This window comes from Acomys minous (genome assembly GCF_964271855.1).
Source record: "Acomys minous genome assembly, chromosome: 6".
NCBI lineage: Eukaryota > Metazoa > Chordata > Mammalia > Rodentia > Muridae > Acomys > Acomys minous.
The window spans coordinates 96,230,911-96,302,999 of NC_140487.1; the positions used below are offsets into that span (position 1 = coordinate 96,230,911).

General features: G+C 45.9%; 2 protein-coding genes and 1 pseudogene across 3 annotated transcripts; 1 reads left to right on the forward strand and 2 right to left on the reverse strand.

Annotated features, from left to right (window-relative positions):
- Window positions 1-5,712: 5,712 nt before the first annotated feature.
- LOC311599806 (olfactory receptor 2D2-like) lies at window positions 5,713-6,660 on the reverse strand (the record flags this gene model as incomplete). The annotated part of the gene is made up of 1 exon (XM_084785840.1): window positions 5,713-6,660. One exon carries the CDS (start codon window positions 6,658-6,660, stop codon window positions 5,713-5,715), a length of 948 nt encoding a protein of 315 aa, XP_084641966.1.
- Window positions 6,661-24,780: 18,120 nt separating this feature from the next.
- Window positions 24,781-34,696, reverse strand: LOC311599125 (large ribosomal subunit protein eL18-like; annotated as a pseudogene). Its single transcript, XR_014783641.1, has 2 exons — window positions 34,616-34,696; window positions 24,781-25,483 (listed from the first exon to the last, which is right to left on the reverse strand). The product of XR_014783641.1 is annotated as a large ribosomal subunit protein eL18-like (transcript).
- A 22-nt stretch (window positions 34,697-34,718) lies between these two features.
- Window positions 34,719-41,019, forward strand: LOC311599124 (L-amino-acid oxidase-like). The gene is made up of 7 exons (XM_084784761.1): window positions 34,719-34,788; window positions 36,277-36,491; window positions 36,826-36,938; window positions 37,978-38,179; window positions 39,265-39,333; window positions 39,533-39,669; window positions 39,900-41,019. The coding sequence occupies exons 1-7, from the start codon at window positions 34,758-34,760 to the stop codon at window positions 40,702-40,704; spliced, it is 1,572 nt and encodes a 523-aa protein (XP_084640887.1). The 5' UTR covers window positions 34,719-34,757; the 3' UTR covers window positions 40,705-41,019.
- The last annotated feature ends 31,070 nt before the right edge of the window (window positions 41,020-72,089 follow it).

The window sequence follows — 72,089 nt, forward strand, 5'->3', positions numbered from 1 at the left end:
AGAACCAGCCTTAACTGTTCTGTATATCCTGCACACCTCATATATTCATAGTTTTAGGACTGTATAATGCTTGTGAGAAATTATATGTTTTCAGAATCAAAGAACTGGACACTGATGCTAGATCAGACCTGACAGGATTCATTCCTCCAGCATGCTGAGACATTGGCATCTTGCATCCTTCAAGTTCCAGCCCCAAGTGCTTCGGTTGCTGTTCCTCATCAGAACAGAACAGCTTCAAAGAAGGCTCCTGATCCCAACTGGTCCAGCATTTCAGACTGTCCCACACAGGACTTATATTAAGCCTGGAATTTCTCAACATTTAGAGACTGGACTACAAATACTATTCTTAGTTGTTTTTTTTTTTAACAATTTTTCCCAATTTAATTTGGGCCACTACGTAGATTTTGTTTGTCCCAAATCAGTGGGAAGAAACCTTAAGAGAAATATGCCCTGTTTCCCTTAAGGGAGTTTCATTTCTTTCTTGGGATATAGATGTTTATTGTCATGGGGAGATGGTTATAAGTTATTATTGGTCTTATTCAGAGAGAAAACTAGGTTAGACTCAGGGATTTCTCTCTTTTCCTTTATCTTTCTTTCTTAGGTATGGAGATAGGGATTGAAAAGAAAGAAAGAAGAATATTGAAATATATAAGGATGATAGGACAAAAAGTAGATTATTGAATCTACTCCTCAACTTAAGGCCTTAATTGTTACTCACAAATAAAGATAATTTTAATTCATTGATATAGAATTTTGTATATTGATACAAAATAAGTTCAATTTTGATTCATGAAATGGGAATTCAAATTAAGTATTAATCTTCACACATTATATTTCTACTCTATTATAAGGTATTGTACACATACAACTCAACTAATACATGGTTTACTTCCAATGCTCTGATAGTGCTATTGCAGGGTAATTAAGTAATACAAGTCAATTGCTAGTTGATCAATGCATGGTCATGCCAAGTACAGAAATATACATCCTAGGTTTAACAGATAAATATGATTCTACAGATAAATAAGGTAAAATGGTTAGATTGGTCTTCAGAAACCTCATAGCCCTATAGAATATGGCAGTTTAAAATACTTTTATTAATTTGAGGATTCTTTGACAATGAGACAGGTTAACTCCTGGCAACAGCCAGCCTACCTCAAGGAAGATGATGAGCATCAAAGAACCTCCTTATGGAGGTGGCTTCAAGTGTGACAAACAAGCCACTAGAGAGAAGTGTCCTTTTATCTGCCATAGACAGGGTTCTGCCTAAAATGAGTAAGCTTGGATGCAAGCAGAGTTGATGGCCAGACTCTGCCAAGACAGGGCAAGCAAGTCCTCAATGGTTCCTGCTTCACAGGTATGTCTGTCAGATATGCTGGGCCAGAAGGCTGAAGATGATGCTCCAATGTTGGAGAGAGTTTTGGGTGACTGCTCAATTGGCAAGCTGTCTCTGTCATTTTTTTTCATTTTGGAGGATGCTAACCTGCACTTCCTGTTTACTCAGGTAATCAGATTTGTTCCTTCTCAAGTCTCTGATGGAGTTGAAGACCAGTTAGTTAGTTTTGAAATTGGGCTTAGTTGTTCAGGAGTTAAAAAGATACTTTTAGGCCTGCATAAATATGTTAGATTTCAAGATATACGCTTTAATAGATACTGATTTAGGTTCAAAACTTTAGACTCACCAAGATAAAATACATAATATTTCTTCAAGGTTGCCAAATATCTTTAGATTAGACATTATATCTGTAAGTCTTACCTATTGGTTTTTATAATTTTTCATAATTGTTCTTACTGTATATAAAAGAATGGCCTTTTTATCTAGACAGAAAAGGGGACTTATTGGAGGTTGGTCTGATGTATTTTTATGCAAATTACTGCTTGCTGTCTCTGCCCCACCTGAACTTTGCCTAAAAGTCTAACCTGTTTGACCAATAGAAGACCATCACACCTGGGCAGGGTAAAGGTTCCAGGACTGAGAGGGGTCCGAGGGAATCTTGGGAGGAAGAGGAGAAACCTTAGAAGAGAGGGAAGAGGAGGTTGTGCCATCATGGGTTAGGTGGAGGAGAAGCACATGGCTGGCATGGATGGAGATTTGGCCTGGATGAGGAACATTATTAAGTATGTGGGATTATGGATGGGGGGTAGCTTGATAGAAATTATTAGAACCAGATGGCACGGGATTGGGATAGATATTCCATACCTGCCCCACTATGGGAAGTAGTTTATGGGATTAATATCTGGCTTGGCCTAGGTTAACTAAGGCTATTTTTAAATATAACAGGTGTCTGTGTTTTGAATGATTTCTAGCAGGTTAGAAAATACTGCCTGATAATAAACTTATTTGGCCATAGTGGTGATTTGACAGCAACAGGAAACCATAAGAAAACCTATAGAATCAATAACCTGGGCCCATGGTGGCTCATAAAGACTGAGCAGCCATCCAGAGAGCAGACATGGGGCAGACTTGGCCCCTTGCACATATTTAACAGTCCTGCAGCTATATCTTCATGTTGGACTCTTAAAGTGGGAACAGGGGATGTCTCTGACTGCATTGCCTGCCTTTGGATCCCTTTCCCCTAGCTGGGCTGCCATGTTTAGCCTTAGTAGATGAAGATGCTCCTACTCTTACTGCAACTTGATATCCCAAGGTTGTCAGCTATCCATGGGAGGCCTGCCATTTTCTGAAGATAAGGGTGAAGGGGTAAAGGGAGGGAGGGAAAGGGAGAGAGAGTGACTGGGAAGAGAGAATGCAGGAAAATCTGGCATAGAGATGTAAAGCAAATAAAATTTAAAAACCTGTGAGGCTTCATAAAGGGGTTGGGGTAGAAAAGAACTCAGTTATCTTAAAGGGGCTGGCCACTGATAGTTTGACAATACTGAACAAGTTCCACTTGGTATAGTATTTAGTATTCTTTCTAATTTTCTTCTTTTGTAGGGAGAGCAAAACTGTTGGGAAAGAAGACTGGCAGGGCTGAGAAGCAAGTATGATTGGGGTAGCTTGTGTGAAATTTTCAGTAGGGCCTGTCCTTGGTCTGCCATGAGGCAAGGGGATCAGCAGCATCTGCAGCATGGAGCCTCTACTGCGGCAGCCTATGCTGCTTGCTCTCCTGGGAGACAGAGGATGCTGTGCAAGATTGAGAACGGCTCCTTTTCTGGACTGGGGCATAGGAGACCACGTTGGTACTGCAGACATGCATGGTGGTTCATCTTGCTGTTCCATCCCAGAGGCATGGGGTCCATGTGGTTGCAAATGGTCTGTGCTGAATTCAAGAGCTGTGTTTATGCCCATCTTCCATGGTACCCACCAGAGACCCTGTGAATGGTGGTCACCCATGGCTGTCTCCAGAAAGCATGTTGAAGACGATGGTCTGGGCAGATGCTGGATGCTACAGGTAAGAAAGCTTCCTCTGCAATGCTATCAGTGATGACTGCAGACCCACAGTTGAGAACGAGAGACACTGAACACTTCTGTGACAACCTCCCCACCACACCTATCACCAAGTGGGAAAAAAAACAGTCTAGACAGGAATCCATTAAAGAGAGGCCTTAAAATTTGTGATAGGGTGCTGAAGTGTAGCTCTTCACAGTTGATAGTTTCTGGCAGGGGGGTTGGGCTGAGGTAGGACTCAGTTATCTTTTAGGGACAAGCCTCTGAGAGGTTATCAATGCTCCGGTAAGTATCGTGGCAACACAATTGGTTTGGAATGTGGTGGGTTTTTTTCATATCTTTATTTTTCTCTTCTTCTTTTTAGTGGTTGGGGAGGGCACAAGAGTTGGGGAGTGAAGATGGGAACGCTGGGAAGTGAGTGTGACTGGGGAGCATTGTGTAAAATTTTCAAATAAGTAATCAATAAAAATATTCAGTAGGGGGCTGAAGAGATGGCTCAGAAGTTAGGAGCACTGGCTGCTCTTCCAAAGGTCCTGAGTTCAATTTCCAGCAACCACATGGTGGCTTACAACCATCTATAATGTGATCTGGTGTCCCCCTCTGGCTCTGGTGTGCAGGCAGAACACTGTATATATAATAAATAAATAAATATTTTTAAAGTATTCAGTTAGAAAAATTAATATAAAACATAAAGGAACTTTAAAACAAAATACAGGAGTAAATATTCATGACATGAGATCAATATATAATTTCTTAGATCTACTACAAAATAACAAGAGATAACTAAGGAACCTGGGGGATCTTTGTAAGTTTGAGGGCAGCTGGGTCTACAAAGTGAGTTCCTAGACAGACAGGCTGACTCTGTCTCAAAACAAAGGAAAACTTTTTTAAATGATCATATTAGTGGATGTAAACATGTTTTTGTTTTGATTCCAAGTGTGGGACGTGAAACAGACTTGCGTAAGGGTGCTCAGTGTTTTTCCATTAAAAACAGATTTGTGAGAGAACAGGTGATGTTTGCCCACTAGAAGATCAACCACCTCTCACATGGGCCTGGTCTTTGCCAAGTGATAAACATCCTAGTACAGACTCTGAAAGGATGTGTGTGTGTGTGTGTGTGTGTGTGTGTGTGTGTGTGTGTGTGTGTGTGTGTGTGTGTGTACTATGAGGCAGGGTGTTTGGTTCTTTGCTGTTCATCATTCCACTTCGTAATGCTACTAGAGAGAACCGCTCCAGGGAATGCTTTGAGGTTCCAGGTTCTGCCTGCTGCTCCAGGTTCTGCCTGCTGCTCCAGGTTCTGCCTGCTGCTCCAGGTTCTGCGTGCTGCTCCAGGTTCTGCCTGCTGCTCCAGGTTCTGCGTGCTGCTCCAGGTTCTGCGTGCTGCTCCAGGTTCTGCGTGCTGCTCCAGGTTCTGCCTGCTGCTCCAGGTTCTAGCTGCTGCTTTGAGTTCCAAGGGCTAAGGTTGCAGTCACTTTTATTGCTCTTTAACAGGTCTATTAGAATCCTGCCGACTATGCCAGTGCAATCGTTCCAAGGAACTGAGTCTAAAAAGGTCTACTTCACCTGTTTACATTAACCTCTTTTCTCTCCTCTCTAGGGTAGGAGGGTTGGAAGCAAGGTAGAAGCATTAAAGAACCCCAAATAAAGTAGGTTTCAAAAAGTCCAACGCCTTCAAGCATGAATTGTATTATGCCAACAAGAGTACTTTAAAAATGAAAGGAAATTATCAAAGAAGCAAAGATTTCCCCAGATGTTGTGCCACAAGCCTATAATCCCAGAATTGGGGAAGTGGAGGCAGGGAGATAAAAAAAAAATTCAAGGTTATCTTCAAGATGTGGAAAGTTCCAGGTTAGTCTAAGATATGTGAGACTTCTCAAAAAAAATAAATATGTAAGTAAACAATAATAATGAGTATTAACAAAGAACGAAAGGCACCCACTGTGGGCATATTTGTGTGGAAAGAGAAGCAGGCCACTGTAGAGAAGCCGACTCCTTGTGAGTGTGCCCACTGCTCCTTGACATGTTGGACATAAGGCTCTGCCTTCAGTGGAGGTAAGAACACAAAAGGACACTCGAACCTATATACAAACACGAGCAACAAATGTACCATTCCAGTTACCATCCAGTAATATTACTGAGGTGTTTAAATTATACCTTAGTGTAGGCTGTCAATCAACACAGCCACCTTGGTTTCATGATGTTTTGTCCCAACTACTAAGTACTAAACTACTAAGAAACTAAATACACTAAAGTCACTTTCACACAATAAAGACACTGTCCTTTTCTTAAATAGTGAATACTCTAACTTCCCCCAGGATCCTGGCTCACCACTCCACCCTACCATGTCCCATCACTTTGAGAAACGCCCTCTTGATGTCTTTGTTCCTAAGACTGTAGACCACAGGGTTGAGCAAGGCTGTGAAGACATTGTAGAAGAGTGAGATCTGCTTGTCCCGCTCAGGGGAGTAGCTGGAGTTGGGTCTCATGTAGATGTAGATGCACGGAGCATAGAAGAATGTGACCACAGTCAGGTGGGAGGCACAGGTAGAGAACGCCTTGCAGCGGGCCTGGGTGGACTTGATCTTGAGAATTTCCATGGTGATACGAATGTAGGAAGCCACAATGAGGGAAATTGGAGTAGCAACCACAAAAACACTCAAGACCAGGTCTACCATCTCAATGACGTGGGTATCCATGCAAGCCAGGCTACGCACTGAAGGACCTTCACAGAAGTAGTGGTTGACCCTGTTGGGCCCACAATATGGCAGACTCATGGTGAAGAAAGTATGCAATAAAGAGGAAAACAAACCACAGATCCAAGTCCCAGCTGCCAACCATACGCACATTTCCCAGTTGAGGATGACAGTATAACGCAGAGGGTAGCAAATGGCCACATATCGGTCATAAGCCATAACCACAAATAAGATGCACTCAGCCATACCCAGGGCACCAAACACATACATCTGCAGCCAGCAGCCAGCAAAGGAGATGGTCTGAGAGTGAGCAAGAAGATGCACCAACATTTGGGGCATGGTGGTGGTCACATAGCTCATGTCCAGCAGGGAGAGGGTACAGAGGAAGAAGTACATGGGAGTGTGCAGCTGTGTGTCCAGGCAGACCAGCATGATGATGAGCCCGTTGCCCAGGACTGAGCTCAGGTAGATGGGAAGGAACACAATGAAGAGGATGCTGTTGGTCGTGGGGTCACTGGAGAAGCCAAGCAGGATGAACTCGGAAACCCAGCTTTGGTTCTGCGCTGGGATCATCCACATGGTGGAGGCTGTAAGGGGATCCCATTCATCTATGTGTGAGCTGATAAGTGCCAGCTATAGAGGCAGAAAGGGAAGATACAGGCTGAAGAGATGGATCAAAAGATAAGAGCAGTGTCTTTTGTTCCACGGTATCAGACAGCTTAAAGTTGTCTGTAACTACATCGTCCTGGGATCTGACCTACTCCTCTCACAAGCACAGGACAGACAGACATACATGATACAGAAGCATGCATGTACACCAAAACTCATACACATAAAGCAGAAAATAATTATTTTAAAATAAGAAAAGGGGGCTAGAGAGTTGGCTCAGTGGTTAAGAGCACTGTCTGCTCTTCCAGAGGTCCTGGGTTCAATTCCCAGCACCCACATGGCAGCTCACAACTGTCTGTAACTCCAAGATCTGACACCTTCACACCAATGCACATAAATTAAAGTTAAATAAAAATATTTTTAAAAAAATAAGAAAAGAGGGCTGGGATGTGGGTTCTGAGCAGTGTTCAGTTGTGTGCATTCTTCTCGGGTCCTGAACGTCCCGATGCTTCAGGCTCCACATCTGTCAAATGAGACTGATGACACTCATCCTGGGAAGACAATGAATATCAAAAACCTTGTACATAAACCTGGAAACACCGCTTATCACCCGGCAGGTCAGATGCTCTCTCACACTCTCATTCCAGCTCTGGGCAGACAGAGACAGGGATCCCACAACAAGAGGGCTCTAGCTGCACTAGCTGAAGTGATGAGCGCTAGGGTCAACTGAGAGAGCCTAACTCATGAAGAAGATGCTATGACCACAAATGCATGCACACACGCAGAGAGAGAGAGAGAGAGAGAGAGAGAGAGAGAGAGAGAGAGAGAGAGACAGAGACAGAGACAGAGACAGAGACAGAGACAGAGACAGAGAGGCAGAGAGGAAAGAGAGAGGAGAGAGAGGGAGACAGACAGACAGACAGACAGACACAGAGAGAGGCAGACAGAGACAGAGAGGCATGCAGACCACTGACATTTACAGAAAGAGAGGAAACAGATGAAGAGAACAGAACAAGCCCATCACAGGCCAGTACATGTATAATAAAATGAGCAATGACAGAAGTGCACTGTGCCCTGCACTGGGACACTGTGTGTCTCCCAGTGAGTGCTGGTGGATCATGTGGCTATGCAAGCAGAAAAGTCTCTATTCTTTATCCCTACCTCTCTCTGCACACAAACCTCAGTTGCACGTGTATCGTAGATTCAGGTGTTAAATCTAAAGCAGTCAAATGTTCAGACTCAAACCTGAAAAAATATCTTTGTCATTTTCAGGTAAACAAAGATGCCCTTAAAGGAGCACAGAAATGTACTTTCCATAGACAACAAACATAATAGTAAGCTAGAATATATGAAAAAAAGAAGTACTCTTTCAAGCAAAGACTTAGAAAAAATACAAGCATAAAAGCAGATGCTGCAGGACGCTGGCACAGGGCTCAGAGGTTAGGAGCACTGACTGCTCTTCCTGAGGTCCTGAGTTCAATTCTCAGCAACCACATGGTGGCTCACAAGCATCTATAATGTGATCAGGCATGCAGGGATACATAACAATTTTTTTTAAAAGAGAAAAACAGACGCTGCAATAGAACAGTGAACAACATTTAAATGCATTTCACAGAGGCAGCAGCCTAAGTTAGCACTGATGATGAGTTAGAGGCTCCACACCATTACTCACTTGGAATTTGCACAAGAACACCACAATGCCAGTGACCACCCTCTGCTTCCCAATTTCACATCACCCCACACCTCCCAGCAGGGCTACAATAACACACATCTGTAATTGACAGGAGTAACCATATCCAATGGGAGAGAAAATTAAAATGATCCCTTTACTGTGTGCTTGGCTGTGTTCCCTAAAGTTGAGCACATTGAATCCATTGCCTAGCAATACGAATATTAACTATAATTCTGAAAAAAAATATGTAAACACATAGACACAAACACACATATGTTCAAGGAGGGACATGAAAGGAAATTTCCAAACACTACTCAAAATAGTTTGAACTGGGGTCCACTCACACTCTAGACACTAGACAGCAAGACCACGGTTAAGGCAGGAGTTGATTTTGATGGGAGTAGGAATACCAAGGAGACTCAGTGTTCTCTTTCCCTGTCCCCACCCCTCTCCTGACCAGTCTCCTGCACATTACCCTCACAGCCATCCTTTCTTGCTCATCACCTCTCCTGGCATTTCAGAGTCTCCATGCAACCTTTGCCTCTAAATTTTTCTCCTTCAATACAGTCTTGGTTTGGTTTGGTCTGGTTTAGTTTGGTTCTTGACAACATTTATCTGTGTAATCCTGGATGTCTTTGAACTCATTCAATTGACCAAGCAGACCTGGAATTCAGAGATTCACCTGCCTCAGACTTAGAGTGCTAGGGTTAAAGGTGTGCACCACCATTACATAGATTTTTTAAATTTAAATTATTTACATAAATATGCTTTGATTATGTTATTTTCCTTCCTCTAACTTCATATACTTTCTCCTCCTCCCACTCTCGTTTTTAAGAAAAATAAAACAAGAAAAATGAAAAATACAAACTAAAAGAAAAAATGGAAACAAAACCTTACAAAACCAAAACTCACATGGAGACAGCTTGTGCTGCCCAGCTACTTACTCCAGGGCATGTGGCCTGCCTTGGAGTGTGACTGAACATGCCCAGTGATGTTCCATAAGAGAAAACTGACCTTCCCTTTGCTAATAGGTATCAGTTGAAAATAGGTTCTTGTTTGTGGATGGGACATTTGTCCATTTGTCTTCTCAGGGTGGACATTTGTCTGTCTCAACAGGCTCTTCCTGGGAACTGCTGCAGTGGTTTCTCAAATTTTCACACTGTCTTATCCGGTCCTTGTTAAAAAGCCTTTTAAGAGCTCCCCACACCATCATTTCAGGCAGAGTCTCAGGTCATTCCTAACCAGCCTGCTCTGTGAAGACCAAGCCTCATAGCAAAGCCGTCTTCCCCATCTCCCCCGTCTCCAGGAACAAATCTCTGGTACAGTGCACACCTCTGCCTCTCTCACACCATAAGGCATTTGCCTAGCTTCATGGACATCTCCATGTCTCTCACACCTTAAGGCCCTTGGCTAAATTCTTGCACATCTCCACCTCTCTCGCGCCTTAAGGCACTTGCCTAGCTTACCCTCATGAGACTAACACCTGCAGTGTTGGGCACCCTGCGACTCAGCAGGACTCAGCCCAGCCAGGAGGCCTTCCCTGTTGTGCTACCACCTCCTGCCTCTAACCCAGGCAGGATACAACCTACATTACTTGTTTATTGGCAGTTTAAAATCTGAAGACTGCTAGGGGGTCTGATGACAATTTTGACACCAAACAACTTGGTCAAACTCCTCTTTTCTTTCCTGTTAGCTGAATCTCCACAGAACTCAGAAAGAATTCTCTATGATAGAGTATGGCTGTACTGGTGATTTCCTGACCTTTACAATACTAAAAACAAGTAACATTTATCGAGTAATTTGTCTATTCCTGCTATTGCTCACATAACTTTAACTTAACATCACAGCAGCTCACTGAAGAAAATGCTATTACCTGTGTGGTAAGGCCTGAAGACACAGTTTGTTCCAGATTACAGCTAGAAGTAGGGGTTTAGGTGGTCTCAGAGCCTGGCTCTCAGTCCCCACCTCCTCTGCTCTGGCTCACAGGCCCTCAAATGGGAGATGAAGACTGCAGAGTCTGCACAGTGTCCATCCAGTTGAGCTCACTGAGATGCAGCATGGACCAGAGCTCCTAGGACAGAGCTGGATGGCTACACACATACACACAGACCCGCTCTCCTGAGGAGACTTCCCTCATGTCTGAGTGTGAGAGGACCCAGGATGGACTGAAATGAGAAGGGTCCCATGAAAGAGGATTTGAGGTGTGCTTTCCATGGCACAGGTAAAGAGGCAAGAGTTATGGGATGTTTGAGTTGCATGCACCAGGGAGTTGAAGATGGGTGGCTTTGCTACTTCTTATCTGCTGTCCACCAGATGCCTAGAACCCACCCACAAATCACACTCCAGCGAACATCTCACCACTGAGAGATCCAAGGAATCTGTCACTCGGTGGCTGCTTCTTGCTCTTAAGAGAACGAAACTAAAGAGGAAGCCACTAAAGAAACTGAGGACAAGGGGGCAGGAATCTTGGCTGCCCAGTCTTCAGAAAAAATTCCAAGGTGCTATGGAGTTTGAGAGGCTGAGCCTCCAGCTTCTTCTGCCTCTGGCTCCTGGAGATGCTGCGTATAAAGTCCTACTTAACACAGGTAAGCTCGCACATCCTCACCTCTTCCCAGTGGCAGCTGCTGCTGAGGTTTGTGACCTCTCTTCCTCTCTGAGCCTCCCCAGGAGAGCTGGGAAAGGGCCATTTCTGTGCCCAGTAGAGATGCTAGGATGATTCCCTGGATGCTGTCAACAAGACTCTACAAGTGAGACCCTTGGGGACAGCGCAGAGGGAACAACCCTCAGGTGGGGGAGTGGTGACATGTTGCCTTTTCTAGACTAATTGGAGAATAAGAGCAGCTCAGAGAACAAGGGGTGAGGCCTGGTCAGCCGAAAATGTAGTTCATCTGTATACACCTGAGTAAATAGAATGCTTGAGGTGGTAACCTGGTCAGGGACTTAAGTTCTCCCTGTGACCTTGCTGTTACTGTCCCAACCCTGAGTGCTGACTTGCAATGAGACCACATTTGGGTCATACCCTCTTCCTTACTCCACCACTTTTGGGTAAACCAAAGTCCCCTTTCTCAGGTGTGTAATGTCTGAGCAAGTTACCCCAATACTCTGTTGCTGACCAAGAGTCAACAAGGAGGCAAAGAAGAAAAGGATTTGCTGCTCTCATGGAACACTTAGTTTGAGCTGCAGCACACACATGGCAACTCACTACCATGTATATGTCCAGTTCTAGAGGAGCTGGTACCCTCTGCTGACCTCCCCAGGGACTATGCATGCACGTAACATACATATGTATATGCAGCCAAAAATGCTCATCCACATAAATGAAAAAGCAAATATAAAAGAGACATAGCAACATGGAAGTCAGCAATGATCATGGAAGTCAGCAGTGACAGCCCCACGCCAGTGGACTGTGCAAACTCTCCCAGGGGCTCTTGCCTCTTGGATGCAAATTAGATTTGGGGATGAAATATATCAAGCTCTAGAGCATGCGCTCGTGAACTTGCTGCTATTCTGCCCCAGTGTCCTCTCCTGTAGAATTCCAAAAATGCATGCCCTTCTAGGATTGCTGGAATAAACTGTGATCATGCCCTGCACCTGCTACAAGTACTGACCAATGCTCCATGGTGCTGAATATCCAGCCCAGGATATTCTGAGTCTTGGTTCCCTAAGTCTCCAGAAGGAGAAGACTGGACTAGAAAGCCCTTCCTGATTAGAGTGATTGATACGGTTTTAGATTTTCTGTGAACTGATCCCTAAACACAGCCAATATTGAAAGTTTATTTCAAATGAAAATTAAATAAATTGTATTGGAAACAAAAAAAAAGAGAGTTTCTGAAAATGCAGCTCATCTGTATACGCCTTCATAAATAGACTGCTTGAGGCTAGAGTTTGAGTCATAACATTAAAAACAAAAGGCAACAAAGGCTCCAAAACTTTTCACATCCTGATGGGCAACTACAGTTTCCTGTGGTCTGTGTTCTAGCAGCTGTGTACCATGGTACATTTGCTTCTGAAACACTATATATTATTGTGAAATCTCAACTGTGTTCAGTGGCATGTTGGAAAACATGACATTAGACACAATAAGTGTATTTGCACCTCAATAATTGACAGCCATCATTAATCAGCAGTGTCTTGGCCTCAGCCCTGGTCCCTGCAGTGCTGTTGCTCACAGCTCTGAATCCAGATCTTCTCACTGAGGTTAATGATCCTCTGGAGAGGCAGTTGGGTCCAGGCAGAGATTGGTCTCCACCAAGACTGATAAGGAGACAGCAGTTTACAGAGAACCACACAACAGATGGAGTGCTACATAAAGAATGACACAGCCACTCTGGCTCTGTTGGGTTCAGTAGTGGAGATTTTATTATAGATTTATAAGGAGAGGCTCAAGAGGAAGGGAAGGAGAAAGAGAGGGAGGGAGGGAAGAGCATTTGAGTTAGATATGGGTGTTAGCAACGTGGCAGAAAAGCAGTCACATGATGGGGACAGAATTGAGAAAAGTGAAAAAGACTAATGTCCCACAGAAAGTATATTTGGGGTCCTGCAGAAGAAAAAGGAAAAAAATGGAAAAGGGGTTAATGTTACACCTTTTTGAGTAAGGACTGAAAATGTAGGCAGACATAACAGAGTCTCATGACTCCTCTAAGGGACTACGCACCGTGTTTTGGTTTTGCTTCTGTTTTTTTCTATGACTGCAGCATCAAGAGAGTGTTAAACATGTTCCTACCTGTCCATTGCTGGATAATAACAATGACATAGAAGACAAGAGTCAGTGGGCAAAGGTCACCCAGCTGGTGAGGAGTAGAAGCAACTCCAGGCCTGGCCACTTGCCTCTTGGCTGAGGCTGAATCTGTCATGTCTGTCACATGCTTCACTGTGTGAGGTTGGGCTAATGGCTGTACCTGGGCTCTAACCAAAAACACTCCTGCTGCTCAGAGCTAGGCTCACAGCACAGTGGGGGGGGGGCATCCCAGAGGTCATCACAAAGGAAAAGTCCAACTCTAGAGGTTCATTCTGCAGCAGGAGGACGCACAGGCCTGAAGGAGAAAATGGAAGGCTTTGAGAAAGGAGAGTCCAGCACATCCACAGCTCTTACAACCAGAGACTTCTTAATTGGCCCCAGCTGATGATGCCTTATTGTTACTGCACAAAGTTTGCTGAGTTACTGTCTGGAGGAAAAAACCAAGGGAAACTGCAAGAGTTTGTGCTGTTACTAAACACTGAGGGCATGAAAATGGTCCATTGAGTCATCACACTGAACATCATAGCTACTTTCATATGTGTCTCTTCATCAGATCCTCTCAGGGGGCCTAGGAGGTAGAGCTAGGGTCCCCGTTCACAGATGAGGTTATAATGATGACAGACACTAACTGATTCTTTGCCATGGCCAAGCCCAAGAGAGTTACTGATGCTGGTTTAGGGCATTTTGCTCTTTTCTGAGTCAGAAAGGGCCAGTAAGACCTGTATATTCAACGTCTTACTCTTTTAGAGCCATGTGAACCAAATTCAAATCTAAATCCTCCAAATAAAAGTGATTATCAAGTAGGTGGACTCATGTGGGAACCCGGAATCTCCACGTATGGCCTTCTCCATCGTCCCAGGATTCTCCTTCTGCCTTGTCCTCCAGGGATATAAAGAAATATCTGTCCTGCTGTCCAACTTAATTAGCCCACTGCAGGATCTTCCTGTATATATTCTCAGCATCCAGAGTTGTGCTCGTACTTTCAAGGCTCTGTGAAAGATCACAGGGACACAATGATCTGGCAAGCAAGAGGATGTTGATCAGAACGCAAGTGATATCAGCAAAAGCAACAAACAGTGTATAAGGATGATGGTGATGATCATATTAATAGTCATATCTAATAATGTTACCTTTTACCTAAAATAATTTATTTCACAGCCAGAACATCCCTATGAAACGTAGTGCTACCCTTGGTTTCCAGAGTTAGTAACACGGCAGTGTCTCCAACAGGACTTTGCATAGTAAGATATTAAAATAGAATTCTCTCAGTTCCCTCTTCTGCCCAACCACAAGCCATGCCTGCCAAAAGACCAGCTAGGCCTGCCACCCTGGACGTACACACATACTCTTCTCTCTGATGCTAACACCCCTGACCAACTACAAGCCACACCTGCCAAAAGACCAAATAGGATGCCCACCTTATCCCCAGTGTGCCCTCCCCTTCTTGTTGCTGTTCCTCAGCCCCCACCTTGGGAAGACACTCCCTGCCCCTGACTCAGGCAGAGACTCCTTGCTCAACAAGAAACCACAGGGGCCATTGAAAGTCCAACCCCCAGCTTGGGTACTCTCTGCTCAACCATAGACCACACAGGCGCAAAGACCAGAAAGGAAACAGAAACCAAGGAACAAAAACATCTATCCATCAGGACAAACTGAGAAATCAGCAGCTAGGCCTCTAATCACCACAAACCCAGATACCTAGATGACAGCGTAAAAACACAATCAATGACAGCCAAGGCAATATGTCACCACCACAGCCCAGTTATCCTACTACAATAACTGGATATTACAACACAGCTGAAGCACAAGAAAAAGACCTTAAAATCAACGTCATGCTGTTGACAGAGGGCCTTTAAAAAGTAAAGAAATCCCTTCAAGATATCAAGGAAAGACAAACCAAAAAAATGGAGGAAATGAGTAAATACCTTAAGGAAAGCCAAGAAAAAGACAGATACTTGAAGGAAATGAATAAGAGTACTCAAGACTTGAAAATGGAAATAAAACAATTTTAAAAATCACACACACACACACACACACACACACACACACACACACACATACACACACACTGAGGGAATTCTAGAAATGGAAAATCTAAGTTAAACAAACAAAAACTCAGGAACTACAGACACAAGTGTCACCAACAGAATCCAAGAGATTGAAGAGAGAATCTCATGCATTTAGGATATGATAGAAGAAACAGATACATAGATTAAAGAAAATGTTAAATCTAAAAAAGTTCCTAAAACAAACCATCAGGAAATATAGGACACTATGAAAAAAAAAAAAAAACCAAACCTAAGAATAATAGGAATAGGAGAAAAATCCCAGCTCAAATGCCCAGAAAATATTTTCAACAAAATTATAGAAGAAAAATATTCCAACCTAATAGGAAAATGCCTTTAAAAAAATACAAAAAGTATAAAAACCACCAAATAGATTAGACCACAAAAGAAAGTCCACTTGCTGAGAGCAAAGAAGCAGTGGAACAGAGAAGTGGCAGCACAGCAAAACAAGTGATGGAACAGGCTACTAACCCAAAACACAGTCTAGGGGACTTCTCAGACTGAACAATTGGGAGGTACAGAAGAAGCCCCTGCCCTCCAGCCCATCACGGCTGGATATGCCCCAGACTTGGGAGTAACACTGGAGTGAGTGCCAGCTCCCTGGGGATGACACAAAGCATCCAAGAAATCAAGGACACCATGAGAATGCATAATCTCAGGATTATAGGAGTAGATGAAAAAGAAGATGCTAGGTTCCAAGGACAAAAAAAAATGTTTTTTAAAAAAAAAATTCACAGAAGAAAAAATTTCCCGAAAGAAAAAAGAAAAAATTTCCCAACCTAAAGAAAGAGATGCCCTTGAACATAAAAGAGGCCTATAGGACACTACATAGGCTAGACCAGAAAGGAAATTCCTCCTACCACATAATAATCAAAGCACCAAATCTGCAGAACAAAGAAAAGATATTAAAATCAGCAAGGGAAAAAGGCCAAATAACACATAAAGGCAAACCCACTAATTACACCTGACTTCTCAACAGAGACCATGAAAGCCAGAAGGTCTGGGTTGATGTCATGCAGACACTAAGAGACCACAGATACCAACCCAAATTGCTATATCCAGCAAAATATTCAATCACCATAGATGGAGAAAACAAGATATTCCATGACAAAACCAAATTTAAAAAATATCTATGCACCAACCCAGCTCTACAGAAGATATTAGAAGAAAAACCCCAACACAATGATGTCAACTACACCCAAGAAAACACAGTATATAGATAACCTCACAACAGCAAAACTACACATGATCACCACCAACTCCTCAATAAAAGGATCCAACTATCATTGGTCACTAATATCTCTCAACATCAATGGCCTCAACTCCCCAGTTAAAAGACACAGACTAACAAAATAGATGCAAAAACAAGATCCCACATTCTGCTACATTCAAGAAACACACCTCAGCAACAAATATAGACATTACCTGAAAGGAAAGGGCTGGAAAAAGATGACCCAAGAAGCAAACTGGAGTAGCCATTCTACTATCTAATAAAATAAACTTTCAATTAAAATTAATCAGGAAAGATGGGGAAGGACACTTCCTTCTCATCAAAGGAAAAATCCACCAAGAGGACATCATAATCCTGAATATCTATGCCCCAAATACAAGGGCACCGGCATTAGTTAAAACAAATAAACAAACAAACACAACAAAAATGCTTTCAAAGCTTAACTCACACATCAATCCCAACACATTAATACTTAAAGACCTTAACACCCCATTCTCACCAATGGACAGATCTTCAAGGCAGAAACTTGTGGAAGGAGTATGACTGGCCCCAAGTGAAAGCAGTCTTGGCCATCCTGGGTCCAGAATTAAGAAAAAGGATGAGGGGGAGGAGGACTCCAGCTGGCCTAGTGTATTGCAAATTGACCATCAATGGGAAGAGAGAACCAGAGAGGAGACCAGGGGTTTCAGATTGACTAGAAGAAGATGGAGGACTAGAGAGAAGACTGCAGGATCGGACAATGAGAGGCAGATTGCTTCTATTGGGGAGAGGATCTGCATACAGGCCCCTAGACACCTAGGGACTCATTTCATGAAATTGAGACCCAGAAGGTTTACTCTTGTTCTTTTTAACCTCTTTTCTCTCTTGCTTAGAGTAGTCGACCTGTAAGGAAGATACCTTTGTTTAACAAATTCATAATAAAACCTAATTGCTAAGGAGCAGAGCCAACAGAAACTAAATAAACAAATAATGAAGCTAACATAGGTCATGAATCAAATGAACCTAACAGAAATCCACAGGACTTTTCACCCAAACACAAAAGAATATACCTTCTAGGCACCACATGGAAACATCTCCAAAATTGACCACAAAGCAAGCCTCAACAGATACAAAAAAAAAAAGAAAGAAAGAAAGAAACAATCCCTTGCATCTTATCAGACCACTGTGATCTAAAGCTGAACTTCAACAACAATAGAATTAACAAAAAGCCTACAAACACATGGAAACTGAACAATGTTCTACTCAATGACAACTGGGTCAGGGATGAAAGAAAGAAAGAAAGAAAGAAAGAAAGAAAGAAAGAAAGAAAGAAAGAAAGAAAGAAAAGGCTTTCTAGAATTAAATGAAAATGAAAGCACAACATATTAAAACCTTTGGGACACAATGAAAGCAGTGCTAAGAGGAAAGTTCATAGCATTAAGTGCGTTCATAAAGAAATTGGAGACATTGCATACAAGCAACTTAATGGAACAACTGAAACCCCTAGAAAAAATAAAGAAGTAGACACACCCAAGAGGAGTAGACAGCTGGAAATAATCAAACTCAGGGCTGAAATCAATAAATTAGAAACTAAGAAGATAATTCAAAGAGTCAACAAAGCCAAGAGCTAGTTCTTTTAGAAAATAGACAAGATAGACAAACCCTTAGCCAAACTAACTAAAAGGCAAAAGGAGAGTATTCAAATCAACAAAATAAGAAATGAAAAGGGAGAGATAACAGCAGACACCGAGAAAATGCAAAGAATAAGGAGTTCTTACTTCAAAAGTCTATATGCCACAAAATTTGGAAATCTAAATGATATGGAGAATTTTCTTGATAAATTCCACTTACCAAAGGTGAATCAAGATCAGGCAAACAAATTAAATTGTCCTATATCTCCTAAGGAAATAGAAACATTCATCAAAATTCTCCCATTCAAAAAAAAAAGCCCTGGGCCAAATGGATTCAATGCAGAATTCTACCAAACCTTCAAAAAAGAACTAATACCAATAATCCTCAAACTATTCCACAAAATAGAAACAGAAGGAACACTACCAGACTCATTCTATGAAGCCACAGTCACCATAATACCTAAACCGCAGAAAGATTCAACAAAGAAAGAGAATTTCAGACCAATTTCCCTTATGAACATTGGCACAAAAATACTCAATAAAATACTGGCAAATCAAATCCAAGAGCACATCAAAAATCTTGTCCACCATGACCAAGTAGGCTTCATCCCAGGCATGCAGTGGTGGTTTCAATATATGGAAATCCATCGATGTAATCAATCACATAAACAAACTGAAGGGGAAAAAAACACATGACCATCTCCTTAGATGCTGAAAAAGCATTTGACAAAACCCAACATCCTTTTGTGTTAAAGGTCTTAGAGAGATCAGGGATACAAGCCACATACCTAAACATAGTAACAGCACTATACAGCAAGCCTATTGCCAACATCAAACTAAATGAAGAGAAACTTAAATCAATTCCACTGAAATCAGGGACACGACAAGGTGGTCCGCTCTCTCTGGTTCTCTTCAATATAGTACTTGAAGTCATAGGTGGAGCAATAAGACAACTAAAGGAGATCAAGGGCACACAAATAGGAAAGGAAGAACTTAAAATTTCACTATTCATAGATGACATGATAGTTTACATCAATGACCCCAAAAATTCTACCAAGGAACTCCTACCGCTGATAAACACCTTCAGCAAAGTGACTGGATAGAAAATCAACTCAAAAAAAGTCAGTAGCCCTCATGTATACTAATGACAAATGGGCTGAGAAAGAAATTAGGGAAACCACACCCTTCACAATAGCCACAAATAATATAAAGTATTTTGGTACAACTCTAACCATGCAAGTGAAAGACTTATATGAAAAAAAAAACCTTCAAGTCTCTGAAGAAGAAAATTGAAAAAGATATCAGAAAATAGAATGATCTCCCATGCTCATGGATTGGGAGAATCAACATAGTAAAAATGGCCATTTTACCAAAAGCAATCTACAGATTCAATGCAATCGTTATCAAAATACCAACACAATGTTTTTCTGACCTGGAAAGATAAATTCTCAATTTTGTATGGAAAAATAAAACCCAGTATAGCTAAAAACAATCCTGTACAATAAAAGATCTTCCAGAGGAATCTCCATCCCTGATCTCAAGTTGTACTAGAGAGCAACCGTAATAAAAACAACATGGTATTGACATAGAAATAGACCAGTTGATCAATGAAATTGAATTGAAGACCCAGAAATAAATCCACACACCCATAGTCATTTGATATGTGACAAAGAAACCAAAACCATACAACGGAAAAAAGACAGAATCTTCAACAAATAGTGCTGGTCTAACTGGAAGTCCAGTTGTAAAAAAAAAAAATGCAAATACATCCATATTTATCACTGTGTACAAAACTAAAAATCCAAGTGGATTAAAGACCTGAAGAGAGGAGAGAAGAGAAGCTGTAATTAGGATGTAATATATAAGAAAAGAAGCTGGGGGCTGGAGAGATGGCTCGGAGGTTAAGAACACTGACTGCTCTTCCAAAGGTCCTGAGTTCAATACCCAGCAACCACGTTGTGGCTCACAACCACCTATAATGTGATCTGACGCCCTCTTCTGGCCTGCAGGTATTCATATAGACAGAGCATTGTATATATAATAATGAATAAATAAATCTTTTTTTAAAGAAAAAAAGAAAAGAAATGATGTTTAAAAAAAAAGGAGATGGGTGTGGTTACACATGCTTTTAATCCCAGCACTCAGGGAGGCAGAGGTAGGTGGATCAATTGAGGCCAGCCTGTTCTACAGAGAAAGTTCAGGACAGCCAATACATAGAGAAACCCTGCCTCAAAAACAAAACAAAAAAATTTAATTAAAAAATATTTATTTATTTTTATTTTATGTATATGAGTGTTTTGCCAGTATGTATATCTGTGCACCACGTGTGTGAAGTATCTCTGGAGGCAAAAAAGGGGACATGGGATTCCCTGTAACTGGAGTTGGAGAGGCTTCTAAGCTGTCGTGTGGGTGTTGGGACTTGAACATGGGTCCTCTGGAGGAGCTGCAGGTACTCTTAACTGCCGAGCTATATCTTCAGCCCCAGGTGTAGATTTCTTAAACAAGACACTTACCACCAAGAGAAAGGTCACAAACCAGAATATATTAGCAAGCGGTAGTCAAGAGATTGGTACTTGTTTTAAAGGTCTCCTACTGACCAACAAGGGAACAGACTAAATTGAATAATGGGAAACCGGTAAAAGACCCTCCACGGAAGATTCTATCTCAATAACCACTCGCTAAGCAAAGCAGTGCTCGGCGTTTGGGAACTGTGAAAGAGGACTGCACTGCAGCCATTGCTCCTCTCTCCTCAACCTTTCACTCCTGCAGACACACAACTACCTTAAAATGACTACAGGGAAATGTACCCAGAATTGAGAAGGGCATCTGCAACCAATAGGAAAGCAGAACTTAAATGTCACATGCCATTCTGCTAACCTTAGCTCAACTTCTCCAAGAACTTATTGAGGAGAGTATGTCTGCCTACACCACCAATGGGTGAAAAACTAAGGCATGTGTGAAATAGGTGGTCAGTGGCACAATTGCTTAGTGTGGAAACACATTTGCTGTGCATGCCAGATGACCTGAATTCGGTCCTCAGAATGCACAGTGGAGAGGCAGAGCCAGATGCGACAGGTTGTCCTAGGACCTCCATGTGTCCAGATCCAAACTCACATAACACATATTGCACACACGAGAGGGAGGGAGGGAGGGAGGGAGGGAGGGAGGGAGGGAGAGAGAGAGACAGAGACAGAGACAGAGACAGAGACAGAGACAGAGAGACAGAGAGACAGAGACAGAGAGATAGAGAGAGACAGAGAGACAGAGAGAGAGAGACAGAGAGAGAGAGAGAACAAATTAATAAGAAATGTTTAAATTTGTTTTCATAGAAAAGTGGTTTGTCCCAGATGGCATACTTTGGTAGAACTGGGAGATGAGTTGACCTGGCCTGACAGCAGAGCCTGACTCTTGTACAGTACCTACCCTGGCACGCAGGCTCCGAAACGGGAGGTGAAGAATGCAAAGTCTTCACAGTGCACACCTTGTTGAGCCTGTTGAGATCATGGAGGTCTCACAGGGGCCCCTCTGGAACCATGGCCTGTGCAGAATCAGAAGTAATGACACAGCACAAGACTGGACCAAACCTTCCTACGTGAGGCAGCTGAGATGGTCAGCACAAAGTACATCTCGTCATCGTAAGACATCCTCCTCCATCTACCCTCATACTTGAGTGTGCCAGGCCACGGAGTTGGTTGAAAAGGCAAGGGAAATCCATGGAAATTGAGTTGGGAAATTATGACCAATCTGGTGACATACTGGAATTCTCGGTAAATAATTATTTGAGGAAGGAATCAGAGAGGGCTGGCATGGTGGCCAGCCGGGAAAGAAGAGCAAGCAGTGGGGGGAAAGGGCTACAGGAGTGTTAGGATGTACATTTGAGAAAAAAATGGATGTAATGTCCTGGTTACTTCTGACCACCAGCCTCACAGACACCTGGAGCCTACAGATGAGAAGCCACCTCATACCTACTGGGTCCACAAGACTCTTAGAGAGCAGATCTTAACAGGAAGCCCCATAGGCAAGCCCAGAGACTTGGGATTCCAGGAAACTCCTTTTCCAGAACAACCCCCAAGGTTTCTGAGAGTTCTGGGTCTGGCCTCTCTGACTTCTTCCACGGATCAAGCCAGAACTAGCCCCTGAAGGCAGTGCCCAAAGGATCCTGGGATACAGAAAAAGCAAGACTCAGCCATCCCAGCTTCCTCCAATGGGACAAGCTGCTGAGGGTCTACGGCCCGGCCTCCACCCACGCTCTGTGCCAAGATAGAGTTCTCTGAACGTTATCAACAAGAACACTACAATAAAAGAGGCCTCTGAGGACAGAGAAGAAGAAACCGTGCCACAGAGGGAGGGGTGGTGACCTATTTCCTTTTCCAGACTTCTTGAGGGCTATGAGCCGAGGAGGCGGGACCTGAACACTGGTAGACACACTAATGGCATAATCCTGAACTCCTGAGCCCCAATGTGTCCATTAGGCCATATTTGAGTCACACTTCTATTCCTTCCTCAACAGCCCTTAAGCAAACTGAAGTCTCCCGTCCTCCACCTATAAAACACCCACAACAAGCTACCCAGTTCTCTTCCTGTGATAATGAAGAGTCTGCCAGGCTTATGCCAGATCTTGAATCAGGTTCTGGCAAGAAACATCTAGAGATCATCAATGTTGCCCCCATGTTGTGATTACGCCCAGCAGCTCACATCTTACAGGTATAGAGACAGAATTTGGACCCAGATCTAGAAACTTTTGTTCCATGCTCTCTTACGCTCACTGTTATTCTGACTCGGTTGTTCCCTCTTTTAAATGTTGATAATAACTCCCACCCTTCTGAGGTTGCTGGGAGAGTTAAATGTGACAGAGCTGGTGTGCTGGCATATGTCCTGACAAACATTCTACTACCGTGAACGGCCACCCCAGATATATCTGTGCTTTGTTTTCCAACCATTCAGAGGGACATTGAACTGTGGGGCCCTTCCCAGGCAGACCACTGGAGCAACTAATAACAGTTTAGAAATTATAAAACAATATTTCAATAAACTGCACTAAAAACAAAGACCACGTTGGCTGGAAACATGGCTCAGAGACAAATCACTCAGCTAGTGTGCTTGAGCCCTAAAACAACAACAAACAAACAAACAATAAATAAATAAATAATAAACAACACCAAAAAACCTCTCAAACATTCCAGCACCCAGGAGGGTAAGAGGCAGGAGGACTTCTGAGTTCAAGGTCAGCCTGGTCTATAAAATGAGTTCCAGGCCAGCCAAAGATACACAGTGAGACTCTGCCCCCCACCTAAGAAAAAAGGTTAATTAATTAATTAAAAAACCCAGTGACACTAAATTCTCAGAACTCTTCATATGCCAATTATTTGAATACATTTCAGTCCATCCGTGTGTATGTGCTGACGGGGTTAGTTAATCTTTGGGTTTGTTTGGTAGTGGGTCAAAATGCAAACACATTCAGTGATAAAATTATACTGCCTTTGCACAAGCTATGGCACCAGCCAAGGACAGTACATGCAGTAAACATTGAATCCCTACCCAGATCTAGCCAAGGGACAGGTCATTCTCTACAGATGAGTGAAGAGTGGGGACTGACTTTCACATGAACTCTGGTGCCCCATATTTGACCATGTCCCCTTAATGGGGAGGCCCGGTGGCACTAGGGGAAGGATAGCAGGCTACCAAGAAGAGACTCTATACCCTATGAGCATATACAGGGGGAGGCGGTCCCCCTCAGTCACAGTCATAGGGGAGGGGAATAAGGGGAAAGTGGGAGGGAGGGAGGAATGGGAGGATAGAAGACATGGGGTAACAACTGAGATGTAATATGAATGAATTAATAAATAAATAAATTTTTTAAAAAAGAAAGAACACTAGAGGAAAAGTAAATTAGGGCAAAATAGAAAGTTTAATATTCATATTCTTAATTCATGCTAATTATGTAATCATAATAAATATAGGCTTAGACATGCTTATGTAAAAGTAAAGTTAGTAACAAACTGTATAAGGGAAGGGAGAGAGGAATTAGAACATATTATTCTGAGATGCTCAAATGGCTCACGCAGAGGAATATCTCACATGAAGTAGAATTTCACTCATTGTAAACATTATTTCCAACTCTTCAGCAAATGTGGGAAAATGTAAACATAAGAAATAAAACAAGTATAACCAGTGGTGGGAAAAAATTATACTGCCTTGACTTTAGCAATGAGAGGTGTATTTATACTACAGAATTTGGGAACACTTTAAATTCAAAGAAAGAAATGGAGGGAGAAGGAAAGAGAAAGGGAATGGGAAGAAGGCAGGGAGGGACCGAGGAAGGAAGCCAGCCGTTCCAGAGTCCTTCCCTCTCCTTGTGTGTCGCTGACTCTCGCTTTAGCATATTTGCTTTGAGACAATGGTCTCGCTCTGAGCATACAGCTTACTGTACATAGACCTGGGCTGGCTCGAACTCACAGAGACCAGCCTGTCTCTGCCTCCCTTCAGCTCTTAGGAGACAGTCCAATCCAAAACTGTGTTCATCTCACTCACCTTAGAAGGATGGGGAAACAGAGGTTCAGAGAGATGGAGTCGCTTGCCTCACTGTCACTATGCCTCCAGTGGAGTCTGTGTGACAAATGACACTGCACAACCCAAGGTGACAACCCTCACCCCCAGGGAGAGCCTCCTGGAATGGAACTAATGTTCCTGCCAGGAGTAACTGACTGCAGTCTTTTTTTTTTGTCCCAACATCCAAAACTTTTTTAATAACAGTAAGATCCAGAGTTAGCTCTTGAGGCCTCAGCTGGCCCTTCGGCCTCTGGCACGCTCGAATTTCCAGCCCTTGGAGCAGACATAGGATTTGGTGTGGCTGTGTGGGGTCCCTGGGGCCTTGCCAAAATGCCGGTACACTTCTCGGCCCTTTCAAGGACCAGACAAGAGTACGGTGCCTCGGCCTTTGGGAGACTCCAGGGCCAGCTGGCCAAAGGTGAGGATCTTACCCCCCTTACCGCCCTCCCCCCCCCCCCCGCCTTGAGGATACGGCTGCTCACCCTCAGTGCACACACCTTCAGCTTGGGCACTTCCAGGATCTTCACATCATCTGTGACCGTCTCCACAACCACAGCGGTTTTGTTTTCTCGGCCGGGAAGCTTCATCTTTCCGATTGTGTGTGACAAGAACAGAGGTGGCCAGTTGGTGCGACTCATGCATAACCTCTTCAGCACAACCTGATTGAAGGTGGAGTTGGTTCGTCTGGTCAGAAACTTGTACAGCTTGGCTAGCAGCCACAGGCAGATGTCCTGGCTCTTGGGCTTCTTGCGCCGAACCTTTCGATCCTTGCTGTGACGAATGTCAACACCCATGATGGCACCTCCTGCTTTGCCAGGTCCAGAAAGCTGTTTTTACTTTCTTATCAGAACTTTTCAAATGTAACTGTGTTGCTAGGAGACGCCCTAATTTGAGACTGCAGCCAGGGGCCATTCAGGTTACGTTCCACTTATTTAAAAAAAAAAAAAACAGGGGTAAGGATTAATCATAGTTTATATTATGACTTACAAATAAAATGTTTAAGAAAGCTCCAGATAGTGACGAGAAGAGCCAAGAAAAAACTGCCTTGACTCACACAGATGTTTGGCATAATGAGAGAACATTGACCTTTGATAAGGAGGGCACATGGGTACTGATACCAATCTAATGACTTAAGATTGATGACAACATTATTACCCTGCATCCTATATTTTAAATTGTATGAAAAAAATGTAAACACAAAAGCACTCCCCATTTCAAAAAAAAAAAGTGTATAAAAACCTAGCTTGCTTGCTGGAAAAATACACTCAGATTCAAACACTACCCCTGGTTTGTCTCTGTCACTCTCCTATCTTTGTCCACCGGCGCTTTGAGAACTCTTGTTCCCAAGGACCTGTACCCGACTGAGACAGTCCGTGACACCTCAGGAAAGAATCTCTCTAGGGCAGCAGATAGGACAATGTGTTAGCCATCTTGATTTGCAAATATCGGAGACACTTAAAAGTCACTTAAAAGTCATGTGTGGTCCCACCTGCCTGATTTTTCAGACAAATGAATCCAGAAGACAGGAGCAATCAGGCAAAGGTTGCACAACGAGGCAATGGGAAAGCCAACACCGAAACCTAGCCACTTGCCTCCTGAGTCAAGAGTGAACTGGCAAATTGCATAGTGTGCTCAGTTAAGTTTATGGTAGGCGGGCTCTGACTGCTAAGGGCTGGTCCGTCTCCACCATCAGCACGGTGCTGCCATCCCAGAGGTCAGCCTGAGGAGTAAGGGAAATTTGAGAAGTTTCTTCCTCAATGAGGTGAGCCCACAGACTCCAGGGAGGTCTTAGCTTAGCTAAACAAGCAGAGACTCCCTACTTGGCCCAAGCCGACAATGCCTCATTGAGGGACCATGTGAGAGTCGGCTCATGTTGGCAGGATGAGCGCTTCAGAAAGTTTTCTGAGCTAGTGTCTAGTGGAGAGGCTGAAGGGAGGCTGTCTGGATATTAGAGTTCGAGAGCATTGAAATGGTCCCTTGGGAAACCACACCAGATATCACAGCTTACAAAGCACTTGGACGTGTGTTGTTTTTTTTCTTCACCAAGTCCTTATAGTAGGCCTAGGAGAGAGGAGCTATAGTCCCTCCTCTCTTTCACATCACTGTGATGAGGATGATGGGGACGACAACACTGATGGCTTACGATGGATAAAGCATGAAGAAGACCCCAGCACTGAGTTTGGTCATTTTGTTACTCTCTGGCTAGGCAAACGATTTCAAGGTCAGTGCGTCCCTACTCCTGAAAACTGAAGTTCCCTCCCACAAGAGAAATGTTCTCTGTAACCAGCTGTGTTAACACTGGAGTCCAGAACCTTGGTGTCTTACCTCTCAGCTCGCTGCCCCACCAATCCCTCTCAGCTGTGTACCCCAATCATCACCCCTGGGTATCTCCTGGCACTCTGCTCTCTAAAAGACTGGAGCAAGATCTGTCCCTCTGCCCAGCAACAATTATCTAACTGTAAGGATATCATCCTGTTTGCCCTCAGCATCTTGAGTGCTGAATTTTTACGTCCCCAAGGCTATGAATCTTATATGAGCCAACAAGGGACATGGGGTTGTACTAAACTGATAGAAATACAATTTCGGTGAACAATAATGACAGAAATACCAACCAATATTTATATCATAATAAGGGTGATAACAGCAAACCCTCATGATATGTTTCTTCCTGTGTGCCTGGTGTTCTTTTAAGCAGCTACTCATAATAACCCATTTAATATCTGGAGCACAGCTATGAAATATCCTGTGGGTAAGCTTCCTTGTAGTGATTAACAAGCTAGGACTTAGCATGTAGTAATGTTGTAAATTGCTTAATAACTAGCTCTCTCTATAAAGAGTGAAGATTAAAAGAGGATAAAATTAGGTCATAGTCTGTGGTGCTGAGCCTGAGCGTAGCTTCCATCCTGACATCTCAGCTGCTTTGCTTATGACCCCATTGGGTGGTGACAAGGGAAAGAGAGATATCCACAGAGAGTGTCATCCAATCCACTTAATTAGCCAACTCCTTTTTTTTTTTTTTTCTATTTAGACTCTTTGGTGAGCATTCATCTGAGACACTTTTTTTTTTTTTACATTTTCCAGTTCAAGCTCAGTTGTCCACAGATCTCTCCCCAACATCATCCTCACAAGTTATCTAAAAGACTTCCATCCAGGTGGCTAACCACACAGCCACACAGCCACACAGCCAACCAACTTGTGGCCACAGTGCATTAGTCAATATAGACTTTTACCTGTAAGCCATTTATTCTCCTAAACCAAAGGAGCAAACAAACACCCTGCTCAGTGTCTTGTCCCTGGAACAGTTCCTCTTCACCATTGTCCTCAGGCATGTTCCAAAAAGAGGCATGGTGTTCTAGCTATCAACTTTCAAGTAGACAGGCACATGACAGAGAACCATCTGCAGCCAGCGTGAGTTTGCTGCTCTTCAGTCAGTCATAGAGAATTCACCAGGGAGGCCATACTTTCAGGCTGTAGAGGGGAAAGTAGCAGCAGGTCACAGGGACCACTAGCGCTCATCCTGGATGTACACTGGCATCTGGTGGTGTGCATCAGCAGAGCTGCCAGCTTTGTGGCCTGAGAAGTCAGATAACCCTGGCTTCACGTTGTGAATTCATGTCATGTAGTGACTTTGTGAGTTTTCAAGTTTACCATCAGAAGACTTTACATTGTTTTTAAAGGCTTTTTTTTTTAGTTGTGTGTCTATGGAAGGGCAATACGTGTGTTTGTGATGACTGGTGCTCATAGAGTCTAGAAAAGTACAGCAGGTCTCCTGGAGCTGGAGTTACAAGCAACTGAGAGCCACCCAACATGGGTGCTTCAAACTGAACTCAGCAAGGGCAGTGCAGCCTCTTAATGGCTAGCCATCTCTCCAGCCCTGACTTCATATTGTTAAGATGTCAATGCATCCTAAACTAACTAATCAACAGATGCTGCTGGTTTTCTTCAAAATAGTCAAAGAACTCAGAATGGGTCAAACAATCTTAGCAAATAACAATAAAGTTGGAGAACTCTTGTTTCATAATTTCAAAAACTATAGCAGTATGGCTTAGCATAAGGACTTAGCATATAATTGATAGATTAGAACTAACAGTCCAGACTTAAAATCTGTTGGCTGGGGATGGGGGAAAGGGGGAGGCTGGAGAGATGGCTCAGTGGTTAAGAGCACTGGCAGCTCTTTCAGAAGACCCAAGTTCAATTCTCAACATCCACAGGACAGCTCATAATTGTTTTTTATTCTAGCTTAAGAGGAAATGGCACACTCACACAGACATACATGCTGGCAAAACGCCAATGCACATAAAATAAAAATAAATAAATCTAGCAGGCGTGGTGGCTCATCTGCTCCAAAAGTAACAAGAGAAAAAATTAATTGAATTTTATCCAAGTGGAAAACTTTTATAATACAAAGAATGCCATCAAGAAAAGTCAGCCAAGGTGATGCCACAAGCCTGTAATTCCAGCATCTGGGAGATAGAGGCAGGAAAATCAGGAGTTCAGTTTCAGCCTCAGCTACAAAGCCAGCTTGGACCCGGTAGTTAGATCATGCTCCAGGGTACGGCCTCATACCTACACGTATATTAACAGCAGTTGCTGTGGACTTGATGGGCTATTAAATAAAAAGATTTGTGGGGCTGGAGAGATGGCTCAGAGGTTAAGAGCACTGACTGCTCTTCCAGAGGACCTGAGTTCAATTCCCAGCAACCACATGGTGGCTCATAACCATCTATAATGTGATCTGATGTCCTGTTCTGGCCTACAGGTGTACATGCAGGCAGAGCACTGTATACATAATAAATATTTTTTTTAAAAAAAGATTTGTAAAGAGGACACAAACTTGGGGAGTTAGGGAGATGGAGATGGATCTGTGAGGAGCTAAAAGGAGGAAATAAGAGTGAATATGATCAAAATACATTGTATAAGTTTGTCAAAGGATTAATAAAAAAATAAAATATCATAAAAAAGAAAAGAAAGCCATAATACAAATGCATATAAAATATTTGCACAGTACATATATGATTAAGGGCTTGTATCTATATCTTTCAAAGTCTGAAAGCTCAGGGATGAAGAGATGGTTCAGTGGTTAAGAGCACCTGCTACTCTCCCAGAGACCCAGGTTCAGTTCCTAGTGCCTACATGGATGCTCACAAGCATCTATAACTGCAATTCTAAGGGTCAGACCCTCTTCTTACCTCCAGTGGCACTGCACACATGTGGTGCATGGACATACATGCAGGCAAAACATGTACATGCTTAATATAAAATAAGTATTAAAAAATAAAACCTGGCAGGGTGGTAGTGGCGCAAGCCTTTAATCCCAGCATTCAGGAGGCAGAGGCAGGTGGATCCCTGTGAGTTCGAGGCCAGCCTGGTCTACAAAGCGAGTCCAGGACCGCCAAGATAACATAGAGAAACCCTGACTCGAAAAATAAAAAATAAAAAATAAAATAAAACCTGAAAGCTCAATAATTTAGAGAGATAACCCATTGTTAAGATGAGTAAATGGCAGCCAGGCATGGTGGCATGTGCTTTTAATCTCAGCACTTGGGAGGCAGAGGCAGGCGGATCGCTGTGAGTTCGAGGCCAGCCTGGTCTACAAAGCGAGTCCAGGATAGCCAAGGCTACACAGAGAAACCCTATCTCAAAAAAAAAAAAAAACCAGGGTAAATGACTTCAATAGACATTTCTCTGAAGGGCATACATGACTGAGCAATAAGTCTATTCCTCATCAATAGCCATCAGGGACATGAAAGCCAAAACCATAGAAAGATACCATTTCACTCTCACAAGGTGTATGCCGGATTCTCCACACACAGTACATTGCTGAAATAATGAGCGCTCCGGTTTACTTACAGGAGCAGGGGTGACTCACCAAAGCCCCACCCCCCACCTCAACCTTTTACCTCCAATAGATCCTGCCCCACCCCCAAGCTCCTGTACAACTCAGTCAGGAGGGAATGGTGCCTCGAGTCTCAGATGAAGGACTTGATAGCCTCCCCCACCTCCTTCCGTAAGGGACTGTTAGCAGCCTCCTCATCCTAGACCTGCCTACCGACTATGTAATGGCTACAGTAGGGTCATGACACTGTGACGGTTATCATAGGGTAATCACATTATCCTAGACAGCATTGCCCTGGTTATTCTATTGCCTTGTCTGTTGCTGAGGCCTTTCCAAATCACCATGCTCGCTTTGCTTCAAGACGGTGATGATCACGTCAAACATAAAAATAAAAAATAAAAATAAAAAAAAATACTATACACATCATCCAGACCTGCCTTGAAATGGTATGAAGCATATGGTGGTGTAACTCAAACAATTAGAAAGCTAAGGCAGGAGGACTCCAAGTGCAAGGTCACCCTGATCTATACAGCCAGAAACTTCCAGTTTTTTTTTTTAATTTTTTTTTTAATTCCAGGGAAGAAAGTATTATTGGCCTGTGTCTCAGATAAGAAAACGCAAGCTTGAATCCCATGGAGGATGGGAAGGAAGGATTTTAGGAGCCAGAGGGGTCAAGGGCACCACACGAGCATGGCCCACAAAAATCAGCTAAACAGGGTCATTGAGGCGCCCAGAGACTGAGGCAGCAAACGGGGAGCCTGCGTGAACCTGAGCTCGGTCCTCTGCATATGTGTTATGGCTGTGTGGCTTGGTGTTCTGTGGGACGCCTAACGGTGGGAGTGAGGGTGTCTCTGACTCTCTTGCCTGCTCTTGGAAACCCTTTTCCTCCTACTGGGTTGCCTGGCCCAGCCTTGCTATGAGGGTTTGTGCCTAGTCTTGTTGTTACTTGTTATGCCGTGTCTGGTTCATGTCCATGGAAGGCCTGCTCTTTTCTCAAGGGAAACAAAGAAGGAGTGCATCCGAGGGAGAGTGGAGATGAGGAGAGAACTGGAAGGAGAGGACGGAGTGAAAAGTGTGGTCAGGGTGTAATGTATGAGCAAAGAATAAATAAATAAAAATTTAAAAACTGAAAATAAATAATTTGAGGGCCTCGTTGACGGGCCCTTCGAGAGTATAGAGCCACACTCGGGAAAGGTAAAAGCCCTTTTAACTCCCACAAACAGCTTCCCTTCCTTTTCTAATGTAGTACATCCTCTTATCTGTGTCATTGATTCCTGAGAATTTAGTTGTTCGCCAACAGTTATGGTCTGAAATTAGTAAATGGGAAATTCTGGAAATAACCAATTGTCTTAGTTGTTATTCTATTGTTCTGTATGACTGAGGCAACTCTTATAAAAGAAAGCATTTAACTGGGGGCTTGCTTACAGGTGAGTTCATTACCATTATGACAAGGAGCATGGCAGCAGGCATGGTGCTGAAGCAGTAACTGAGAGTGTTACATCTTGATCTACAGGCAAAGGGCGGGGGAGGAGGGAGAGAGAGAGAGAGAGAGAGAATAAGAAGAAGAAGGAGGAGGAGGAAAAGGAGGAGGAGGGAAGGAAGAGGAGGAAGTGGTGGAGGAGGAGGAAGAAGAAGAGGAGGAGGAGGAGACTGGGCCTGTCATAGACTTTTGAAACTTCCAAGCCCACCCCCGGTGTCACATCTCCTCCAACAAGGACATACATATGGCCTCACCTACCAATCTTTCTCAATCAACTGCGGACTAAGCATGAAAATATATGAGTCTATGGGGACCACTCTCATTCACACCACCACACCAACTCATAAATCTTAAATTACGTATTGCTATGAGCAGTGTGATAAAGTCTTGTGACGTCTGACCCCATTGCATTCCATCCTTCTTGGCATATAAATCATTCTTTTGTTCAATATGTTCACACTGTTCAGGCCACTCAACTATTAGTCACTTACTAGCCATCATGGTTACCAAACTGTTAAAGTTCCTCTTATTTTTAATAGTACCCCCAAAGTATAAGGCTAATAATATTGCAATTTTATCATAGCATATTACAGAGGAATTTTAATTCAAAACATGGCTGCTCTGGCAAGAGATCGCATCCAAAGAAAGATCTTCTAGTTCTTTGTGCTCCAGATGGAAAACAGACAAACTTTTAATCCCAAGAGACAGAGGCAAGCAGATCTCTGAGTTCAAAGCCAGCCTGGTATAGAGCACACTTCAGATAAAGAAAAGCTTAGGTCCAGGTGTGATGGTACACACCTTTAGTCCAAGCACTCGAGAGACAGGCATGCAGGTCTCTGAGTTCTAGTCAGTGCTGTTCGGGCAGTTCTGTGGAGAGTGGGTTAAGCTCATAGCAATTCAGTCTGTGGAATTCAGGGGCAGTTTTTACTGGGAGAGTTTGGCAGAGACAGGGTTGGAGGAAGAACAAGCTAGACCCAGGTGAAGACAGAATGAGCCAGAGAATGAGAAGGAGCCGGAAGATTAGAACAGATTGCTAGAGTTAGTTTGAGGTCAAGCAGAGCAATTCAGTGAGAAACTGAGAGAAGCCAGATTGAATCAGTCAGCTTGAAGAGGAGTTTGAGCCAGAACAGCTGAGTTGAACAATCAGGCCAGAGTTCAGAAAGAACTAGAAAGGGTGAGTCTCAGAGGATGAAAAAATTCTAGGCCTAGAGCAGATTGCACAGAGGTTAGAAGCTTCCAGGCTTAGGCCTAGGTTAGCAGGTAGAGGTGTAAGCCTTGGAGACAACAATTAAATCAGGCAAATAAAAGGTACTTTTACATATTGTTATAATTGTTCTGTTTTATTGTTGTTGCTGTTATTTTCTTACTGTGCCTAATTCTAAATTAAGCTTCATCAATGTTATGTATGTGTAAGAAAAAACACATTCTATTTTTTTTAAGATTTATTTATTATATATACAGTATTCTACCCTCATGTGTGCCTGCCCACCACAAGAAGGCACCAGATCTCATTACAGGGTTAGGAGCCATGAGCCACCATGTGGTTGCTGGGAATTGAACTTGGGACCTTTGGAAGAGCAGCTGGTGCTCTTAACCTCTGAGCCATCTCCACAGCCCTGAAAAAACACATTTTAAATAGAATGTGGTCCTATCTGATTTTAGATATCTAACAGGGATCCTGAGATGTATACTCCAGGGGGGAGGTAACTGTTTCTATTCTCATTTCTTCCCTCTAATAAATTATAGAAAATTTTATCTTCCAAGAAGCAAAAATCAAAAAAAAAGAAAGAAAGAAAAAAAGAAAGACTGGGCAGTGGTGGTGCACACCTTTAATCCCAGCACTTGGGAGGCAGAGGCAGGTGGATCTCTGTGAGTTCAAGGCCAGCCTGGTCTACAAAGTGAGTCCAGGACAGTCGGGGCTACACAGAGAAACCCTGTCTCGAAAAACTGGGGAGGGGGAAGGAAAGAAAGAAAAACTAAGTTCAGAAAAATATTGATTCCATATCCCAAGACACACAACTCTTCAGGACAAATCAGGTCTCAAACCCAGCTCTGTCAATTCTGTCACTGCCACACACTTCCCCCATACCACCTGATGCCAGAATCCCAGCCCTGGGCCCTGGGTACCATGTGCCTCTACCTTCCCTGCTTCTGCCCTCTCCCCAGCCCCACACTACAGGTTGGGTAAAGACATTCTGTTCATGGCTCTTGCCAGCCAGCCTGTAAACAAAAGCTGGTCTTGGCAGAACAGCTACCTGGCTCCATTCCTTATGGGAAAGAAGTCCATTGCCAGAGAAGCACACTGTCTAAGGAAGCCCTGAGGTCCCAGAGGGGCAGAAAATGTTCTGCTCTGCAAATGGGCCAGGCCTACCTGCCTGCCAACCTGGGAGCCTTGGAGGGAGCAGGGCAAAGAGAGCATGACCATTGTACAGGAGCTCTTGGACAAAGCCCAACAGGCATGAGGACAAAGGGTCATAGTGTACAGCAGCAGGAAAGCAGGTATTATGTACTGGGGGCCGTCAGGAGTGCTAGCTTGTGCTGGAAGTTTAAAAACTGAATGCCCAGCCTAGCCCTCAGCCCTTCCCAGGGTGATCACAGGAAGTGTAACCATGGCCCACCTGCTCCTTAGCAACGGGAAGACCGGACTTGGAAAGGGGCTTTTCTAGAAGAAGAGGCAGTCAGGGGGAACTTGGGATGAAGAAGATGAGGGGAAGGTGGAGTCAGTTAACCACTGTCATCTCACCTGACGGGTCAGACCCTAGTACAGGGCTGCTCAGCTCGGCTGAGTCAATAGCGCCAGAGGCGGATTGGTGGGATAAGAGCCAAATATTACCAGAGGGGTGCTGCTTCTTCATAAAGGGAGGATAAGCTGCCGAGAGTCCAGCATGAGTTCCAGGGCCATGGCCAAGAAAAGTGGTAAGTAGAGTCCTCCTCTGGGTCTGGAAGAGACTGAGCAAGGAAGTGTTAGATGCTGAAACAGGCGTGGGTGCTGGATGGGAGAGGGATATGGGTCAACAGGCGAGGCGGAGGTCTGCGGAGGTCTCACCCGAGGACCACAGAAAAGTAAAGAGACTAAGAATTGAGATGGGAATTCAGCTTTCTCAAAGCCTGCGCTGGGCCAGGGTGTTGAAAACGAGTTCAAGGATGAGTTAGAGCCATTTGAGAGAAACAACACGGGGACCAAGAAACAAATGCTGCTAGCTCAGGGGGAAGGTAAGGGCTGGAGACTGGATAAGAAGGCTGAGGCAGATCTGGGGGCTTGGGGGGGTGTGTCAGATTTAGAGATCCTCTCCTTTGGGCCTGGAAATGTCTTTCCTCTTTTCTAATGCATTTGTCCCAATGGAAGGCTGTCATGGCATTGGAAAGGGTATAGTGTGCCTCCTCAGCTAGTAGCCCCTAAAAACCCTCTTCCAAGACCAAACTAAGGGGTTCACTCCAGCCAAAAACTCAGCTTGTGGAAATATCTCAGGGTGCACAGTCCTTGCCTGGTCCACTTAAGAGCAGATGATACTGCAGGATCCAGGTAAGCCTTCGTGTGAGACAAGGCCAGCTGTGAAAAGGAAAATCAAGTCACTCAAGATCTTATATGGTAGTCACTGACTGTCTGAGTGGTGAGTTCTATTCTTGGTATCACGCTAAATACCTGGGAGGCTCTCAGAAAGCATAGATAATGCTGGGGGGGGAACACAGGGAGCACCTATTTCCCACATGTCACTCCTCACCCCCTGTGACAAGCCTGAACCTTCCTCCCTCACACACTCTCACCTTTTCCCAAGTATACACACCCTCTCTCTCCCTCTCATTCGCTGTCTCGCTCTCTCCCCCACACAGCGTTACTTTCCAGATGCTCTCACAGCACCCACACAGGTCTCCCCATTCTCCCTCGGACTCAATCAGAGGATCACATCTCATCCCCCTCACCCTCAAATCCAGCCCAACTCACCCTTCGCAATCCACCTCAACTCCCCACGCAGATTCAAAAGCACCCAGGCGTCCACACTGCTCCACCACTTCATCCCTCTCACAGAGCCATCAATTATGCAGTCAGGGGAAGCAAGAACAAGCTAAGACCACACTCCCACCCACAAACTGACAGGCTTACGCAGCCACAGTCCTTTACAACTCTTGGGTGGAGGCACGTGCACACTCCCCATCAGGAGCAGGCACATGAACGGTCACCTATGAGCCTCCCACACCCACGAGTTTCCAGGGTGCAAGCCATGTTCACAGTCACACGCTAATCACACAAATAACACTGCACAAGGCAATCGCCTTCATATACTCACTCTACACACTTGTCAGACAATACTCTCATCTGACTGCCCTGCACTGGCTCCCACAGCCAAGCTCATCCTGGATAAATAGGTCCCAGAGCCCTAGGCCCCTTGCTCTCTCTGCCCACAGGAATTCTTCTTTGGGGGATCTTGCTGTCCGTCTCCAGCTGCCTTGCCGTCTATGAGGACCTTCGCAAGTGTTTCCAGGACCCCGATTATGAGGCCTTCCTTCTCATAGCCCAGAAGGGGCTCCATACCTCCCCGCTGCACAAGAATGTGGTGGTGATAGGAGCTGGCATGGCAGGCCTAGTGGCAGCTAAAACCCTACAGGATGCTGGGCATACGGTAAGAAGGCTTGGAGAAGCCGTGATCATCAGCCTCCGATTTGAGTCCGTGGGTGGGAAAAGAGTGAGTAGGCCAACAGGGAACGAGGCACAATTGCATGGAGACAAGCTTCCAAACCCCCTGGCCCCTAATCATTGGCTAACTGCCATTCGTGGAGACAAGAGTGAAGATCTGTGCTGCCACGCAAGGGCCTCAAATCGCTCAGGACCTGGTGAGGTTATCCTGCGTCTTCAGGGCCTCCAGGCCAGAGCCTATGGCTACTTGGGGGTGGGAAGTGGGGTGGGAAGAAAAGACAGCACTCCCTGAGAATGATAGCATCTTCTTTGCTCCCCAGGTGACCATCCTGGAAGCCAGTAACAGCATCGGAGGCCGGGTGGCCACACTCAGAAACAAGAAGGAAGGCTGGTACTTTGAGCTAGGACCAATGCGGATCCCAGAAAGCCACAGGTAAGTCCTGTGCAAGACAAGAAGCAAAAGGCATATAGGGGGGAAGGGATGAGGAAACGGTAGGAGGGACCCCGGTGCCATCCAGGACTTTCAGAGTCACTGTGTCATGTGATCCAACCCAATTAGTCGGGGATGATAGTCATCCGCCACCTCCAAAAGAATACCTGAGGCCACAGGAAGCTGAGGGTCACACAAGAAATGATAGATCCCAGGTTGTATGCCAGCTCATCAAACTATAGTGAAAATATGGGCAGCTTCCTGTTTCTCAGTCACATCGAAAGAAGCTGAAACATTATAGCCCATTTCTATTAACAACATCTACCACTTGCTCAGCACTAACTTTGTTCTAGACCTTATCTAGACAGATGTTGCTTTTGTTTGTTTGTTTGTTTGTTTGTTGTTTGCCTTTAAAATGAATTGAACCCACACTTATCCTCTAAACCACCAATAACAAGCACAACTGCTCCAGCCCAGAGTGGGTGTCATTAAATTCAGCCTCACAGTTAGTTAACGTTGAACAATGTGATCTCAAATGCTGTCTGGAGCAAGAGACATCCCTCTGAGCATTTGAGTACTACTAGTTGGGATTTCGTCAAGGGCCTTTGTTCTGTGAGCTTCTTACCCTCTACAGCCTTGGGAGTCGGGGAACTAATGCCCACAACGTTAAATGAGTTTACAACTGAACAAGCAATTCATCTGAGTTCCTAGGCATAGGGTTACACTGATTCTGCCTGAAGTAGTTTCTAATGTGGGACCAGAAGGAACAAGAATGTTATGTGTTGGGGGCTGGAGAGATGGCTCAGAGGTTAAAGGCACTGACTCCTCCTCCAGAGGTCCTAAGTTCAATTCCCAGCAACCATATGGTGGCTCACAACCATCTATAATGTGATCTGATGCCCTCTTCTGGCGTGCAGGTGCACATGCGGGCAGAGCACTGTATATGTAATAAATAAGTCTCTTTAAAAAAAAAAAAAAGAAGAAGAAGAAAGAAAATAAATGGAATTTTAAAAAAAGAATGTTATGCGTGTCTCTGCTCCAGGCTAACCCACACCTATATCAAGAAACTTGGCCTGAAGCTGAATAAGTTCATCCAGTATAACAGCAACACCTGGTACCTACTTAATGGACGACGGCATCGTGCGTGGGAAGTCAAAGCTAACCCAGACATCTTGGGCTACCCCACGAGGCCCACAGAGAAGAACAAAACTGCCGAACACCTCTTCTATCAAGCCATTGCTAAGGTATCTGCTGCCTTTCCCAGCTGGGATCCTGGGGTGTGGGTGTGTGGGTGTGTGTGTGTGTGTGTGTGTGTGTGTGTGTGTGTGTTTAGGTGAATGTGGGTGCATGTGCACATTTTTGTAGAAGCCAGTGGTCAGCATTAGGTGTCTTCCTTGACTGCCTTCTACCTTATTTTATTTTATTTTTGGCAGAGTTTCTCACTGGACCTGCAGCTTGCTAGTTCTGCTAACCGGACTAGCTAGCAAGCCTCCAAGCTCCTAGTGTTTCTGTCTTCCCAGTGACACCACATCCCACTTGTTGCCTTGTTTTGAGGCAGGGTTTTTCTGTGTAAACTTGGCTGCCCTGGGTCTCCCTTTGTAGGACCAGGCTGGTCTAAAACTCAGAGAGATCCGCCTGCCTCTGCCTCCTGAGTGCTGGGATTAAAGGCACACACCACCATCGCTGGCTCACTATGTGCCTTACTATGTGCGTTGGCCTTTTGTCTACATTTATGTCTGGGTGAGGGTGTCAGATCCCCTGGAACTGGAGTTACAGACAGTTGTGAGCTGCCATGTGGGTGCTGGGAATTGAACCCGGGTCCTCTGGAAGGGCAGCCAGTGCTCATAACCACGGAGCCATTTGTCCAGCCCCAACACATGCTATTTTTATATGGATGCTGGGGATAGAACTCAAGTCCTCAGTCTTGTACAGCGAGTATTCTATCAGCTGAATATTCACCTTAAAGTTTTGTCTTGAACTCATCTTTCACTTCAAGTCCGGTGTGGTGGTACATGCTTTTAGTCCCAGTACCTGGGGAGGTGGAGGCAGAAGGATCTAGAATTGAAGGGCAGCCTGCCTCGGCTCTATGGTGAGTTGGAAGCCAACCTAGGCTACGTGAGACCCTGTCTCAACAAAAGCACACGTTTCCTTCAATGAAAGGGACATACTCAGGGAAGGAGGTGCACCCAGGAGTTCTGGGAACTGCCCTTTGTCGGCCTTCCCCAGCCTCTCCAAGGGACAGCCAGAGAAACCAACTCTAATCTAAAGGCCTGTGAGGCACGTGTCTCTGCAGGGCCATCTTGATGATGTTTCTGCTCCCCTTCCACAGAGCACACAACGCATGAAGACGTTCAACTGCAGCCAGCTCATGTCCCTTTATGACTCTTACTCCACCAAGGTAAGTGAAACATGAGGCCTCAGGATGCAAGGCCCCGGGACAGTGTCCCGGCCACAGGATGTTCTCTTCCTACTGCCAAAGCCTTTGCCTCCCTCAAGCCCAAATCTACTCTTGCTGGGCCTAGGCCCATACTAAAGCCTTCCTATATACCAGACACTGTGACCCAGACTTGCATCTGTGGTGCTCCCCCTCCCGACAGGCTTTCCTGGTGAAAGAAGAAATGCTAAGCAAAGGAGCCGTCCAGATGATCGAAGATGTGATGAGTGAGATTTCCGGATACTATGATTCTTTCCTGGAGTCCTTGAGGAGTGCTAGCATCTTCTCCAAAACCGAAGAGTAAGGCTGACCTGGTGCTAGGAAGAACCAAGTCCCCAGCACTGGTTTATTGGGTATTTGCTATGTAGGGGCCCCTCAAGTGACAATCCCTGCCTGACGCGGGGCTGTGTATTGTCCCAAACAAGAGTGCTGGAGACAGGTTCTTCCCGTTCAGGTCAGAAGTGCAGCCAGCGCTAGGACACAGAGATCTGGTAGGGTCCCCACTCATCTTTCCCTCTCCACCACTGCAGATTTTCAGAGATCACGGGTGGCTTTGACCAACTCCCCAATGGCCTCGGCGCCAGCCTGAAGCCTGGCACCATCCGCCTGAAGTCCAGAGTAGAAACAGTGGTGAGAGACGGGCCTAAGGTTGAGGTTTTGTACCGGACGGACGGGCCTGTCTCTGCGCTGCACAGAGTCACTGCTGACTACGCCATCATCTCAGCCTCAGCCAAGGCCACACGCCTCATTGCCTTCCAGCCACCTCTGTCCCCAGGCAAAATGCATGCCCTGCGCTCCGTGCATTACAGTAGTGCCACCAAGGTGGCTTTTGTGTGCAAAAATCCCTTCTGGGAACAGGAAGGCATCCGGGGAGGCAGCTCCATCACGGACCGGCCCTCTCGCTACATCTACTATCCCAGCCACAGTTTTCCAAGTGGCAAGGGTGTCCTGCTGGCCTCTTACACTGTGGGCGATGACTCCATCTTCTTTACCTCCCTGAACCGCGACCAAGTGGTGTCTATTGTACTGGATGACCTGGCCGCAGTGCACCGCATATCCAAGGATGAGCTAAGGGACATGTGCCCAAAGTCAGTGGTCAAGCACTGGTCTCAGAACTCCCTTACCGTTGGTGCCTTTTCTGAGTTCACGCCCTATCAATTTGAGGACTATTCAAAGCAGCTCTTCCAGCCAGAGGACCACATCCACTTTGCGGGTGAGCACACTCACATGCCCCATGCCTGGGTGGACACTGCCATCAAGTCTGGCATCCAGGCTGCCAGAGATATTCAGGCTGCGGTGGACAAGGAGACCACTCAGGGACACATGGCTCTGTAGATACCAACAATCAGGATGGTTAGGTTTTTTTCCCCACAAGAACAACCTGTGGGAGACTCTGACAGAGAAGGCCAGAAGTTCAAAGGAGGTAGACACCCAAAAGAGAGGTCACTACTGGTCCTTTGGTCTGCAAGCAGGAGTCCAGCTGAGGAGACATCACCCCCTTTTCTGTCTCACTCCCTACCTAGCTCTAACAGCAGAAATGGGGTATAAGGAGGGGGTGAGAGTCAAGGCTGGAGAATCCTAGAATCAACGTTTAGCTTGAAGGAAATTGTCTCCTGCTGCAAAACAATAATAAGCTAATAATAATAATAATGATAACGATGATGTTGTTGTTGTTGATGATGATGATGATGATGATGATAACAGAGAGAGAAACTACAATATCTGACTTGTGTCACTTACAACTAGACGCCCCTGCCCCCCCCACGATGCCTTAGTGGCAGCTCAGCCACCCTGACAGACTCTCCCCCTCACCAGCTAGACCCGTACCTCTAGCTGCCACAGCCCACCCACAGCCCTGACTGACTACACACGGCCCTGAGAGGACACCATGCTCATTTTACAACTCCTTCTCCACTCGTCCCCTCACGAAAACCCAACTGTCTTTATAGAACCAACCTAAGTGATTCCTCCTCAAAGCCTCCCTTAACCCCTCCCCAACTCCCCTCACTCTGGTGTACCAAATGAACTGAAGACCTTACTGAAATCATATTTCATTCTGGGATGTGTGTGTGTGTGTGTGTGTGTGTGTGTGTGCGCGCGCGCGCGCGCGCGCCCTCTTCCCTTCAGCCTGCCAATACTTACTAAAACACACCACACGCCTGGCACCATATGGCACCCGGCTAAGAGACAGAAACACAGAGAGTATGCAACAGTGAAAAATCAACTCTCCTCCGCCTGCCTCCCCATGTGTTCAAGGCCCAGTTCTCAAATCAGACTCAATTTTCATCCCAAATTCTCAGAAACCAAGAGTTATTCCTGAGTAGTGAGGGGATCAACTAAGTAAAAAAGGAAAGGTAAACTGAGTTACAAGCCCTCCTTGCCTGACAGACTCTGGAGCCCCAGGAAGTTAAAGTATGGTGAAGCACTGCTTGGAATTTTGTGGAAGACTGGCAGACGACGTGGAAGAGAGAAAAAGGGAAAGAAAATTCACATTTTATACTGCCACATGGCCCATGTGACAGCTCTTCTCTGATACCCATTTGCCGCTGACAGGACACTTTTAGTTTCAAGTTAACAGAAGCCAAACTGGGGCTTTCAGCTGGGCAGCCGGGGAGTCGGGGAGGGGGGGGCAGCAGGAGGGGGGTGACCGCAGAGGGGGAGGGGCGGTGTTGTTGTCCCATGCCCAGAAGTCCAGAATGAAGCTGATCTTATCAGAATGACTGCAGGCTCCAGCCTGAAAAACTAGTGCTAAGGGCCCAGAGTCTGGATTTAGGTGGGCCCTGCCCTCTTCTCCATTATAGATGAACGCCTGTGTTGTGACATGCACGTGGACACAAAAGAGTGGAATCTCCCTCCCCAGGCGCAAACAGTCAGAAGATGTGCACTTGGTGCTCTCTGGGGCCGGAGATAGACTTGAACATCGTTCCCAGGGTTAAGCTGCTGTGCCTGGCTACAGATCTGCATAGGGAACTATCTAGAGGGTTATCTCGGTGACATGAAGCATGCACCCTTCCCTTGGAGGTCCCCCATGATAGGTTGGTCCCATCTGCAGCTGTGAGGGATGGAAGGAGAGCGTATTGTTTCATCAGTTCCATCCCAGCATACTATGCAGGCTTGAGGTCCAGGCACAACCAGCAGTTTCTATCTACATCTGGTTGAGAATGGTTAGGAAACTGGCATCCTCTTTCTAGCATCCCAAACACCAAGAGGTTGGCTTCTGCTGCGACCTTGTCTTTTATCCTCAAGGTTGCCGAGGGAGTTCCTGGGCTTACACTTACCACCCGGTGGGCACCGTATCTCAGGGTGCTGGTTCAGGCTAATGGGCATTTGGCCAACAGGTTAGATGACCCTAGGAGCATGTTTCTTTTTTTCTTTTTTCTTTTTTCTTTTTTTCTTTTTCTTTTTTTGGTTTTTCGAGACAGAGTCTCTCTGTGTAGCCTTGGCTGTCCTAGACTCACTTTGTAGACCAGGCTGGCCTCGAACTCACAGCGATCCGCCTGCCTCTGCCTCCCGAGTGCTGGGATTAAAGGTGTGCGCCACCACCACCCATGTTTCTTTTGAGTAGTAAATTTGCTGCCTGGGGCTAGATTCCCAGGTTCTACCCACTTTCCAATAATGATCTTCTTGCAAGGCCCTAATTTTTATGGATATGATATTGTATTGCCTGTGCCACGGGCAGGAGATGATGGTTTCTCTCTAGGACTATGAAGGGATCAATGTGCCCCCCCCCCCCCGCCGCTCACCCGCCAGAACTGAGTTTCACAACCTCTCTGAGCACGGGAATACTCTCCTGGCTTCTGGCAGCTGGGGGAGGGATGAGGCAGGCGTGGGGTGGCGTAGTAGCCAGGCAGGCATAGCAGCGAATAGACCAGAGCTCCTTTTCTTCACCAGTGGACACATAGGAGTGGATGAACCATGCCAGAAGCCTCTGGGATTTTACAAAAATCTACCTGGACGGTGGGTTGGGTCTTGGTGGGCAGATTGGCTATGAGCTTCCCAGTCCTGGTCTTTCTTAATTCCCATACCCAAGGTCCTGGCTTATGGGGGGTTGGGGCCTTCCTCACAGGGATGAAAGAACACAAAACAGAACAACCGTAATTAAAGAGTCCACGTCAGTCTTATCTTTAGGGGGTCAAAGGACATGTTGTCATCTTCTGTAGCCTCCTTCAGGTAGGTGTGGTGGGCCTGTGCGGTGACTAGCAGCACTCATTGCTATGGAGGTGGTGAGGACCACAGGGCATAGGCCCTCTCTCCGTTGCCTCCAGGCTCTGGGTTGGGATCCTCTTTACTCACACAAGGTCGCCAGGCTGGAACCTGTGGGCAGGCTCAAACCTGGGCAAAGATGCCGCCTCTTGAACTGTGGTGAGTAGTCTGGGTCTGTTGCAGGGCCTGTAAAGACTCAAGGAGGGGGTGGTTAGTACTTCCTGCCTTATGGACCACTTAAGGATGGCAGGGGACAGTCTCAAAAAAAAAAAAACGATTTCAAGAAGAGTGATGGTGGCCTTTCAAAGGGTATATGGAAGGAAGGTGGTCCAATTTCCACTGGTCTCAAGGACATATGGACATATTTAGTTAAAGTCTCTTTTAAGGCACTGGTCATCTTCTCCACCTACTCTGAGCTTAGTTTCCAATCAACATTTAGGACCTTTTGCCAGATTTGGAAAAAACAAAAAACCAACTTTGGTCATGAAGGCCAAGCCTTGCTGGGCCCCAGGGAGAGAGAAGCAACCCAAATCTAGGATTCAACTCTTGGAGGAGTTTCCTGGAGACCACTGAAGGTGTTTCCATCTGAGTGGGATGGGCTTCCATCCATCCAGAGAAGATGCCTATGAAAATGAAGGACCACTTATACCTAAGGACCATGAGTAGAGTCTGCTTCCCGGTGTTCTCTGGGAATGCTTTCTTGACCATGGATTCTCTCGGGGGCTTTTCTTCCTCCTTTGGGGTTCCCTTGTGCACACCATGTCTTTGACAAGATCGTCTAGTTGAGGAATGTGATACTCCTGTGGGCCTGAGTCACTCAGCAGTTTCCTGTGGCCCCAAGTGGGTGACCTGATGGGGTATGGTGGGCATTAGTCTTCCAGGAGCAGCAGGGAGTGCTGGTCTCCCTCCCGTAGGAGCCATCACACATTTGTGGTCTGCTTGACCTCTTCCTGTGTGTAGTTTTTGGATGTTGGGTTCTCAGACAGGGTGACCTAAGATCTAGAGAGGCTCCACCAGCTCTAGGGCCACCTTCTGGGTGGCTGAATCTGCTGCCCTGTTTCCTTAGGCCCCCAGGGATTCCCCCTTTTTGACGCCCTTTGCAATGGACAACTGATAACCTCTTTTGGCAGCCATGGGGTCTCCAGAAGTACCAGGATTTCTTCTTTGTTTTTGATCTCCTTTCTGGATAAGGTGAGGAGTGCCTTCTCCCATATGGGCACTATGGACATGGGTGTACCCAGTTGCCCTTCCCCCAGTGAAGTGCCTGGGTTCATGCCAAGAGCTCAGCCTTTTGTGGTGACTGATATTCCTTGGCTGAGAGAATGGATGCCCATACTGTCCTTTCCAAGGTGACAACTGCAAACCCAGCATGCCAGATTCCATCATGAACAGAACTGCTCCTATCAGTGTGCTTCCATCAGTATGCTCCCATCAGTGTGCTCCCATCAGTGTGCTCCCATCAGTGTGCTCCCATTAGTGTCCTCCCATCAGTGTGCTCCCATCAGTGTGTTCCCATCAGTGTGCTCCCATCAGTGTGCTCCCATTAGTGTGCTCCCATCAGTATGCTCCCATCAGTGTGCTCCCATTAGTGTGCCCCAATCAGTGTGCCCCAATCAGTGTGCTCCCATTAGTGTGCTCCCATCAGTATGCTCCCATCAGTATGCTCCTATCAGTATGCTCCCATTAGTGTGCTCCCATCAGTGTGCTCCCATCAGTATGCTCCCATCAGTGTGCTCCCATCAGTGTGCTCCCATCAGTGTGCTCCCATCAGTGTGCTCCCATCAGTGTGCTCCCATCAATGTGCTCCCATTAGTGTCCTCCCATCAGTATGCTCCCATCAGTGTGCTCCCATCAGTATGTCAGTGTGCTCCCATCAATATGCTCCCATCAGTGTGCTCCCATCAGTGTGCTCCCATCAATGTGCTCCCATTAGTGTCCTCCCATCAGTATGCTCCCATCAGTGTGCTCCCATCAGTATGTCAGTGTGCTCCCATCAATATGCTCCCATCAGTGTGCTCCCATCAGTGTGCTCCCATCAGTGTGCTCCCATCAGTATGCTCCCATTAGTGTGCCCCAATCAGTGTGCTCCCATCAATGTGCTCCCATCAGTGTGCAGTACCTCTTTGGCTTTTTGCAGCAAGACATTGATTAGGACAGGTCTGGCAGATTGGACCATATCAGTCACTTCTATGCAATAGTGGAAGGGCAGTCCTATCATCTGGTCGTAGGCTGGCTAGTTGATGGCTGAAATTTTAAAGAACTGGCTACGAGGCTGGCTACAAGGCTGGCTATGAAAAGTGCTTGATAAATGCATTATTCAAGCATTCAACATCCACCCCTCCAAGGTCCTCCTCAAGAGGTCCTCCACAGAGTGTAGGATGGATAGGAGAAGTTCCTAACCCAAAGTCAGTCTGTCAGCTTCTTTTATGAGCATAGCTGTAGCAGCAACTGGCAGAAACAGGGTTAGCCTTTTGCATAGGTAGGCCACTGGCCTCTTTCACGGTCCCAGTGCCTGGGCAAGGACCCCCCTTTGCAATCACTTAGATAGGACAGGGTGGCCCTCTTACCCCCTCATTCCCCCATGTTTCTGACTTCCCTTCTGGGATTCCTTTTATTGGTCTCCCTGAGTGCTGCCATTACTGCTCAGGTCACTTTTTTCCTCTACCGAGTCAGTAATTATAAGGCTCCTGGGTAATCTCTAGGAATTAGGACCCATTCTACCTCAGCCCTTCTAACTTCTAAAGTTTCTTTCTAATATCTGGGTCTGACTGCATAACAAAAGCCATATTAGTGGCTTATTAGGCTTTGGTTTTCTTGTTTGTTTGTTTGTGTGTTTGGTGTGCTGGGGTCTACAGGGGTGAAGACTGGGTAAGCCTCATGGAAGTGCTCTGGGAACCTGCCAGGTGATTCTTGGAACTCCTGTGTTACCTCACTCACCTTAGACAAGTTGGTGGGTTTTCTAGCAGCTGTCTTCAGTCTTCCAAAAACCGGTCTAGCGAAAATTGTCCGGAGCCTCCTTACCTTGGTCAGTGTTTGGGGTCCTAGTCAGGTTGGACAAAGGAGTATACCCACGCTATCTGGGCTGCACTGCTGGGCAGGCATCCCCTGCCTGGCCCCAGGGCAGCTTTTCTACTCTCAGCTGGATTCTGTCACATTCCCTGGCCACGAAGAGATGACCAAGAGCTGTTGGCAGTCCTCCCCGTTTGACTGGTGGCTCCAAAGGGCTGCCTGGAGATGACTAAAAAGAGCCTGGGGGTTTTCGGAGAATGGAGAGTTCTGAGTTTTCAACTGTACAGACAACTTGTTAAAGAGATAGACCATGAAAGGGAGGCATGAACCCCCGAGTCGTGGGCCCTGGGGTGTTTTTGTTCCCTTTCCGGCAGGTGTTGGGACCTCAGTGCTGAGTTCTAAGGTCAGAATGATGCCTCCAACATGGCATCAGTTTGCTAATATCTGGAGACCTGACACAAGCAGCCCCAGTGGCCACCAGAGATAAAGAAAGGAACAATTTTAAGGACTGTGGGTGCATAAAAGCACCAGACTGCATCTCCCCTGGATCCCGGGGTCAAGCTCAGGAAATCAGCTGAGCTTGGTCATTGTATCTCCCCACAGCAGTGCAACAGTAATTAAGCCAGTCCCCCATGGAACCAGCCAACAGCATCCTTTAACTTTAGAGTGACAAAAACAACAAAAGGAAGGAAGATTCACTTTGGTTCAGAGTTTCAAAGGATTCACTCCATGTTCATTTGGTTCGGCTGTCTTTGTGCCATTACGAGGAAGACCATGTGGTGTGGTGAAGACCATGCGGTGGAACAAGCTGCTCACCTCATGCCACCGAGAGTATGAGAGGAAGGGCCCACAGACAAGATACATCATTTACAAGCATGCTCCCATGACACACCTCCTCTGTCTAGATCCCATTGCCCAATAAACCAATTCTATTCTAAAAATCAGCAATGACTTAACCATTTGTGCAGGTGGAGCCCTTGTGATCTCTCAATTGGACCAACATCTTAGGACAAGCCTTCAACACTTGAGTTTTCTTAGAGGTCTCTTCATGCACAAACTATCACAAGAAGTGGGGGAGCAGCATCCATAAATCCACAGAAAATGGGTATTGATCCTTAGAATGAGGTGGCTCTCAAGGTAAGGTCCAAAAGGATGAGTACCAGCTACTTTTGGCCCATTAGTCATGTAAATCCTCTGAGTTTACACATCATCCGAATAATAAGGAAAACATAGTATATCGTGTTCGAGAGAGTATGAGATCCTGCAAAAAACACATCCAGAGATGATGTCATATAGCATGGGTAGGTCCTTGACCCAACAGGGAGGAATTTGAAGTCACGGCTGTTTGACTCAGAAGTCTAGCCCATTCCACAGCATAATGCTGCTTCTAGTTTGAGGCCCCCCCCCCAAAAAAAAGCCTAAGAAAAAAGAATAAATTCCAGATTTGAGAACAAGTTCTTTATAATATCCCAGTTTTTATGAGGTAAGGTCTCACTATATATTCCTGATTGAAATGGAACTCACAAAGATCCACCTGTCTATGCCTCCCAAGTGCTGGGGTTAAAAAGATGTGCACCACCATGCCTGGCAAATCTTCCAGAAAAAATGTAAAGTTAATTTGACACACAGAAAAGATGAAAAACAAAATTAAACCAACTCTCCACAGTGCTTCTAGGCCCTGGCTCCTAGATTTAATCCCAGAGTCTGGTTCCTATTTTTAGCAAAAATTCTTAGGGAACTGAGCACAGAAAGCCCATCCAGGTTCTGGGAAATGGTACCCAAAACAATTAGCCCTGCCTCCAGGAAGCACATGAACGAGGAAGACTCTGGGAGCCTCCATAACAAGTTAATGATTAGATCAGTTTAAAAAAAAAAGTCAAGAGAAACACTGTGTATCCAGGCAGGCACCATGCTGCAAATGAGGAAATGTGAGAGAAAAGAAATTCACAGTTCTGGAACACAGCAAAGCCCGCTGTCCAAATTCAGCCTGCTTCCTTAGAACCTCTGCCAGCTTTCAGAATTCTCTAATTAGGTGACGTGGCAAGTTAAGCCTTTCTCCATCTTTATCAGCTCCATCCCCTCTGAGTCTCCAGGATACAAATGGGTCACTAGATTTAATAAAAAGGAAAAAAAAAGACATAAAAGTATCTACAGCAAGTACATTTGCCAACAGCACAAAATTTTCCAGTTATTCCCCTCCATCCTTTGCGTCTGTATGAGTGACCCACACACACCTCTCTCAGGAGGGCTCCAGCCTTGTTCTTCCTTTGGATAATGAAGAAAACTGAGGCACAGAGAAAACTTAGCAGTGTTCTCCCTGTCTTAGCGTTCTATCGCTGTGGAGAGACACCATGACCAAGGCAACTCTCACAAAAGACGGCATTTAACTGGGGCTTTGCTTACAGTTTCAGAAGTTAAGTGCAGTGCATTCATGGTGGCATGCATGGCACTGGAGCAGAAGCGGAGACCTATGTCATGATCTGTTGGCTGAGAGAGAGAGAGATAGAGAGAGGGAGAGAGAGAGACAGAGACAGAGACAGAGAGAGAGGGAAAGAGAGAGAGAGAGAGACAGAGACAGAGAGAGAGGGGAGGGAGAGAGAGAGAGAGAGGGAAAGAGAGACAGAGAGGGAGAGAGACAGAGAGAGAGAGAGAGAGAGAGAGAAAGAGAGAGACAGACAGACAGAGACAGACAGAGACAGAGACAGAGAGAGACAGAGAGAGGGAGAGACAGAGAGAGAGAGAGAGACAGAGAGACAGAGAGAGACAGAGACAGAGACAGAGAGAGGGAGAGACAGAGAGAGAGAGAGAGAGAGAGAGAGAGAGAGAGAGAGAGACTGGGCCTAACATTGCCTTTTGGCACCTCAAAGCCCATCCCACACTTCCTCAGAGAGAGAACTTATGATATTAAAAATAATAACAACGAAAAAGCTGGGCATGGTGGCACATGCCCTTAATCCCAGCACTTAGGAGGCAGAGGAAGGTGGGTCTCAGAGTTTGAGGCCAACCTGCTCTACAGAGCAAGTTCCAGGACAGCCAGGGCTACACAGAGAAGCCTTGGCTCAAAAACAACAACAACAAACAAACAAACAAAAACAAAAAACAAAAGGCACTGCCCCTAGAGGCTTTGAAGTTGCGGCTTCTGTGTCATATGTGTGTCAGTAGGCGACAGAGAGGAGAGAGGCTATGTCTCAGCTCAGTGTTCTGACCTGTGAACACCTGAATGGTTAGTAGCCTAGCACTCCCCGAAAAAAAGTGAGCCTGAGATGACCATCAGCCCAGGGCCAAGGGGCCCAGACAGGGAGCTAGCCTGAAATGACAACCAGACCAGCATCTTAAAGGCCCGGGGTGGAGGGACAAGGGGAGCAAACCATGCCTAAGATGAACACTGCCCAGTGCTGTAATGCACAAGCCAGGCATAGCACTCCTCAGACCACTCCTGAGATGGCCCCAGGCACTTAAGAGATCCTAGGTGCAAGCAGATGGTGAAGACATGGAAGAGAAAGAGAAACAGAAGGATGTGAGCACAGTGAAGAGAGGCATATCTGAAGACTTGAGGGTGGTGAGGAATAGCTTGATGTGAGAAGCTGATGGCATCATTTGGGACCATGTTGGGGTCTTGGCTTTTGCTACCACTGGGGACCACATCTGGGTTTGTTATCCCCAAAGGCCTGGCAGATGTCCATGGTCTGGGCTGCCATCTGAGTGTCTGAGGGCTGTGCCAGCCTGGAAATCATGGGAAAGCTGGCCCTGCAGGGTGCGAAAGCAAGAGACTCTGTCCCTAGCCAGCTATAGTACTCTGAGGAGTAGACCCTACACATTGCCCTGGAAGGGCAGTAGAACTGGCCCTAGTTGCAGGAGTTTCTGGTGAGCAGACCCTGAAGGTATATGAGTGTGTGAGATCTGTCCCTGCTGCTCATCTTCCGTGGAGTGGCATGGAATGAGGGAGAGATACCTCCTTCTCCCTTCACCACCTGTGGCAAGTAGGAGACCTAGCCCCAGGGTCATGAGAGCAGGAGAGCTGTCCCTGCCCCTCACCTGCTGCAACATTCAGGAGAACACACCCTGCACCTCCCTTGGACAGCATAGTAGAGCCAGCCCAAGGCCATGAGTTCAGGGGAGCTGTCAATGTCTCTTGTCTGCTATGCAGTGGAGTCTTCAAGGGAGAGATCCCCTCCCCTCCCTCTTGCCCTCGCCATCTATGTCAGGAGAGAGAGAAAGAGAGAGAAAGAGAGAGAGAGAGAGAGAGCGCTAGTCATGCTGGGTTCATGAGAGCAAGAGAGCTATCCCTGTCCCTCACTTGCTGCAGCACTTGGAAGAGCAGGCCCTGAACTTTGCCTCAGAAGCACAGAGAGCTGACCCTGGTGACAGGGCCATAGTCGAGCCTGCATGGGAGAGCTGGCCCCACAACTTGCCTGCAACAATTTGGCTTCACGACTTGTGTGTAGGCAGGGATGGGGGAGAGACTCATCTTCCCTTGCCACCTACGGCAAGCAGGAGAGCTGGCCCTGGGGTCATGAATGCAGGAGAACTGGTCCTGTACCTCATCTGTTGCAACACTTGGGAGAGAGAGACTTGCACCTCACCTGGGCAGCACACTAGAGCTGTGCCTGGAGGTGGGGAGTGTGGGTGAGCTGGCCAGAAGCCATAAGCTGGGGAGAACCAGCCCTGACTCTTGTCTGCTGCACAGTGGTGGGGACAAGGAGAGATGCCCTCCTCCCCTCCTTTATCCCTCATCATCTTTGGCAGGCAGGAGAGCTGCCCCAAGGGTCCTGAGAGTGCCGAGAACTGGCCTGTTCCCTTGCCTGCTGCAGCACTTAAGAGAGAGTGCCCTGCACCTCGCCTGGGCAGCACAGTAGAGCTGATGTCCCTGATGATGTGGGCTCAGATAGCCAGCCGTGGAGGCATGAGAGTGGGAGAGAGTTGTCTCTGCCCCTTGTTAGCTGTAGCATTGGATGATCCAGCCACCCAGGACAAGACAGGAGATCACCCCAGGGACTATGGGCATGGGAGAGCTGGCAGGCTGACCAGCTCAGATACCTCTCAAGCCCAGATCCAGGTCTTTGAATTGGCCCTCTTCAACATTTACCCCATTGGTAAACTGCTGGAGTATATATGAAGGAGCTGGTCCTACAGATCTAAAACTCCAGCATCCTCATGACACAGGGCAACAACAGGATGTCTGAGAGGAGTCCCGATGGGGGTCCAGCATTGATAGAATAGCAGAAGCCAGAGGCCTCATACCAGACCAAGTCACTGCCATGAACATTTGCAAGCAAAGACGTGTGGCCAAAGGGCATACTGTGGGACGCACCACAGCTTCCACGATGAGATTTTTTTCTCTCTCTCTCTCTCTGTTGGAGGGAGGGTGCAAGGGTGGAGGGTACGTACAGGGGAGGAGGGGATGAGAGAGATTGGATTGTATAATGTGAAATTTACAAAGAACCAATTAGATAGGTGATAGATAGATAGATAGATAGATAGATAGATAGATAGATAGATAGATAAGTGGATAGATAGATAAATAGATAGATGGATAGATAGATAGATAGATAGATAGATGATAAATAGATAGATAGATAGATAGATAGATAGATAGATAGATAATAAATAGATTAAAACCATGTGCTACCATAAAAAAGAAAAATAATAATAATAATAATAATAATAATAATAATAATAATAATAATAATAATAAAAGTGGCATCAACAAGATTGAACAAAAATATCAGACCCTCATTCCCCCTAGAAAAGTAAACAACAGCTTGACTAGAAATGGCATTGTGGGGGTTCTAGAAGACAACGGGGACTTAAAGAAACCAAGCTGATGCTCAATCAAGAAAATGCAACTGATTTTTATTCTCTATTTTAATTTTTTATATTTGTTATTGGTTTTGTTGTGGTTTTTTTTTTAAACAGGGTCCTCTACATATCTCTGGTTGTCCTGAAACTCGGTATGTAGAGCAGACCGGCCTCAAACTCGAAGAGATCAGCCTGCCTCTGACTCCTGGAATGCCGGGTGGGATTAAAGGTGTGTACCATCACATCCAGCTGTATTTGTTTACTTTCTTTCTAAGTGTATGAATATTTTGCCTACATGCCTGTATGTATACCACACGTATGCCTATGGGATCCCTTGGATTGCAGATGGTTGTGAGCCACCAGGTGGGTGCTGAAAACCAAACGCCGACCTCCGCCAGAACAACAGGTGCTCTTAATTGCCGAACAGCTCTCCAGCCACAAAGCAACACTTTTTTAAGCAGTAGGAGAGTTTGTGACATTTTTATACATCTTCGTCTAAGACCTTTCTGGCAAAGAATAATTTGGAAGCAGCCAAATCCTCCATTTCCCTTGAGAGAGAGAGGAGAGAGAAGAGGAAGTGAATACTATTTTCAGTATTCTGATTTGTCTGAATCTCACAGAAGGAACTGATTTTGTCCTGTGTCACCCAGAGGTCCGACAGCAGCAGCAGTGTCATTTGGATATTGGGTGGAAGCTGCTAAAAAGCAGTGCTCGGTGCGCTGCTGACCATGGCTGATGGCGGCCTGAGGCTACAGATGAAGTGCCCACGGCCCTAAGAAGAACAGAGTGAGACCCTTAGGGAAAGCAAGCCAGGCTAGAAGACCTACCGAAACTGGGCATGAGAGCCCCACAGTTCTGAACATTTACGCAACCACGGGAAACAGGAGCTCAGATCCCACCACCCATGTAACAAGCCGAGTATCCTGCACACGCTGTAACAACAGCTCCACGGAGGGTGGAGACAGGAGGATTCATGGGGCTTGGTTGCTCCCATTCTGAGAAAAAAAAATTGATCCTCAGCAGTAGGGGGAGACCCTGCCCCAAAAGGAATAATCAGAGAGTAACAAGAGGATGCACAAACACACACACACACACACACACACACACACACACACACACACACACACACACGTATGTGCGCATGTAAATAAATCAGCTATAATAATGTATCAAAGACTCACAGATAACATCATAATCCATAGTGAAAGCCCTTAAGACTAAGAACAAGACAAGGGTTCCAGCTTTTAGCACCTTAGTATAGCGCTAGACATCCTAGCTACAGCAATTAGGCCAGAAAACCAAACTGTCTTAGTCCATGTTCTATTGCTGTAAGGAGACACCATGACAGTGGCAAAGCATTTAATCGGAGCTGGCTTACAGCTTCAGAGGATTGGTCCACTATCACCATAGCAGGGAGCATGGTGGTACACAGAGAGACATGGTGCTGGAGAAGCAGCTGAGAGGTCTATCTATACCTGCATCCCCAGGCAGCAGGAAGAGAAGAAACACTGGGCCTGACTTGGGCTCTTGAAACCTCAAAGCCTGGCCCCAGTGATACACTCTGCCCAACTAAGCCACACCTACTCCTACAAGGCCACACCTCCTTATCCTTCTCAAGTAGTGCCGCTCCCTGATGACTAAGCATTGAAATATATGAGCCTAGGGGAGCGGGGCATTCTTATTCAAAACACCACAGTCTCCATATTGGAGAAGAAGAAGCAACACTGTCTCTATTAACAAACAACATGAGCAGCTGGTGAGATGGCTCAGCAGGTAAGAGCATGTCCTGCTTGTAGGAGGCTCAGAAATGCCTGTAAGATCAGCTTCAGGAGAGGGGCCACCCTCTTCAGGCAGCAGAGTGCACCTGTGCTCATGTATGTACATATTCTTGCACATAGGCATACACACATACACATACTTTAAAAATAATAAATATAAATCTTTTTTTAAAAACAAGTAACATAATCTTATATAGAAAACTCTAAATATTCCATACCAAAAGAAAATTGCTAACAGGGCTAGAGAGATGGCTCAGAGGTTAAGAGCACTGTCTGTTCTTCCGGAGGTCCTGAGTTCAATTCCCAGCAGCTACATGGTGGCTCACGACTATCTATAATGTGATCTGATGCCCTCTTCTGGCCTGCAGGTGTAAATGCAGATAGAACATTGTATACATAATAAATAAATAAATATAATTTTAAAATGCTAAGAATAATAAATGAATTCAGCAAAGTTACAGGATCCAAAATCAACACACACCAATCAGTTGTGTTCCTATTTGCTAACAATGAACAACCCAAAGAGGTAGTTATGGGGAAACACCTCTTTATGACAGAATCACAAAGAAGGAAACTGCACCACCAAACTGCAGAACTCAGTGGCATCTTATGGGGAAACACTGTGTTCGTGGGATAGAAAACGTAATGATGTTAACATGATGATACTAAATCTTAATATGGCTCCATGGTTAAGCGCACTGGCTGCTCTTGCGAAGGACTCAGGTTCGGCTCCCAGCATCCACACGATGGCTCACAACATCCACTTCTGACCTCAGCAGGCACTGCACACACTCGGTAACACAGACACGCAGCCAAAAGATTTATACACATATAAACACACACACACACACACACACACACACACACACACACACACACACACATCTCTTTTAAAACTCTCAGCACCATAGAAAGCAATATACAGGTTCTATATAATTTTTTGTTTATTTTTATCGAGACAGGGTCTCTCTGTATAGCCTTGGCTGTCCTGGACTTGCTTTGTAGACCAGGCTGGCCTCAAACTCACAGCGATCCACCTACCTCTGCCTCCCGAGTGCTGGGATTAAAGGCGTGTGCCACCATGCCCGGCTTCTATATAATTTTTATCCAAAACCCAGTAGTTATACAGAAATAGTAAAAATCATTCTCAAGGGACCCCTGAATAGCACAACATTGAAAGTTAAAATCCAGGGTACCGTACTTTATGTTCTCAAAATTCATACCAGAGCTGCAGTTATCAAAGCCGTGCTGGGTTGGTATGAAGGCAGCCCTATGGACCATGCAGCAGGCCGGAAATAACAAAAATAAATCCCCGAAGACGTGACTCAATGATTAGCGTGAATTCCAACAGGAGGACTGAGACTTTTCAGCAACGACGATGACAAGAGAGCTGATCATGTGTAAGCAAAAGAATGAAATCAAACCTCGTGTCACAAGAACAGACTCAAAATGCATCGGAGACCAAACATGTGACCTGAAACTTGGCAGCCCGTAGGGGAAACACAGGAAGTGGGGGAGCATCGAGACACCAGGCTCTCTATACATGGCACTGACACCACAGTCAACAAAGGAAGGAATAGATTACACCAGGCCACCCCAGAGGACACAAACGACACGGAGAAAGGCACCCGAAGGACTGGAGGAAACGCTCACGTGCCATCTACCTGACAAAGGGTTCCTTCTAAAAACGCAAAGGTCCCTCTATCATTCAACAGATTTTTTTTTTTAATCCAACTACAAAACAGTGGGCCGGTGAGACAGCGCGCAAGCCTGACAACCTGAGTTCCAGCCCGAGGGACCGAAGGAGAGAACCAACTCCCTCACGTTCTCCTTTGACCTCCATGCACGCACAACTGTCTACAATTCCAGCTCTAGGAGACGCAGCCCCTCCCTCTGGTACAAGGTTGAAGAGAAGTGAAGGGCACACACACTAGCACTCAGGGAGGCAGCCTAGGTTCACACCTACCCCATATCGGCTGCCCCAACCTTGGACCACCAATCTCACTCAGAAGAATCTGGTGCATCACGGAGATGGAGCAAGCACTGGTTAAGAGCACTGCTGCTCCTCTAGAGGACCTGAGTTCAGCTTCTAGCACTCAGAAGCTCTGATGCCCTCTTCTGACCTCTGCAGGCACCAGGCGGTCATATGGCATGCATACACACATGCAGACAAAACACTATACAAACATTAAATAAACAAATACTTTTTAAGTAAAACAACAGTCGATACAGTGCTTAGCAAAATGTAAGTCATAGGTCAGCCCTTAGCCAATCAGCCCCTGTGATAACCAAGTCATTACAAATTCATTTGTAAATCTTCCTTTGAGGAAAATATCTTTGTATAGAGGACACAGAATTTAGCTTCTGTTGTCTGACAGAAAGGGTTGTGTTTTTAGGGCTTTGTCTCCCAAAATGAATTGGATGTTCATGGCACTAGACACCAGCTCTGTTGTGTGGCTAAGCTCAAGGCACTCTGGTGACATCTGGTGGCAGGTTGCCTCCATAGCACAAGCAAAATTGAAGATTTTTGGGTTGGGTTGGGTTGGGTTGAGTTGGGTTGGGTTGGGTTGGGTTTTTCAAGACAGAGTTTCTCTGTGTGTCGTTGGCTGTCTTGGACTCACTTTGTAGGCCAGGCTTGGTCTCGAACTCACAGAGATCAGCCAGCTTCTGCCTTTCGAGTGCTGGGATTACTTGGAAGGCTCTTCAGAGTGCAAGCTGCAAACGCAGCATGCTGCATAGACAGGTACAGACACTGACCCAAATCTCTGTTGTTTTGGATTTCTGTTACTTTCCCAGAGTTTGTCTTAACTGATAAAACCCAAGCAAGACAGCCCATAGCAACTCCAGGCTCTCACTTGGTGACCCATCCCTGTAAGACTTAAGACATGAAAACGCAGACTGAGTCGTTGGTCTGAGGTATTTTGGTACTAATTAGTAAGAAGCCTTCACACCTGGGCAGGGCAAATGGGATAGATTTGGCTAAGGGTCCCGGGCTTGGAGAGAAAGAGAGAATCTTGGGAAGAAAGAGAGACCTGAGGAGAAGGGAGGAGAAGAAGGCCACCATGGGTTAGGTGGAGGAGAAGCACAGGGCCGGCATGGATGGAGGATTTGGCCCAGATAAAGAACATGAGCAAGTATTTGGGATTATGGATGGGAGGGAGCTTGATAGAAATTACTAGAAGCAGATGGCATGGGATTGGGGTAGGTATCTGCCCCAACAAGTGTCTGTGTCTTGATTGATTGCTGGTGGGTTATACTACCGTAATAATAGTTATAGGCTTAATAATAAGCATTATTGGGTAATATTGGTCATTTAAACAACAACACTGAACGAAGTAGCTTGAACCCGTGTCCCTTCTAGCCATGCTCTCTCTCTCTCCCTGAAGGAGAAAGGAGTAAGTGTGCAAGGGAAGTCAGCATTTTTCTCCTCAAAATTACCCCCACACAGACACAGAGAGGAGCAGTGTCTGCCTAGTGCCTGAACGTCCACTTCAGCTCCTATTTCCTATGAGCCCTTATCACATCAACCATCCGGTCTTGCTGGCAACTCCTTCTTAATCTTCTCCATTTAGCCACATCCTCCCCTCCCTCCCTCCCTCCCTCTCACCTTTCCCTCCCCCTCTCCCCCTCCCCTCTCCTTCTATTCCTCCTCCTCCCTCTCCCTCTCCATCACTGGACTGAAACAGCCTTCTTACTGACCTTCACATATCCACATTTCCTTACCTATTTCATATTCCAGGCTGTTGTCTATGTTATTTCTTTTTCTAGAAATGAGTCTCCTGCCTCAGCCTGTGGCGAGCTGGAGTTACGGCTTACACCACTATGCTTGCCTTAAAAGGGTTTTCAGAGACAGACAGACAGACACTGGGCTGACATGGCGGCTCTACAAACTGGTTAAGGATGCTTGCTGCTAGCCTGACAACTTGAGTTCAGTCCTCAGGAACCACATGGTGGAAGGAAAGAACTGACGCTCACAGTTGTCCTCTGGGAGAAGAAAAGCCAAGCATGTTGTCACACACCTATAATCCCAATACTCTAAAAGCAGGGGCGGGCATATCTCTGAGTTTCAGGCCAGGCTGATCTGCATGCATGCACGCACGCACGCACGCAAAAAAAAAAAAAGTTGTTCTCTGGTCTCCCCATGTGGTCTGTGGCATTCGAATGTCCACACATGCAGACACACAGTAAGTAACTGTATTTTAAAATACTTGTATGGGTCTTACTGCCCTCTAGGGGAAAGCCGTACTTGTTAGCAACATATAAACCTTTTCTTATCTGACCCTCTTCCGTCATTTGACTCCTTTGCAGTGCTCACTGTGAACAGAAGCCCTCCCAGGGATGACACGGCTTCAGAGCCCAAATTCCCCAGCATCAAGGAGCTCATCCATTAATGTCACTGCCTGGCTAATTGTTGCTATAGATATCGACATTATTACAGACACTCTCATTAAATTATTTTATTATATGTTATCCAGATGGCTTGGAGCAATATCTAGGGGGGGGGGGCGGAAATCACATAGAAACGTCTGTGTGTGTGTGTGTGTATGTGTGTGTGTGTGTGTGTATGCGTGTGTGTGTGTATGCGTGTGTGTGTGTGTGTGCGCGCGCGCGTGCGTGCGTGCGTGCGTGCGTGTGTGTGTGTGTGTGTGTTCCCAGACTACAGCAGGGACACTATGGCTCCTTTCCAGAAGTACAAAGACGATCCACCACAGGTGCCACACAGGCCCACACCTCAACACTATCAACTCCCCCAAGAAGTGCAGGCCACACCAACAAACCCCTCCCCCAACAGAAGGCCAAGTAAAGGTGAGGGAGGCCAGAGGAGCCCATAGTCCCAGGACATGGAACATTAGTAAAGTCCCCCTTTAGCTGACTGGAAAAAAAAAACAAACCAGAAACAGTGTGGTGCTGACACAAAACCAAGACTAGAATAGACAGTGGGGTATGACTGAGTGTCAGAAACAGGCTCACACAGCTACAGGCACCTGATTTTTTTTTACATAGATGCCAACAACATACACCAAAGAAAAGAGCCTTTTCAATGAACTGTGCTGGAGAATTTGGATGCCCTCGTGTAAAAGGGAATTCGACCTATAATTCTTTTTTTAAGATTTATTCATTTATTTATTGTATATGAGTGCTTTATCTGCAGAAGAGGGCATCAGATCACATTATAGATGGTTTTGAGCCACCATGTGGTTTCTGGGAATTGAACTCAGGACCTCTGGAAGAGCAGGCAGCACTCTCTCCAGCCCCTCGACCTATAATTATTAAACTGCATTAAAAAAAATCTACTTAAGGGGCTCAAAGAGCTTCACGTAAGATTTGGGCCCAGGGGTCCTGCTCAAACTATGGCACCAACCAAGGACAATACAGGCAGTAAACTTCAAACCTCTACCCAGATCTAGCCAATGGACAGGACATTCTCCACAGTTGAGTGCAGAGTGGGGACTGACTTTCATATGAATTCTAGTGCCCCATATTTGACCACGTCCCCTGGATGGGGAGACCTGGTGGCACTCAGAGGAAGGATAGCAGGCCACCAAGAAGAGACTTGACACCCTATGAGCATATACATGGGGAGGAAGTCCCCCTCAGTCACAGTCATAGGGGAGGGGAGTAAGGGGAAAATGGGAGGGAGGGAAGGAGGGAGGGAGGGAGGAATGGGAGGATACAAGGGATGGGATAACTATTGAGATGTAATATGAAAAAATTAATAAAGAAAGAAAGAAAGAAGGAGAAGGGACGTCAAGCTATAACACAGACAAGCTTTCTGGAAAGGAGCCCAGGAGCTGCAGTACTGACCCCCAAGAACCAATGGATGGAATTACAAGCCTCCAAATAGAATGCCCCTCCCGACCAGAGTCTAACCTAACAGCACTTAAACCAGTGTGGCCATGCGTGCCTGCTAGCCAAGCACCCTGGAAGTGGGAATGGAGGATGGATCAAGGTCATGCTCAGCTATATAGGAGTTTGGGGGCCAACTTGGGACTTGGACTCAAAAAAAAAAAAAAAGGAAAGACTTACAAGCTAAATGCTGCTGTGTGTGGTGGCACACACCTGTAATCCCAGCCTTGGAAGGCAGAGGCAGGCTGATCTCTGTGAGTTCAAGGCCAGCCTGGTCTACATAGTGAGTTCCAGGACCGCCAAGGCTACACAAAGAAACCCTGTCCAAATGCTAAAATAATAATAATAAATTAATGATTGATTGATTGATAAATGAATAAATAAATAGGCAAACAAAATGAGCAGAGAATTCTCAGAAGAAGAAGGAAGCAAAAATGGCCAACAAATATTTGGAAAGTTGTAGGCTTTGCATTTTTCCAAACCTACTTTATTTGAGGTTCTTTAATGCTTATACCTCCCTTCCAACCTACCTGCCCTAGCTAGGAGGAAAGCGGTTAATGGGCACAGGAGAGGCAGACCTTTTCAGACTCAGTTCCACTGGTGTAGTCGAAAGGATTCTAACAGTTAAGAGCAGCAAACAACAACACAACGAAGGTGACTGCAACCACAGCCCCTGGAACCCACAGCAGCAGCAGCGGGAACCCAGAGCCTTGAAGTGTTCCCTGGAGTGGTTCTCTCTAGGAGCATCTTGAAGTGGAGTAATGAACAACCAAGACCAAAAAGCCCCGCCTCATAAATATATATCTCCTCTTAGAGCCCCCACGAGGATATTTATCAGTTGGCAAAGACCATGGCCCTCAAGAGGCAGTCCCAGTGAACAAACATCACCTGTTCTCTCACAAGTCTGTTTTCAGTAAAAAAACACCGCACACCCTTACACAAATCTGTTTCATAAGCCACACTTGGGATCAACACAAAACCATGTTTATGCCAGGTGTGGTGGTGCACACCTTTAATCCCAATGCTGGGGAGGCAGAAGTAGGCTGATCACTGTGAGTTCGAGGCCAGGCTGGTCTATACAGCGAGTCCAGGACAGCAAAGGCTAAACAGAGAAACCCTGTCTCGAAAAACAAACAACAAGCAAAAAAAAAAAAAAAAAAAATATTTACATCCACTACAGAAAGTGCTCAGCAGCCAGCTGTTGTGGCACACACCTTTAATTCCAGCACTTGGGAGGCAGAGGCAGGCGGATCTCTGAGAGTTCAAGACTAGCCTGGGCTACAAAGCAAGTCTAGGACAGCCAAGGCTACCCAGAGAAACCCTATTTGGGGGGGGGGGGCGGTGGAATAGTGCTCAGCATTCTTAGCCACTAGGGAAATGTAAATCAAAGGCAGACACCACTCAGAATGGTCAGTGTGCTGCTAGTGTTATGCCAGCTGGGCCCGAGCTAGAATTACTTGAGAAAAAGGAACCTCGATTGTGAAAATGCTCCCACTAGATTGGCCTGTGGTGCATTTTCCTGATGGATGATTGATGTGGAAGGCCCAGCCCATTGCAGGTGGTTCTATCCCTGCGCTGGTGGTCCTGGGTTCTATAAGAAAGCAGGCTGAGGAAGCCATGGGGAGCAAGGCAGGAAGCAGCATCCCTCCATGGCCTCTGCATCAGCTCCTGCCTCCCAGCTTCCCCGTCCTGTCTGATTTGAGTTCCTGCCCTGACTTCTATCCTTGTACTGTGACTTGGGATATACTTTTTTTTTTGAGGTTTTTTGTTTTTTGTTTGTTTGTTTGTTTTTGTTTTTCAAGACAGGGTTTCTCTGTGTTCTCTGTGTAGCCTTGGCTGTCCTGGACTCACTTTTGAGACCAGGCTGGCCTCGAACTCACAGCGATCCACCTGCCTCTGCCTCCCGAGTGCTAGCATTAAAGGCGTGCGCCACCACCGCCCGGCTTGTGACTTGGGATAGGTTACCGAAATAAGCTTTTTCTTCCCTCGAATTGCCTTTGATCATGGTGTTTCATCCCAGCCATAGGAACTCTAGCCCAGACAGTCGCCATTAGGAGACTGACTAGGCGCTACAGAGATAGCCAAGCAGTCTTACAGAGGACAGGCGTGTGACTCCCACATGGTGGCGCACAACCACCCGTAACTTCAGTTCCAGGGCTTCTGACGTCCTCTTCTGCCCTCCACGGTCCCCTTAACACACACGGCATATATCCACACAGACACATGCAGATACACGCGAGTGAAAATAAAATAAATCTTCAAAGAAAGAAAACAAATAACAAATACTGACAAGAATTCTGGAAAAGGAAAGCCATAAACATCACTGGTGAGGGTGTAAATTAGGAAGCCACACAGAAATCAGCATGGCATTTCCTCAAAAAAAAAAAAAAAAAAAAAAAGTAAAAATAGCCAGCCACGCCACTAGGAATATACAGAAAAGATTCTAAGTCAGCGCCATTCATAATAGTCGTTACAGATTCAAATTATGGCTAACAACAGATGACTGGGCAAAGAAAATAGGTATATATTCACAACAGAGCATTATTCAGTCATAAAGAATAAAACCAGGGCTGAGAAATGGTTCAGTGGTTAAGAACACTGGTTCCTCTTCCAGAAGACCGGGGTTTGAGTCCCACCATCCACTTAACATCTCAAAACCGTCTGGAACTCCAGTTCCCAGAGAAGTGACAGTCAATTCTGGCATCCTCCGGCACCAGGCATGTTTGTGCTGCCCAGGCAAACATACAGGCAAGCACTCATGCACATAAAAGGATAACGTGACTTTTAAAATAGGAATGAGTTATGTCACATGCGGGGGAAATGTGCAAGCAGAGGTCAGAGAGCGGCCTGCTGGAGTCAGTTTTCTCTTCCCAGGTGCTGGGTCCTGGACAACAGGTTTGTCCCAGGTGCTTTTTACCCCCAGGTCACGCCATCACGGCCTGAAGACTTTAATTCTATCAAAGTGTCTGACAGTCAGCTTCCCGCCTTCCCATCACTGTGACAAACTCCTGAGAGAAGCAATTTACAAGCAGTAAAAGGGGAGGGTTGGGGAAGTTATAAAACTTCATTGACATTTAAAAGGGACAGTGCTTAACTCCACCATGTTCACAGACTGGAAGGCTCGACATTATAAAGATGATGAGATGGTTCCCCAAATTAGTCTATAAATTCAATACAAATCCAATTAAGATTTCAACTGTCAAGAAGGTAAAAAAAAAAAATCTTGTTTGACTTAGAACTTTCTAGTCTCACTGGAGGAGTTTGTGGGAGATGGAGTGGGAGGAACTCCTGGAAAGCAGCTGTGGCCACAAATAATGCTGACTAAGTGACGTGAAGAGAATGTTGCAAGTCCAGAGCCAAGTTATGTTGGGGCATCGTTAGCCCTCTGAATAGCCATTTATCAGTCTGTATGTGACCTAACATCTTTGTGACCATGAGAGAAATCCTTTGGTTGTGCAGACCCTTAGGCCCCTAGTTTCCACTAATGAAAAGACTGAGAATTCCATCCCCATAGCACAAAGCCTATAGCTGGACTCCCTACCTGGCTCTCACCTGCCTCATGTCCCACCAATGTATCTGAAGAGTGCCTTGCTCTACACTTTCCTTGGTCTGTTCCTATAGACCTTCATGAAGCTGTTCCATGCGTTGGACCATAATATTTGAGGAAAGTTAAATCTACACGTTCCCAGGCCATGACCGTTCACACATGGTTCCGTCTCTTTTGTTCCTTTTGGGGTGAGGGCTGTTTCTTTGAACACAGCAAAGCAACTGGCATTGCCAAGATACTCGTGACCAGGAAGCACCTAGTAAGGGCTAGAGAGATGATTCAAGGGTTAAGACCCCAGAGCACCCACGTGTGGGTTCACAACTGTCTGTAGCTCCAGTTTCAGTGGATCTGACGCCCTTTTCTGGCCTCTGCAGGCACACAGGTAGCACTCACACATGTTAGCAAAATACCCAGACACATACAAAATAAAGTCAAAATTTTAAAAAAAATACTTTTTAAAATTAATTTTATTTTAGAAAAACAAAAAAGAAACACTTGGCAGTTTGAAGGTGGAATTAAAATACAGGGGCGGGGAGGGGGGTGGTATCTTGGGTTTTACACAGACATTTTTCTAAATTGTAATTAGGATTTCAAAATAGTGCCACAAGATTAGGCGAGCTGGCCAGCAATTTGAGTAGCAACTGGCCCAACACCCACAGCTACCCAGGAGCTGCCCTAAGGAAGGAGCTGGTGTTACAGGTCAGCAGGAAGGAACTTTCTGGAAAGTGACTAGTCACTCAAAAGGAAGGTCTTTTAAATTGCATTTCCTCTTTACACATCCTCAGTTCAAGAAAGAAAGAACTCAGTCAGGCGTGGTGGTACGTGATGCATGTGGCGGTAACGTGGTGCGTGTGGTGGTACGTGGTGGCACGCAATCTCCGTGTGTGCGAGATAGAGGCAGGAGGGTCAGCAATTACAAGAAACTCTGTCTTTAAAAAAAAAAAAAGTATTTTTCATGAGGCAGTAAAGATTGTAGCTCTGAAGTCTGGGTGGGAAATGGTCCTCCCCCACAAGCCAGCTTCTATCCAGCTTTATACGCAGTTTCTTCCAGAAGGATGAGGGCAGAAACTTACAAGACTTTGTAATGTCCAAATCCCCCATCTGAAAATGTCACTATAAAAATCAACAAAGCATCCTGTAGCTGCTCTAAACAGAAATAGTTTACAGAGGGGCTCGTGCGTCACTGCCGGTGCCTGAGAGCCTTTCAAAGGCAGCGCTGACGAGCAGGAAATGAACCAAACTTGTGAGGTTCCCAACAGGATGGTTCACTGAACCAAATCAAGAATCTCTGCACAACAGCTACTTGATGTCAGTCCGTAAAAGCCACATGGTGTGAACCTAACGTTTCGGCCTCCGTGGTGCCAAGGTCCCGTCAAGACTTGGTTTCCAGGGCTGCTGTAGTGGTTAAGTGGGTGTTGGCTGTGCAAGCCTGATGACTGTGGTTCAATTCCTAGAAAACAGAGTGGGAAGGATAAAATGGATTCCCACAAGTTGTCCTCTGACCTACACACACACACACACACACACACACACACACACACACACACACAGTGGGGTGTGCACACACAGTCAATTAATATCTTTTTTTTTTTTTCTCATTTTCAAGACAGGATTTCTTTGTGTAGCCCTGGCTGTGATGGAACTCACTCTGTAGACCAGGCTGGCCTCAAATTCTGAAAGATCCATCTGTCTCTGCCTCCCAAATGCTGGGATTAAATGTGTGTGCTGCCACCACCACCTAACTAATAAATATAGGGTTTTATTTTTTTGAAGTTTTTAAAAAAAGATTTATTTATTATATATACAATGTTCTGCCTGCATAAATGCCTAAACGTCAGAAGAAGGCACCGGATCTCATTATAGATGGTTGTGAGCCACCATGTGGTTGCTGGAAATTGAACTCAGGACCTCTGGAAGAGCAGACAGTGTGTACTCTTAACCTCTGAGCCATCTCTCTAGCCCTAATAAATATAGTTTTGAAAATAATTTTCAGCTAGGCAGTGGGTGCACGCCTTTAATCCCAGCACTCCAGAGGCAGAGGCAGGTGGATCCCTGTGAGTTTGAGGCCAACCTGGGTTACAATGCGAGTCCAGGACAGCCAAGGTTACACAGAGAAACCCTGTCTCGAGAAGAAAAAAAAATAGTTTTCCCAACTACAGTTAGGGTCACTAAAAATATGCCACCATCAAGTGTGCCTTGGCATTTCCTGAGCCTCCTGTGTTCCGTGACTGAACTGAGGAGACCTGCTGTGTGTCCCACAATTGTTTCCAATCTGGCCAGTGTGTGCTCTCCCCTTGCGTCTCTGCAAGCTCCTCTCCTACTTTGCAGGGGACTTTTAAAGCTTGGCTTGTAAAGGGTTTTGAATGGGTGGGATTCACAGAGCCTTGATAGTACATCTCCTACTTTTGTCTTGTTTTGTTTTGTGAGGCAGGGTTTCTCTGTGTAGCCTTGGCTGTCCTGAAATCTACTCCATACTCCAAGCTGGCCTCGAACTCACAGAGATAGCCACCTGCTTCTGCCTCCCGAGTACTGGGGAGCGCTATCGTGCCTTGCTGCCAACATTTAAATCAAGCACTGCTAATATTTCCTGAGCTTCTGAAAGCACAGAAGAGCTCAACCTTTGGACCGTATTTGGGTGGGGGGGTGGGGGGGGCAGATTTTATTTTATTTTTTTCCAGGAGTCAAAAACTCTTGAGCTTATGTGGAACAAGCATCAGATAACTAGTGGGAAAGCATTCGAAATATGAGGGACAGAATGTGTAAAGTCACAGAGCACAGAGAGAACATTATGTCTCTCTGCGGAACAAAAAATCAGATGATCAGAACAAAGGTCTGAATGCGGAGAACAGACTAGAGCGGAGGCAAGGCTGGACTGCAAGGTTTTCGGCTTTGTCTGGCTGAGAACACACCCTCCCCCCACCTCTCCCCACCCCACCCCCCACCTCCCCTGCCTTTAAGGTACTCCTGGCTCGGAGCCTGGCTCCTTTCTTCACACACACATTAATACTCGGCAGTAAAGGACATTCTGACATACCACAGATCTCCTGAGCAGATCTCTTGTCTCGGGTACCCTGCTAGGAAAATTCTAGTTCCCTTGGTCTTCTTTCTCTGCGTCTCAACTCAGGGACACTGCTGGTACTCCACAGGTGTACCTTTCCTTGTGCTGAGCCTTGTAAAAGTCCTGCAGTCACTAAGCAAAGGCAATGGAAAGATTTGTCTTATCTGTCTCCTGTCTCCGAAAAATCACTCTGGCACTTAACAGCTGGAAGCTATTGTTTCACGTGTGCTTTCCACTTTTTTAATTATTTACTTATGATGTACACATGCTTACGGTGTACATGCTAGAAGCAGGCACCAGATCTCATTATAGATGGTTGTGAGCCACCATGTGGTTGCTGGGAATTGAACTCAGGACCTTTGGAAGAGCAGCCAGTGCTCTTAACCTCTGAGCCAACTCTCCAGCTCCATGCTTTCCAGTGTTTAAGCTGTTTTGGGTGTGCATCACCTCATTCTCACAGCTGGTCAAGCGTCTAGTGCTGTACTAAACTCTTCACTCCCAGAATGCACGGCATGGCTTCTAACCCGACTCAAGGCAGCCCTCCTATATGGGATGCGCCCTGGAACCCATCTGTGGGATCTCTTGTGCTGTAAAGTGATGCGAGCCTTATTCATGTCAGAAAAAAGTAGGACAGTGTTAGTCCACAGAATGCAATGTCAGAACCTGCAGCCGTTGCATCTTTGACAAAGTAAGGCTTTCACACACCAAACAGTTACAGTGACGGGACATCATGGAAGAATGAGCGGGCTTCCCCAGAGTGTGCTGGAGAACTCAACTTAAGCCTATGAGAAAGTCAGAGCTTCAAAACACACACACACACACACACACACACACACACACACACACACACCCTGCCAAGTACCCAGACAGGATGCAAGAAAACATGGAGTCTAAGGAGGATGCTTTCTAAGGTAAGGTATTGCCATGAAACCCAGGCTGACATCACACTCACAGTCCTGCTGCCTCCATCTCAAGGGCTGGGATCCCAGATGTGCACCGCTGTGCATAGGAAGATTTTGTCTCTTTGGGGATTTATTTGTTTTGGGGTTTTTGTTTTGTTTGTTTTTTGTTGTTTTTTGTTTGTTTGTTTGTTTGTTTCTAGACAGGGTTTCTATGTGTAGTCATGGCTGTCCTGGACTCACATTGTAGACCAGGCTGGCCTCGAACTCACAGAGATCCGCCTGCCTCTGCCTCCCGGAGTGCTAGGATCAAAGGCGTGCGCCACCACTGCCCGGCAGGATTTTATTTCTTATAACTCACTGAAGACCCCAACCCATCATCTCCTCTTGTGGTTGACCAAATTACATGTAAATTAAATGCGTCTCCTTTCCAGTATGATTGAGATCGTGCTGTTTGTAAAGAAACAATGGATTATGAGATTATAATGGGAATGTTGGGTAAATTTCAACCCCTTCCGATCCTTAATTTATACCAGTCAGTGTTCCTTCACCAACAAAAACAGCCCTTCCACGCCCCCGGAGAGGCCAGCTAAGGGGTGGCGGCACAGGCCTTTAATCCTAGCACTGCGGAGACACAAGAAGACGTCTGTGAGTTTGGGACTAGCCTGGTCTCCGTAAGGAGTTCCAAGACAGCCAGGACTACATGGAGAGACACTATGTCAAAAAAAAAAACAAAACAAAACAAGACAAAAGAAGAGGCTGGAGGGATGGTGGCTCCGTGGTTTAAGAGCACTGGCTGCTCTTCCAGAGGACAAGTGTTCAATTCCCAGCACCAGCATGGCAGCTCACAGCTGTCCGTAACTGCAGGGAATCTGGCACCCTCACACAGACACGCATATGGGCAAAACACTAATGCAAACAAAGTAAAAATAAATAAATTATAAAAGAAAAGAAAAGAAAAAGTCACCCTGTCCTTCCACAATTGATTCTCTAGTCCTCCTGTCTGAGGCAGCCACCTTGCGGGGGGCATGTTGGTTGTTCCTCAGGTCCCAACACTTTCCACACAGAGCAAGGCTCAAGTCCTAATGGATCCAAAGAGTATGACCGGGAAACACCATAAGGGACAAACTTCAGGCTTTACCAGTTTGTATCAGAAAAAAACACAACACACAACAACAACAAAAAACATGGGGAACATTTATTAGATTCTCAAGAGGCTATATCAGGGAGAAAGAAATGCATTTTTTTACATTTATTATTTACTTGTTTGTCTCAGGGTTGGGGGTACACATGCCATAGTACACGTGTAGGGAAGAAAGAAAACAATTTGCAAGTGTCTGTTCTCTCCCATCACGATGTGGGTTCCAGGGACTGAACTCAGATTGTCAGGCTTGGTCCCCTCACCTGCTGAGCCATCTCACCAGACCAGAAACACTGTGTTTGTTTGTTTTTCAAGACAAGGTTTCTCTGTGTAGCCGTGTCTGTCTTAGACTCACTCTGTACACCAGGCTGGCCTTGAACTCACAGAGATCTGCCTGCCTCTGCCTCCCCAGTGCTGGGATTAAAAGTGTGAACCACCACTGCCAAGCCTGACCTACAGAATGAGTTCCAGGACAGCCAAGGCTATGCAGAGAAACCCTGTCTCAAAGAAGGAGGAGGAAGAGGAGGAGGAGGAAGAGGAGGAGGAGGAGGAGGAGGAACTCCAGACACAGAGAGCGTTTACCTGGCAGAGTGGACAGTACACTTCCACTGTCTCCATCACTCTCCAACCCTCTATCAAAATCCACCCTTCACCCATGCATGGAGCTGCTGATGAACTTCATACTGCTAATATCTAGTGATTGGACTAGCAAATAATGCCTGACACCCCACCCCCACCCCGTGAGACATTTATGCACCAGGAGGTGTGGGGGGGGGGGAGCATTGCACAGAAGCAACCTGAAAGCACCCTTCCATAGCGAAGGGTTGGAGGGCTCTGGGATTCCTAACTTAGTGAGGCACTAGTTAGTAACCCCTGAGGACGCCACAGGGTGGCAGCACACTGCCTTGGAAAGTTCCCTGGCTTGACAAGGGCCAGGGTGACCTTGAGCTTAATTTACTGTGTGGAAAGCAAAACTAAGCAGCTTCCTCCTAAGGTTACAGCAATGATAAAATGAGGCAATAGACTAGAAAGCTCTTAGAAGTGCACATCTCCTATGACAAACGTTTGTCAGGCAGAGTAAAAATTGCCCCAAATGGATGTTTTAAAAAACAAACAAGCAAACAAACAAAAACCACTTATTTCTTCTTCTCCTCCTCCTCCTCCTCCTCCTTTCTCTTCTTCTTCACTTGTATCACAGATACAGAATTACACTTAAAAAGAAAATAAGCAGCAATGGGGCCAGTGAGCTGGCTGAGTAGGTACAGGTGCTTGTGGGACAAACCCGGTAACTTGAGACTGGACACACCAGGCCAGGTATCCTCTGATCTCCACTTGCACACATGTGCATGAGTGTGCACGCACATGCACACTCACACACACACACAATAAAGAAATAAAGTGATCTATAAAGTTTTTTTTTTTTTAAGAAAGAGCAACATAGTAAACATAGTAGAGCTTTAAAATCATGACAGTGCAACAACACCCATCCAACACTTGACGTAGAACGCAGACAAAGCGGCCATTAGTCCTGACGTGGGACAGTCATTTCGCGAGCCATCAGAGTTTGGCATTTAGCTGGTGCTTGCCCAGAGCTGTTGGCTGTGATAGTATCCTTCCCAACAGTTGAAAGGTTGAACTAGGCTCACCGGCTTCTAGTCAAGGCAGATTATAACAAATCCGTTCCAGGATGTACCAACACTAACCAGCAGAGGGCAGCAACTCCTCTCTCATGGTCCAGTGCACAGCTCCATGCCTTCCGTTTCAGAAACCTGAGCTTCAATCCGAACTGACCAATTTGGATCTTGGATTAGGGACCTCAAACTGTGGGCTTCCTATCTGGAATTATGGAACAACAACAACAACAATGGAACCGATCCCCATAAGGCCGGTGATATGATATGGATAAACAGCAAGACATCTCAAACAATAATGGATCCAACTGTATTCACTTCTCACCATGAAAAAGACAAAAATACGGTTTCCGTTCTTCAGATGACGAAACCGAGGCTCAGAGGAGTTCCACAAGACCCGAAGACTCGTGAGGCGAGCAGCAGTTTCACATTGGATCTCTACAGTCGTTTACAGTAATGGAAGTTGGCCTTGGGAAAACCATCCATAACCTTTCTGAGATCCTATGACCAAGACACCCAGGCAAGCCAGTGGCCAATTTAAGCCCTAAAGAGTTCCTAGCCCAATGGCCCCTCCTGTTACTCTGCTTATAAGTGCTTGGGTGGGATTTCTCCTGTGAGTGTTGTTCCCTGGTTATCCTGGAGCTAAAAGAAGGGAGGCTTCCTCAGGGACAGGGTACGGCTGTGAGGAAGCATTTGCTACATCAAACGGGACTCAGAAAACAGCAGGACCAGATCCCAGGGTGTGTTCATATACACATATGGTTCAGTCAGGCCAGGCTTGGTGGTATATGCCCGAAATTCCAGCACTCACGAGGCAGGAGGGCTGTGTGCTTGAGGCTACGTAGAGAAAATATATCTAAAAACTATAAGAGGTGAGCTGGGGACGGGGGGGGGGGGGGGGTGGGGGGTGGGGGGGGGGGTGGCGGCGGCGCACGCCTTTAATCCTAGCACTCAGGAGGCAGAGGCAGGTGGATTGATGTGAGTTCAAGGTCAGCCTGGTCTACAAAGCGAGTCTAGGACAGCCAGGGCTACACAAAGAAACCCTCTCGAAAAGCAAAAAAAAAAAAAAAAAAAAAAAAAAAAGAGCATTGGCTGCTCAGTCATGAGGAGGACCAGAGTTCGAATTCCAGAACCCATGTTGGGTGGTTCATAACCATCTGTAACCTGGTGTCTTCGTCTGAACTCTTCAGGGTGTGTTTCTAGAATTCTCCAGAGACCGTGTTCATTGCCATGAGCACAGCAAGTAATTCACATGTGCATTGCATTGCTTTCAATTTTCCACTTAAAAGAATGTGGCATTTAAGAGTCCAGACCCAGGCTCTGTCCATTTCACTGACTGACTTTGCGCAGGCCCCGTAAGTCACACTTCGGCTCAGTTCCTCCATCGGAGCTAGAGGCAGAATAAGCCCCTCCCTACTTCACCCGGAGGAGGCGAGGCTCACAGTCTTGCAGCCTCCAGTCATCCCTTAGGCCCCAGCCAAGCTTCTGGGCAGAGGTGAGGCCTGCCTCTGCTTCATTTCTCACGGCCCTCAAGGACTCCTCAGCTGGCCATAGCTTGGCTTTGGGCCTCCTCTACAAACGGGATTCCACAGGTGTCTCTGCCTTGTCTCTGTAGCTCTCAAAGCTCTCTCCAGACTGAGGCTGAGAACTCCCACCTTACTCTGTGCGCAGGATCATTCTGTGTAACCCTGACTGGCTTGGAGAGTCCTGATTTGTTTGTTTGTTTTGTTTTGTTTTGCTTTTCGAGAGAGAGTCTTTTTGTGTAACTCTGGCTGTCCTAGACTCACTTTGTAGACCAGGCTGGCCTC

Coding starts and splice junctions, on each gene's coding strand:
- LOC311599124 (XM_084784761.1), top strand. CDS start 34,758: ATGAGTTCCAGGGCCATGGCCAAGAAAAGTG. Junction 34,789..36,276: donor GGCCATGGCCAAGAAAAGTG/GTAAGTAGAGTC, acceptor CTCTGCCCACAG/GAATTCTTCTTTGGGGGATC. Junction 39,334..39,532: donor ATGACTCTTACTCCACCAAG/GTAAGTGAAACA, acceptor CCCTCCCGACAG/GCTTTCCTGGTGAAAGAAGA.